Source organism: Papaver somniferum, chromosome 2 (assembly GCF_003573695.1).
Source record: "Papaver somniferum cultivar HN1 chromosome 2, ASM357369v1, whole genome shotgun sequence".
Lineage (NCBI taxonomy): Eukaryota > Viridiplantae > Streptophyta > Magnoliopsida > Ranunculales > Papaveraceae > Papaver > Papaver somniferum.
Genome location: NC_039359.1, coordinates 171,615,577 through 171,687,665, shown reverse-complemented (window position 1 = coordinate 171,687,665; position 72,089 = coordinate 171,615,577). Strand labels below are relative to the sequence as shown.

The following is a 72,089-nucleotide window of genomic DNA, read 5'->3' as shown; positions in this document are numbered from 1 at the left end:
GGTGGAAGTATAGTCACCATTCCTAAGCTCATTTGACAAGACCTACATTTGTTTTTCTTTTGACTATGTTCACATATACCAACTACTCATTAGTGTAGCTTACAAAATAATTATAACCTTTACATAGGTAGGGACTCAACCTGTCAAAACTGTCTTTGGTTTTTCGATTGAGAGGTCCAGAAAATGGCTAGGCACGCGGCTTCAGAAATTTTGATCATATAAGAGGTAGGCGTGGGGTCTACACCTAATGTTGGTTTCAAATTTACAAGAAAGTGTTTTCGTACAACCTATACATATTATTTCATGTTTTTGCAACTTTATGTGTGTTAATGTCCGATCCTCACAATGTGTGTCAAGGTCCGATCCTCACATTTGCTAGGATTCTGAAATCAAGAAAATTATATGGTGGGTTTGGATGTAGAATTTTAAAGGTGGAATTTATGGGTTCCGGGGATTTGATAGAATTACGTTTCCCTCTGTATGTTTGGTTGTCCGAATTCTAGGAATCACGTTTCCTACGAGATTCAGTTTTCCAGCAAGTCCTCCATATGGATTCCGACCCCTCCCCTCTAAGATTTGCTGGGAAACTTATCAAGGGATTTATCGACCCACTTTTTTTAACTCTAAATCTCATATATGCAATTTTAAGATTTGAGGGTAATGCCAAACGGTACAAAGACTTTAATACAAGAAAACTCTATAAATCCTAAGAATTTTTATTAAGTTACCAAACGCACAAGAAATTTATATGAATCCCAAAATTTGTAATCCCATGGGATTATAAATTCCTGGAAACGATGAATTGTACGAACAAACCCACCAATAATGAAATGTATTTGCATCTTCGGATTAAATCTTCTGTTGGTAGTTGGGCTTCCAGTGCATTGAATGACCTGCAACATGGAAGAACATTCACTTTCCTTTTCATTAAATTTCCCCTGCCTATATCGTTAGTGATGCGTGTCGTAACCACAACAAATTAATCGAGATATTTTCCACTAATTATATAAATAATATAGCAGTGGTAAGGATCATTCTCAGAGAGAGTTGTGTAATTGACAGGTTATTTAGATAGCAAAATAAGATAAACCAAATGGGGGATTGGTTTAAAGTAGTATAAAAAGAATAACAAATAAAAAAAAAAGATGATCAAGGAATCCTTCGTCGTTACCAAACGTTAATTGGATTAGAATACTTATCTATCTTTCGTCAGAATCATTCATCACCAACCGTACAATAGCAGTTAGCTTAGTGCTATCCCCAAAACTCCTTTTACCATGGATACGAAAGCTCTCCAATATCAGATTCAATCCAACTGAACCACCAAGTAGTATCTCATTCAAGGTGTAATCCAATCGAACGCTTTAGGTTTTGTGAATTAGGTTGATCCCAGTAGTTAAACTCTTAGCTCAAGGTCCACTTGCTGGTGTTATCTTCACTCGCAATTGCTCCACATAATCCCTCTGAAAGGTCTCGCGATTTCTACATGTGTATGAATTATTTATCTCCTAACTCAATACTAGCAATAGAATGATCAATAGATTAATCCAGTGTGCATTCCAAAAAATCTAATTAATTAATCATAAATCCTAGAAATAGTGAAAAGAAACGATGATGATTAAAACTTCAGACAAACTTGTATAATTAATAAAGCTTCACGCTTAGAACATTGAATTCATCCTCAATCAACAAAAGTTTAGCTTCTCATGATTACACAATTACCCGGTTTTCCCCTAAAGGGGTAAACCCTAGAATATTTTATGAAGAACAAAAGTATAATATGAGATGTGATCCCCTCTAATTGTTATGGAAGTTCTCTTATATGGTTTTCATGATATCTAGGTATTAGAATCCATCCGGGATCAAGTTTCCTTGATTTGGAAGTCAAAATACGTCAAAAGGGACCCCATAGGTTTGTCTCAGTCGGTATTGTCGAATACCCCAAAGAAATGCCAAAATTTTGGGTCTAAAATACACCTTCTCTTCCTGAAATATGGCCACTTTCAGTATTTATTTAGCAATGCCGAAAGTTGTGTTGTAGATCGTCGTTTTTTGTCTCGACTGTTTTGGCTGTAACTTCTTCGTCGGAACTCGGAATGACCTCATTGTTTCGTCGTTCACTTCGTAATTAAATTCTCTTCAAGATAGTGATAAGAAATCCTAAATTTGGGTGAGTTAAACTTGGTATTCTAGTCCTTCTTATGTTTTCGACCTTCTTTGCTTCTTTTTGTCGCACTTCTTCCATTCTTTCAGCTTTAGACACTTGGATCTTTGAGAACTTCACTTTATAGATCTTTTTCAACTCTTTTAACTCTTCTTGGGATGATTCGCCTGATATGACTCATAAACTAGAAAATAATCATAATAACAAGTAATATGCAAGAATTATAGCTAAAACAAGTATGGAATTTACATTCTAAACATGTAAATTAAGCACTTATCAAATTCCCCCACACTTAGCTTTAGCTAGTCCTCGAGCAAACTACCTAAAGTACAATAACTCCATGTCGCCGAGGATACGGATGCACTTAGCAAATACAACATGCCTTTAAACCCCTAGGTGTCCCTAGTGGACGAGTTATAGTCTCGTGAGGGCTATACGAGAGGTATAAGCACAAAACCTACTCCAACTTCAAAGCATTCCAGCGTCCCAAACATCCAAAGAGTTATGAGGACATAGAGTTTCTGCATGTTAGTAATAAGAAGTTAGAAATACCAAAGAACATACTCTCATTCTTAAATGTTGAGTGAGAAATAACCACACCATAATGAGAGAACGCGTGTTTGAGAGTGACCAATAAGCATTTCGCCTCGACATCTGCCTCACTTAAAAGGATTTTATGATAATTGCACTCAATAAGACGGCTTTTTTATGGGTCTCACATGTATGCAGGTAGGAATGAAGAAAGAAATCCTACACACGTTGAATGTTGGGAAGGAAACCTTCCGAATTATTTCTGGAGACCCCACAATATTGTGGGAAATAAAATATATTTTTCTGATGATCTCTAAGAAAGGAAATCGACCACTATATCAAGGATGGGATTATTTACCACCTTCACATCCGATCGGCAGTGATGATAGCACCACTCTCACAACATCCAATAGAAACGTAGTCTTCAGCCCGTCTTCTTCATCTTCTTAGTCTTCGGTCTTCAACAGTTGATGATAAACTCTTGAACTTCGTAAAACTTTGACAATTTATAACTCTTTTCTCTTCAATTCCTTGTTGCTTGAAATTTCTTTATATATTTTTCTTCCCCATAGCTTAATAAATAAAAACAAAATAACAATTCTTTTTCTCGTCTTTTTTTTCTTCTTTTTTTCATTTTTTTTTTCATTTTTTTTCGATTTTCTTATGACAAGAAAAATAATACAAAAATAACAATGAAAATGACCATGGTGAAGTACTTTACCGCTTGATTCTTCACAACTTGTATTGTCTCGTATCATAAACTTCAATAACTCTCATCTTTTGATTTTCTTCGCTCTTGTACTTAGTCTTCGACATGTATATAAAAATCTGCTCATTATATGTTGCTTTACGCGGATATGAAATTTTGCTCTTCCTTGGATTGTTGCTTTTAAACCTCAAACGTCTTCAACTTTCCTTGTAGATTTTGATGTCGCTCCACTTGTTGGTGATTATGGTGTTTGTATGGACTTGTTGTTGGCGAGACAGAGAGAGAATGATACTAACTGCAAATCAAACTACATGAAGGTTGTTTTTATCTATAGACGTCACCCTCATGGTTGACAAAATTAGCACTCAAGAGATCAAAGAGTAGTGATTCTATTGGTGGGAGTTTGGGTAGCTCACCATTCTACCCGGAATTAACGTATGGTGACACACACTTAAAAGAAAGCTCTTTAGTCAGCTACAAAGAAATTTTTTGGTCTGGTGCCTTTGTTGATTTGAAAATAGGTAGTCTCCACTAATGATTGATCAGCAACTCTAATAATGCATTTCTCCCTTCTCCTCATTTGCATCACCGACATGATTAAATCCATTATTTAACACTCTAACAAGCAAGAAATCTGAACGTAGTTCCCTAACACTTCCAAGTTCAGTTATGTCGGTCAGAATTCTCTATGTAAACATATCTAGAAGTATGCTAGTGACTCTAAAATCTCTACAAGTTGGAGGTTTTATGTAAAATTTACAAAATTTTAAAAAACTCTATATGTAAAATATCCAAACACTCCCCCACACTTAAACTTTACATTGTCCTCAATGTAATTGACTCTTCCTAAGTAAAATCAAGGTGGGAAATCCTAATATGATATGCAAAATAAGAAAACTAAAAACAAAAATGATAGAAAATACAAAACCAATGGGTTGCCTCCCATTCAGCGCTTGGTTTAACATCGTCAGCTCGACATTCTTGTTATCGTCCATACACCAACAATATGAAAATCTGGTAATCCTTCCAGAAAATAATTTGCAATTCTAATAACAACTTCACACAATGATTAGCACAAGAAATAAATATAGAAGTTATCACTTTATTGAAGTTTCCCCCACACTTAGTCCTTTCTACACTCGGAAGTGGATAGAGAATATAGAATTCGGGAACTTCAAAAGGTTCCTCAGCTTGGTGAACCTGCACAATGCTAGAATCAAACACATCAAGTGGTGGATACTTAGAAGCAAAATAATCCGTTATAACTTTGGAAGCACGTAACTCCAATCCTAAGTGAGGTATTTTCCTAAAAGTTTTGTTAATAACTCTTTGAGAAACTACTTCAATTGGATGGAAATGATCAATAGATATGGAATTATGTAAAAGATTACACAAACCTTTTCCAAGATCCTCATATTTCTTAATTAACTTCATTGAATTATTTACCTCAAGTATATCGTGGTCCTCTATCGAAATTTTAATTTCTACTTCAACCGAAATCTCAGCATCATTATATTCTTTGTCAAGTTCAATTGGGTCTTCCACGACTTAAATTAATTTGGTTTCATTCTCAATCTCTATCTCTTCAACACTCTCATCATCTGAATCAAATTACGCTCTCATGAACTCTTCCTAGGTATAAATTTTTGGGTATTCTTCATGAGTCTCATTCGAGGGAATGATTGGGCCTACTTCTTGCAAATCAACTGGCCTAATAAAATTGTAATTCGGATATTCATTGTAACGTTGATATGTGTTCGAGTATGTTACACCGTTTATAACAATAGTTCGGTCATACCAAGGCTCCTCCTTTTGAATAGACGAATGATCATTATTACGATCCAGAGCTGGAATAACTTCATCACTGTTACAAAGGATTTCCAAAGGTTGCTCATCTTTCTCCATTTACTCCTTAAGTTGATTCATGTCCCTTCTTAAGTTGTTGATGCCTTCTTGAAGTTCCTGGAGTGATTGATCAACACTTTGTTGACGTTGCTCTAATCCTTCATAATATTTTTCTATTTTCACATGAAAATCTTCCATCATGGTACATATTTGTTCTGCAACACTTGAAAAAATAGGATTAAAAGCATTACTATCCTCCCATCCTTGTGATTGTTAACTTACATGCCCGTCATAAGGTTGTTGACATGTATGAGAATATCCGTAAGGTTTCGTAGGATATTGATCATATCCAAAATATTGGTTTTGATTATACCCATAGGATGGTTGGCAGTTGTCATATGAATGAGATAGAAAACCATATTGATTACCACTGTTGTATATGTGATCTTGTGCTCCATACATGTTATCTCCGTAAGGAAACATGACGACTCACAAGACCAAAAGAGAAAATAAAACAAAAATCTAAAAACAAAAAATAAAAACAAGCTAAAAAAATAACAAATCAATTAGCAACTGCTTCACGGCAGTGGCACCAAAATTTGATGCGCGTTGTAACCACAACAAATTAATCGAGATAACATGTACGTTACCACAGAGAGTAAAATAAGATAAAACAAAGGGGGGGATTGGTTTAAAGTATAATAAAAAGAATAACAAATAAAAGAAATATGATCAAGGAATCCTTCGTCGTTACCAAACGTTAACTGGATTAGAATACTTATATATATCTTTCGTCGGAATCATTCATCACCAACCGTAGAATAGCATATAGCTCAGTGCTATCCCCAAAACTCCTTTTACCACGGATACAAAAGCTCTCCAATATCAGATTTTATCCAACCGAACCACCAAGTAGTAGCTCACTCAAGGTGTAATCTAATCGAACGCTTTAGGTTTTCTGAATTAGGTTGATCCCATTAGTTAAACTCTTAGCTCAAGGTCCACTTGTTGGTGTTATCTTCACTCGAAATTGCTCCACAGAATCCCTGTGCAAAGTCTCGCGATTTATACTTGTGTATGAATTATTCGACGATTACTTATCTCCTAACTCAATACTAGCAACAAAATGATAAATAGATTAATCCAGCGTGCACTCCGAACAATCTAATTAATCAATCATAAACCCTAGAAATAGTAAAAACAAACGATGATGATTAAAACTTCAAACAAACTCATATAATTAATAAAGATTCATTGAATTCATCCTCAATCAACAAAAGTTTAGCTTCTCATGATTACACAATTACCCGGTTTCCCCCTAAAGGGGTAAAACGTAGAATATTTTATGAATAATAATAGTATATTATGATATGTGATCCCCTCTAATTTTTGTGGAAGTCCTCTTATATAATTTTCAATGAGATCTAGGTATTAGAATCCATCCGGGACCAAGTTTCCTTGATTTGGAAGTCAAAATACGTCAAAAGGGACCCAATAGGTTTGTCTCAGTCGAATCCCCCAAATCAATGCCATAAGTTGGGGTCTAAAATATACCTTCTCTGCCCGAAATATTGCCACTTTCGGTATTGCTTTAGCAATGCCGAAAGTTGTGTTGTAGATCGTTTTTTTTTCGTCTCGACTGTTTTGGCCGTAACTTCTTCGGCCGAACTCGGAATGACCTCATTGTTTCGCCGTTCACTTCGTAATTGAACTCTCTTAAAGATGGTGATAATAAATCCTAAATTTGGATGAGTTGAACTTGGTATTCTAGTCCTTCTAATGTTTTCGACCTTCTTTAATCCTTTTCGTCGCACTTCTTCCATTTCTTTCGGCTTTAGACACTTGGATCTTTGAGAACTTCACTCTATAGCTCTTTTGCATATCTTTTCACTCTTCTTGGGATGATTCACCTGATATGACACATAAACTAGAAAATAATCATAATAACAAGTAATATGCGAGAATTATAGCTAAAACAAATATGGAGTTGACATTCTAAACATGTAAATTAAGCATTTATCAGTTAGAAGCAGTCATTATGTTTGTTGAACTTTGTGTTCTGAAAATGAGTAGCCAGACGTCATTATATACCAATGGTTGGTTTCCCAAATATCATGTTTTTTTTATGTTTGCGAAAATGTTACTTTATGGAAAATCTTTTCAATCGTGGATGCATCATTTGATGGATTTTGAATCTGGATCTGAAACTTATTTAAAATAATATCTTTGCGTGTTTGATTGGTGTTTAATAGTTGCTTTTTTAACTAACAAATCACAATGTCTTTCCAAGTACTTCAAGTATGGACAAATCATGAAACTAGAAGGTTTTAGTTAGAATAAGAATTTGTATTGTATTTCCATTTGTTTCCTAAATATCCAGTCGAAGTATATAGTAGTGTTAAACTTTTATGTCCAATGGTGAATTACTTTTGACGGAAAGGCTATATTCAAATTGTAAATTGCGATGATGTAAATGTGGTATTCTTTTATTTTAATTACTGATTGAATAGATAGGATGAGATATAATAATACACTACTCACTATGAGGTTCACCTAAGGGACCTGCAAACAAAGGAACATTCTGCTTTTTTCGTCATTTATTTTGTATATTGGAATTGTTTGTGTTTTTATAATTTAAGGGCTATCACTGGAACTAAAACAAACGAGATATTTTATCCTTGACAAAATACTTCAAAAAATCCATGTGAAGAATAACGGTAAGCCAAAAAATATAATTTGAGGGCTATCACTGTGAAGAATTACGGTAAACCAAAAAATCCATACCCGTGTCGTTAAGACCTAGTTTTCATATATATCGAATTTATATGTTAAATGTTATTTATATTAGGTTAGGTTTTGTGAAAACATTTTATGTAATATTGTATTCATATTAATGTTTCTATGATTTTCAATGTTTCATTATCTAGAAATTTCAATCAAATTAGTCAATAGTTGCAGATCCTAGGTACTTTGGGCGTCAAACTACAATGGTTCAAATTCAAAAATTAGAAATTATTTTTTAAATTAATATATTATTAATATATGTATAAAATAATAAAATAATTAGATCATCATTTATGTAATAAGTTCCGATTAAGATGTGGTCGGGTCACATGCATTTTGTATGTGGCCCTTCTTAATATTTTAACACGTATTTAAACTAAAAACCTGCCTCCTCTAAATCCCCGTAATTGCTTTACTTTTGTGAGAAAAAGTAGGAGGTTAAGACAAATAGTTAAGTAATAAAACTGTTTCAGAAAAGAAAAGAAATCTACTTTATAAGACGTGTCATCATATAAAGATGAAGTATGTGGCCCGACCACTTCGTAGCCGCACTATATGTAACATCTCTTTTTCTTTTTTGTAAAAGAAACTTGTATTATAACTACGCCAAATCAAAAACATTTTTCAAGTTACAAAATTTAGGTATTTACTTTTCCTACTCTTATACCAACATCTAGAATCTATTTTCTGGAAATCAACCCGATTAAGATACTTTGCTAATTTCTCCCTTGTAAAGTTACAATCCCTATTGACATAATGATAAGAAGAAGAGGCAAAAGAATTGTTGAAGTCTAAATCTTTAATTAGAAAAGATTTACTTCTCCAGTTGACAGCAAAATTTCTTTTCTTCATTCTGTTGATTACGATGAGATTGTCATTTAGAAAGATTATTTTGTCTAAGCCAATTTCTCTGGCCCATCTTGTGGATTATCTGAAAGTTCTAGCTTTTGTTTCCTCGGGGCTTGAGCATGTCCCCGTACCTCCTGTAAAATTGTAAATCATACTATCATAGCCTATTAGGATTAGAGCATAGGCAAACTTATTAGAGTTTTTCCCGAACACTGCATCAAAAAAGATGAAGTTATTACTGTTAGAGATAATAGAAACATCAAATTTACATCCCGGATGCAAGCAATCACACATTCTACAAATTTTTACTTGTATAATACTCTTTAATTTTTATGTAAAATGTTAACTCTTTTTCAAAGATTTGATCAGATATGTAGAGTTGGGTTTAATTTTGTCGAAAACAATTTTACACATGTATTTCCAAACGAACCATAGAATATATGCATAGATTTCTCTATTGACTATGTCCTTAAGCAAGATTGTGCACCAGCTTTTAAAATTACAGTTGTCAGCATTGTAGTAGACATTGGTTAACGACATACCTCTCCAAATCGCTTCAAAAAAGGGACATCTTATAAAAAGGTGATCAGTACTTTCACTAACTATGTTATTACACAAAGAACACTAAATATCTATAGGAATATGTCTACCTAAAATTTCTTTAACAGAAATAAAGTCCCTCAAAACTTTTCATAAGAACATCTAGACTCTAGGGATAACTTTTAGTTTCCAGATATCATACCATTTTACCTTATTTTCTGCATGATTTCTATTACACAAATAGTTATAAGTAGATTTTATAGAAACAATTCCATCTAAAGTACCTACCCATTTAACACCAATTCTTACCTTATTAAATTGTTTGTTCAATAGCTTTAATTCTTTTGATAGTGTCATCATCAAACAGATTTTGAACTAAACTATGGTTTCATTTTCCATTTCAAATCCACTTCTAGGTTTTTGTAAACTACCATCAACAAGCCATTTATCATTCCAAATGTGAAGCTTTTTACCATTACCTATCTCCAAATTATGATTCTATTTTATAATATCTAGATCTTTGCAAATGCTAGTCCACTCCCATGATTTACCTTTTTTTTATAGTTTAAAGGATCTGTCTTAGGGAAGTACTTACTTTTAAGAATTATGCTCTACAATTTATCTGGATTTTTTATTAATCTCCAAGTTAATCTTGTTAAAAGAGCTACGCTGAATTTATGGGGGTTTTTAATTCCTAAAACACCACTGGCTTTACTAATACAGATCGAGTCCCAAGCTTTTATATACGCTCCTTTGTTGCTCTTATTCTTCTTCCACCAAAAGTCCCTTTGAAGGGCATTAACTCTGTCTATAGTTTATTTAAGCAAGAAAATACACATCATCTGAAACATAGGTTATTGGCACTATTGACATGCCTATGGCGCTATTTAATAAGGATTAACTTGATCTTCTAGAACATCGGTAAGATAAGAAATATAGTCTTGAGTTGGGACATCCGACATGTTATTATTAGATATTAGAAATCTGAAAGTAGAGTATTTGTTAGATGAGAAAATGGGATGTTTTTTTAAATGAGGTTCTGATTTATTTTTTATAGACGTTATGAAACCAAAGGAATGATATCTTATAAATACGATCTGAAAAAGCGGAAATCTAAAAACCACACCCAATATTTCGCATAGCAATCTGTATGGAATAAATCCAATACATGAAAAGACGAGGGTACCCAAATATAACTCAATCTAAAACTTTTCCACCTATAAGTCCTTTCTCCGAAAGTGATTGTCTATGGACTAAGTCGAGACAATACAACGAATCGGTTCACACTTCATGTGATCGTCTATTGATACAAGATCGAGACAATACAACAACGAAGTATGATTACTTGATAATAGGTTCGGACTTAACCAAACACTATAGGGTTGCTATCAAGTAATTAGGAATTAACGTTTGTGTATTTTACTTCTAATTATAATAAACCAATTATAATTGCGGAAATAGAAAAGTAAAAGACACAACAAGGTTTTGTTAATGAGGAAACCGTAAATGCATAAAAAACCCGGGACCTTTTCCAGAATTGGATATTCTCAAAATTAAGCCGCTATACAAAATCTAAACTAACTTCGTATAGTTGATACCATGCAACTAAACCTATAATTCACCTAGTTCCCTCAGTATCCATGCGCCTCCGACTTGTAATAAGTCACGCACTTGGAACAATTCCTTTGGTTCGTATTCCAAACAGTAAAGGAACAACAAATATGTTCGATAACAACTCTTTTCAAACAACGTGATATGAGTTTGACAAAGGATCTTCCTGTTTAACTAATAAACTCCTTTGTAGGGTCCGAGATATATCTAAAAATACAACTACCAAAGTAGTTGGGTTTAGATTTTTCAATCAAAACTCTTAGTCACAAAGAAAATATATTGATGTCGATCTACACAACTAATCAATCGAGGTTATCACAAAGATAAACCGATTATAATTGAATCCCTCCAGCCGATCAAGTTTTGTTCACACCAAAGATTATGAACCCAAATATCTTCTTTGTCTTCAAATCTTCTTAGATCTTCAATAAACACATGCACACAAACAACTTGAATCTATTATGATCAATCACACACAAAACGAAGTCTGTTAACGATGGATTATCACAAGACGTCTTTAGATCTACAAACAGTCTAAAGTTCTGCGTCGATACTTCAATCTAGTTTGAGTGAATCTTATATCAGAAGAGAAGATTCTCAATCATAAACAAACTAGGTGCAATCAAAGTTCAACAACCGTTAGTCAATCAAATCAATCAAAAACTAATAATAAACTGCAATTATCTAGTTTCCCACCAATGGTACTCGTAGAGCTTCTCAATCCCAAACAAGTCTTTAAAACGAGCGGTCGTAAGAGATTTCACCTAATTAGGGTACTTTCCTCTCCGAATAGACGGCTCCACCAGTAAAAACACAACTAGGTAGTTTTGTTGGCTCTAAGGATTAGTTTGCTCGAAATGCAAACTTCAATATTTATAGACCAAGGAAGTTTGGACACCAAGGAATTTCCAAAACCAAATATTCTCAAAGATATGCAATAAATCCAAAATCGGTTTTCATAATTCCTGGAAACGCACTGTCCAAATATTGACCGAAATCTCAGGAGAAAATCTCCAATTGGTAAATGCACATTACCAATTTTTATTTTCTAAAGATATGCATTTAATTGCTGGAAATTAAAAGCATATAAAAACTAAAAACCTTAATTAAAAGATTCTCAATTTATTTCGATCCAGGATTCTCCTTTAGTAATATCTTTGAACAATAAAAGATAAGAATTACTGCACATGTTCAAAGTATGTCGACATCTTTACTTTGTAAATCCTTTTTCATATTTACAATCTTGGAACCGATTTGCCACACTTCTAAACAAGTTTAGAATTGGTTCATCTGACTTCCAAGAACTATGTTATTATCCCATCAAATCACCATTAACGGGTTTCACGGTTCTACCAAAACACAAAGATTCGGTTCTACCTCCATGTGGGTACTAGGATCGGTCACACTAGCTTTCCAAAACTTGGTTGACTAGGTAATATGATCGGTTACCACATTATTATGGTATTTGCTTGTGATCGGTTGCACAAGTCATAGGATCGGTTACCAATTACTAAGACTTGTTGTACCTCTTACAAGGATCGATTTCATATACTTGTGATTGGTTGCGCCTCTTACTAGGATCGGTTACCCAATGTCTAGAGTTGGTCATACCAATTAAAAATATCGATCATACCATCTCAGGTGATTAATTAAGATCAGTTTCACTAATAAAATTCATGCCAATACAAAAGTCAGGCAGTGTGAACAGTTTTACCAAGATACATAAACAAGTTATGAGCGGTTATACCAAACACACATATTGGTAATCCAACGATTTGCAATGCATAACAATACCAATAAGCCCAGCGATTTCCCTCTCGATTCACAAAACAAGTTTATGAATTATACTTCCTTTAAACGAATGTAAAACATTGTTTCGTAGGACGAAATATTTACCCATACCCATACATAATCACAATAGCATTCATACGGTTATGTCGATATCTTATATACGAAGTTCAAAAGATAGACGTTATACTTCGTATTGTAATTCCTTAATATTATGTCTAACTAGAGTATAATCATTCACAGCTTCGCAGTCATGTTTTTAATATGCACGACTTGAAAGATACGTTAGGAATGAAACCGTTCAAGTCAAATATTACTAACCTCAAGAGGAAGGATGATGTCGTCGTTGTACTTCTTTTCTTCTTCACATTCTTCAAGTCTTCACGTAATACTTGTAAGCCTCATATCCTAGTAACTTTCTAGCTAACCTATACGAAGTTGACTCTAGCATATAATCAAGCGACTCTTTAAATGAGTTTTGGTTCACTAAAATATGACAACCAAACTTGACATACCAACGCTTGGTGGGTTCAACTGAGAAATGCTCTAACAATCTCCCTTTTTGTCAATAGTGACAAAACTCTTACATCATATGGATAAACAAATTACAAGAATTCATTACCCATACGCTTGATTCCAAGTTTCAACAGCACAATAACCTGCATAAATTCAATCCTTAAATGCCGCTGTTGACATTATAATAACAAATCTAATACTCCCCATAAAGGTAAGATAGGTATATTTCAATCCGCACGTCTTTGTTATTCCCTTTGTAGTTAAGATAACCACAAGTATCAATATGATATGTTACTCCCCCTTAGCCTATGCTTTACTCTTTTGTTAGATATAACATTTAAGCACCATTTTCCTTTCCTTAGTGATACCAAATCACTTGTTTACTCCATATATTTCCCCCCTTTTTGTCCAAAATGACAAAGGTACGAGCAAATAAAGGACAAACTGAAAGGATCTTACAAATATAAAAAGACTTGTAACCTATAAGAGTTAAGCACGAGGGATCCACACACCATTTTAGATAACCAATATCAAAACCGAAATTACAAAGTAATTTTATTTTGATATGTTACCAAGGAAATAATTTCCCGAAGAAATTTTCCCTAATAGTTTAGCAAATCATAAATTGACTAAGTACCTTAGTTCTTTTGCTAAACCGATTGCACAAATACAATCGCTTGTTTGATAAGACCAATATAAAGATCAAAATTAACTTTATTTTTCTCATCGGGTTCTAATTATTCAAATAATAACTTAGACCTTTCATTTTTAAACAACACAAGTAATAGGTTAGTTAACTAGCATTTCTTGTTAAGTCATTTGATTAGACTTGAATAACCGAAACCTCCACTTTGATAAGTCTAACTAAGATCGGAATTAACTTAGTTTCTCTTATTCGGAATCGAATTGGACTAAACAATTGATCCCGAAAACCTTTTTGTTAAGCCATAAACAATTCAAACAAACCAAATAAATCAACTTGCATAATTATTTATCTGAATCGGAAGCAATTGAAACAAACATAGACATTATAGTACCGCAGTTGCACCGAAATTTCGTAAGCCTAAACAATTGATACCAAACCATAAAGAAAGATAACAATAGTTTTTCTTAAGCGGAAACAATTGAATCACACACATACATCCATACACAAATAATGGAACAAATATCAATTGTACCGAAATTTTGTTAAGCAAAAGAAATAAATATATGCAATAAAATCAGGCTTTTCTTAAACAGGAAAACGATTAACTAACAAATTTGTTACCTCAGATTCCGCATCCTCTTCACCTTTTATTCGCATCTTTCTGTGGAGGAATATCATTGTGTTGTCATCCTATTGCAAGAACAAAAGAAGAAGAACAACAACAACAACCTTTACCAGAGAAAGGTTGAAATCGGTTTTAACTAATGCATAGCAAAAGTTGAAAACCCAGAAACACATATGCTTTTATGTTAAACTAAAAACAATTCAACATATTGTGACTTTTTCACACATGAGTTTCAATCGGAACCACTTATGATCCTTTGATAAAGCCTACCAACATGGGCTATAACTCAATCCCACTAAATCAAAAAGTCACCCAAACCATAAGGGTTCACAATATATGAGATCGAATATTGAGGTTATGAAAACCGAAAACATACATCTCATAAATCAATTTGAAATACACCATAAATATTCAACATAAAATAAAGTATTGCGATTACCTCAATCTTGTAGAAAATTGAATTACGAAACCAACGCAAAAAGAATGAGGTTATTCCGATTCGGACGAAGAAATTATGGCAAAACAGTTTTACACTCCTTCGTATGTACCATGTTATGTTACCAAGTTATGATACCAGGTTATGATACAAGGTTATACCAATATACCAAGTTATAATACCAGTTTATGATACCAGGTTATACCAATCACCAAAACCAGTTACAACATGAATCCGTACACGAAACTGTTTTAGACACAACTTTTGTATATGATGTCCGAATTCAGTGATTTTTGGCTCGTTTTAACCATGTAAACAAGAGATACACATATATGATCAGTAGATATCAACATATAAACTCAAAATTACCGTTTTTATCAAAATTTTAAATATAGATAGAGAAAATATGAGTATAGAAGAAAATAAATCTCCCAAACGATGTTAATTAGTCATATAGTAACCTGAGATATCATGTGCTCAGTTTCACGTGCTTCCTTACCCTTCATAAGATTGAGCACAAAGGTGAGCATGCACATTCCAACACAAATAGGTTGTGTTGATTTGATACTTGTCTTGTTCGTCACGAGTGACTAAGACAGAATCATCATTCTTGACTTCTTGCTTGGTTTGTTTTCTCTTGTTCCATCTCTTGTTTTTCTTCTTTGACTTGTGATGAAGAGTGTCATTATCACAATGTTCACTAGTACAAGAGATTTCAGACATGATGTCTTTCTTTAGTCTTTCAATAAAACTCTTGTAATTATTGTTACCAATAATTAACAGCTGAGAGTCATTCTTGTGACTAACTTTTGGTCCCTTATTGGCTATGGATGACCTTGGAACCCATTTAGAGTTGGGTTTCGCAGGAGCATCTTTCTCCTTCATACCATTAGGATCATTGTCCTTTTAGATATTTTGCGAAACAACCTTTCTCCAATTTGGAACATCAGATCTTGTCGTAGCATTTACAAAATTATCTTTATTTCTATATTCGTGTCTTTTATAAGATGACCTTGTCGAGCGATAGGAAAAATTTGAACTATCATTATAATAATTCTTTTGCCTAAACTTTGGACAATATCGATTTGAGTTCCTTTGGGAAGCAATCTTATCCAATTCGTTTGATACAAAAGAAAGTGTATCTTCTATCTTACGAATCTTGCATCCCCATTCCACATGCCCTTTATTACCACAATAACAACAACACTTAGTAACATACGAAGTATGAGTTTTAATGTTACCTTTTTGTGGATCCTCTTGCATTGGAGCTCAATGAGTTTTCTTCTTCTTCTTATATTTATTCAACGATGTTGCTTTCTTGACATTAGCATAAGTGCTCTCTTTGATTGATGCTGGTTGAACAAAATTCTTAGGCTTGACAAGCTTTTCTTCTTTACACGAAATAGGAGCATCATTGACATTAGTGGAAGCCTCTGTTTGAGAAGAATTTGTAGCTTTAACAAATTTTACCTCTTTGCTAATATTTGAAGCATCTATTCCCTTATATCCCAATCCTCGTGTATCACGATGATTTCCACTTGCTTCTAACATTGAGGTTAAATTGTTTGAGCTAACATTGAACTTTTTAAGTTCCAAATTTTCTTCTTCCAACGTATTGATTTTATCAAGAGCACCAGCTAGATCAGCCTCAAGGTGTTTTTCTCGAGAGAGATATACACATTCTTTCTCTTCAAAACTTACTTGTTGAGAGTTAATCCTTGCTTCAGATTCAGCAAGTTTCTTTTCCAACAAATAGACTTTTTCAAGCGAAGCATTACAATCTTTCTCTAAAAGTTCCATTCGAGAAAGACTAGCACTTAATTTGTCCTCAAGATTTTGTATATTTTGAGAACTATTTTCAAACTTTGAGGAGGCAAGATCAATAAAAAGTTGATCATTCTTGGCTTCCAGACAACTTACATCATCTAGAAGCTTTCCTTCTCTTTCTAATGCATGAATTAGTTCGGTTGAACACGAAAGAAATTTTTCGTATAATTCTTTTGACTAAGATATTTCTATATTCGAAGAAATTTCTTTTTCTCGTCATCAAGAGTTAATACAGTACTCTTAGTATCTTGTATTACGTTAACAAAATCAGTCATTAGATTCAATTCTTATAGGTTAGATCGCAACAACCACATATTGTTAGATCTTTTCGTGTTTGCCTGCTCTGATACCAATTGAAAAGACGAGGGTACCCAAATATACCTCCATCTAAAACTTTTCCACCTATAATTCATTTCTTCGAAAGTGATTGTTTATGGACTAAGTCGAGACAATACAACGAATCATTTCACACTTCGTGTGATCGTCTATGGATACAAGATCGAGACAATACAACAACGAAGTATGATTACTTGATAATAGGTTTGGACTTAACCAAACACTATAGGATTTCTATCAAGTAATTACGAATTAACGTTTGTGTATTTTACTTCTAATTATAATAAATCAATTATAATTGCGGAAATAGAAAAGTAAAAGACACAGCAAGATTTTACTAACGAGGAAAACGCAAATGCAGAAAAACCCCGGGACCTTGTCCAGAATTGAATACTCTCAAAATTAATCCGCTATACAAAATCTAAACCAACTTCGTATAGTTGAGACCAAGCAACTAAACCTATAGTTCACCTAGTTCCCTCAGTATCCCTGCGCCTCCAACTTTTAATAAGTCACGCACTTGGAACAATTCCTTTGGTTCGTATTCCAAATAGTAAAGGAACAACATATCAGTTCGGTAACAACTCTTTTCAAACAACGTGATATGAGTTTGACAAAGGCTCTTCCTGTTTAACTAATAAACGCCTTTGTCGGGTCCGAGATCTATTTAGAAATACAACTACCAAAAAAGTTGGGTTTAGATTTTGCAATCAATACTCTTAGTCACAAAGACAATATATTGATGCCGATCTGCACAACTAATCAATCAAGGTTATCACAAAAATAAACCGATCATATTTGAATCCCTCCAGCCGATCAAGTTTTGTGCACACTAAAGATTATGAACCCAAATATCTTCTTTGTCTTCAAATCTTCTTATATCTTCAATAAACACCTGCACACAAACAACTTGAATCTCTTGTAATCTATCACACACAGAACAGAGTATGTTAACGATGGATTATCGCAAGACGTCTTTAAATCTACAAACAGTCTAAAGATCCCCATCGATACTTCGATCTAGTTTGAATGAATCTTATATCAGAAGAGAATATTCTCAAGCATAAACAAACTAGGTGCAATAAAAGTTCAATAACCGTTAGTCAATCAAATCAATCGAAAACTAATAATAAACTGCAATTATCTAGTTCCCCACCAACGGTACTCGTAGAGCTTCTCAATCCCGAAGAAGTCTTTAAAATGAGAGGCCGTAAGAGATTTCGCATAATTAGGGTACTTTCCTCTCCGAATAGATGGCTCCACCAGTAACAACACAACTAGGTAGTTTTGCTGGCTATGAGGATTAGTTTGCTCGAAATGCGAACTTCAATATTTATAGACCAAGGAAGTTTGGACACCAAGGAATTTCCAAAACCGATGATTTTCAAAGATATGAAATAAATCCAAAATTGGTTTTCATAATTCCTGGAAATGTACCAAGCAATAAAGACCGAAATCTCAGTAGAAAATCTTCAATTAGTAAATGCACGTTACCAATTTTTATTTTCTTAAGATATGCATTTAATTGCTGGAAATTAAAAGTATATTAAAACTGAAAACCTTAATTAAAAGAATCTCAATTTATTTCGATCCGGGATTCTCCTTTAGTTATTCAGGAATATCTTTGAACAATAAAAGATAAGAATTACTGCACATGTTCAAAGTATGTAAGCATCTTTAATTTGTAAATCCTTTTTCGTATTTACAATCTTGGAACCGATTTGCCACACTTCCAAACAAGTTTAGAATTGGTTCATCTAACTTCCAAGAACTATGTGATTGATTATCCTACAAAATCACCATTAATGGGTTTCACAGTTCTACCAAAACATAAAGCTTCGGTTCTACCTCCATATGGGTACTTGGATCGGTCACACTAGATTTCCAAAAATTGGTTGACTAGGTACTAGGATCGGTTACCACATTATTATGGTATTTACTTGTGATCGGTTGCATAAGTCATAGGATCGGTTACCAAATACTAAGACTTGTTGTGCCTCTTACAAGGATCGATTCCACATACTTATGATCTGTTGAACCTCTTAGTAGGATCAGTTACCCAATGTCTAGAGTTGGTCATACCAATTAAAAAATATCGATCATACCATCTCAGGTGATTACTTAGGATCGGTTTCACTAATAAAATTCATGTCAATACAAAAGTAAGGCATTATGAATAGTTTTACCAAGATACATAAACAAGTTTTGAGCGGTTATACTAAACACACATATTGGTAATCCAAAGATTTGCAATGAATAACAATACCAATAAGCCTAGTGATTTCCCTTTCGAATCACAAAATAAGTTTATGAATTGTACTTCCTTTAAACGAATGTAAAATATTATTTCCTATGACGAAATATTCACCCATACCCATGTATAATCACAATAGCATTTATACGATTATGTCGATGTCTTATATACGAAGTTCAAAAGATAAACGTTATACTTCGTATTGTAATCCTTAATACTATGTCTAACTAGAGTATAATCATTCACAGCTTCACAGTTATGTTTTCAATATGGACGACTTGAAATATACGTTAGGAATGAAACAATTCAAGTAAAATATTATTAACCTCAAGAGGAAGGATGATGTCTTCGTTGTAGCTCTTTTCTTCTTCACATTCTTCAAGTATTCACATAATACTTGTAACTCTCATATCCTAGTAACTTTCTATCTAACCTATACGAAGTTGACTGTCGCATATAATCAAGCGACTCTTTAAATGAGTTTTGGTTCACTAAAATATGACAATCAAACTTGACATACCAACGCTTTTCAAATAGTAAAGGAACCAAAGGAACAATTCCTTTGGTTCGTATTCCAAATAGTAAAGGAACAACAAATATGTTCGGTAACAACTATTTTCAAACAACGTGATATGAGTTTGACAAAGGATCTTCCTGTTTAACTAATAAACTCCTTTGTCGGGTCCGAGATCTATTTAGAAATACAACTACCAAAAAAGTGGGTTTAGATTTTGCAATCAATACTCTTAGTCACAAAGACAATATATTGATGTCGATCTACACAACTAATCAATCAAGGTTATCACAAAGATAAACCGATTATAGTTTAATCCCTCCAGCCGATCAAGTTTTGTGCACACTAAAGATTATGAACCCAAATATCTTCTTTGTCTTCAAATCTTCTTATATCTTCAATAAACACCTGCACACAAACAACTTGAATCTCTTGTAATCAATCACACACAGAACAGAGTATGTTAAAGATGGATTATCGCAAGACGTCTTTAAATCTACAAACAGTCTAAAGATCCCCGTCGATACTTCGATCTAGTTTGACTGAATCTTATATCAGAAGAGAAGATTCTCAAGCATAAACAAACTAGGTGCAATCAAAGTTCAACAACCGTTAGTCAATCAAATAAATCGAAAACTAATAATAAACTGCAATTATCTAGTTTCCCACCAACGGTACTCGTAGAGCTTCTCAATCCCGAAGAAGTCTTTAAAATGAGCGGCCGTAAGAGATTTCACCTAATTAGGGTACTTTCCTCTCCAAATAGACGGCTCCACCAGTAACAACACAACTAGGTAGTTTTGCTGGCTCTGAGGATTATTTTTGATCGAAATACGAACTTCAATATTTATAGACCAAGGAAGTTTGGACACCAATGAATTTCCAAACCCGGATATTCTCAAAGATATGCAATAAATCCGAAATTGGTTTTCATAATTCCTGGAAATGCACCAAGAAATAAAGACCGAAATCTCACTAGAAAATCTTCAATTAGTAAATGCACATTACCAATTTTTATTTTCTAAAGATATGCATTTAATTGCTGGAAATTAAAAGTATATTAAAACTGAAAACCTTAATTAAAAGATTCTCAATTTATTTCGATCCGGGATTCTCCTTTAGTTATTCAGGAATATCTTTGAACAATAAAAGATAAGAATTACTGCACATGTTCAAAGTATGTAAACATCTTTAATTTGTAAATCCTTTTTCGTATTTACAATCTTGGAACCGATTTTCCACACTTCCAAACAAGTTTAGAATTGGTTCATCTGACTTCCAAGAACTATGTGATTGATCATCCTATCAAATCACCATTAATGGGTTTCACGGTTCTACCAAAACACAAAGCTTCGGTTCTCCTCCATATGGGTACTAGGATCGGTCACACTAGATTTCCAAAAATTGGTTGACTAGGTACTAGGATCGGTTACCACATTATTATGGTATTTACCTGTGATCGGTTGCACAAGTCATAGGATCGGTTATCAAATACTAAGACTTGTTGTGCCTCTTACAAGGATTGATTCCACATACTTATGATCGGTTGAACCTCTTAGTAGGATCGGTTACCCAATATCTATAGTTGGTCATACCAATTACAAAATATCGATCATACCATCTCAGGTGATTACTTAGGATCGGTTTCACTAATAAAATTCATGCCAATACAAAAGTCAGGCATTATGAATAGTTTTACCGAGATACATATACAAGTTTTGAGCGGTTACACTAAACACACATATTGGTAATCCAAATATTTGCAATGAATAACAATACCAATAAGCCTAGCGATTTCCCTTTCGAATCACAAAACAAGTTTATGAATTGTACTTCCTTTAAACGAATGTAAAAAATTGTTTCCTATGACGAAATCTTCACCCATACCCATGCATAATCACAATAGCATCCATATGATTATGTCGATGTATTATATACAAAGTTCAAAAGATAAATGTTATACTTCGTATTGTAATCCTTAATACTATGTCTAACTAGAGTATAATCATTCACAGCTTCGAAGTTATGTTTTCAATATGGACGACTTGAAAGATACGTTAGGAATGAAACAGTTCAAGTAAAATATTACTAACCTCAAGAGGAAGGATGATTTCGTCGTTGTAGATCTTTTCTTCTTCACATTCTTCAAGTATTCACGTAATACTTGTAAATCTCATATCCTAGTAAATTTCTAGCTAACCTATACGAAGTTGACTGTAGCATATAATCAAGCGACTTTTTAAATGAGTTTTGGTTCACTAAAATATGACAATCAAACTTGACATACCAACGCTTGGTGGGTTCAACCGAGCAGTTCTCTAACAATATACTTTCAACAGAATCAACTAGACATCCAGAATCAATCTTAAGAAAAGTATATCAAAGAGTTATATCTTAATTTCTCAATTCAATCCGCAATCAAACAAATAGGAATTTGCGACCCCAATTGAATAAGAGAAATAACTTGGACGGTATAACAAACCAATATCCAAGTGTCAATCAATTCAATCAACAACGCAAAGGTCGGATTCAAGAACTGATTAAACTTAACGCAAACCTGTGGTATTTATATTATATAACAAAGTATAATGCGGAAAAGAAATAACACATACACCTGAAGTTTTGTTAACGAGGAAACCGCAAATGAAAAAAAACTCGGGACCTAGTCCATATTCGAACACCACATTGTATTAAGCCGCTACAGACCCTATCCTACTACCAATGAATTTCGGACTGGAATATAGTTGAGACCTAATCAATATCACACTGATCAAGGTACAGTTGCGCTCCTTACTTCTCTGAACCCCCAGCAGGATTCTACGCACTTGATTCCCTTAGTTGATCTCACCCACAACCAAGAGTTGCTACGACCCAAAGTCGAAGACTTGATAAACAAATTTGTCTCACACAGAAAAGTCTATTGGAATAGATAAATTTGTCTCCAACAGAAATACCTATGAGTTTTGTTCCGTCTTTTGATAAATCAAGGTGCACGGGAACCAATTGATAAACCGGACTTATATTCTCGAAGAACAGCCTAGTATTATCAATCACCTCACAATAATATTTATCGTATGGAAGCGAAACAAGATATTGTGGAATCACAAACGATGAGATGGAGATGTTTGTGACTACTTATAATCTTACCCATCGGAGATAAATCTCTAGCAAATATTAGCAAAGACAATACTCAATCACGATAGTATAAGTAAGATCAGAACACACAACTATAGAGAAAATAGTTGGGTCTGGCTTCACAATCCCAATGAAGTCTTTAAGTCGTTAACCTACAGGGTTTCGTGAAAAACTTAAGGTTAAAGGAGAATTGACTCTAGTCGCAACTAGTATCACACAGGAGGTGTGGGGATTAGGTTTCCCAGTTGCTAGAGTTTTCCCTTATATAGTTTTCAAATCAGGGTTTGCAATCTAAGTTACCTTGGAAACAAAACATTCAATATTCACGGTTAGATGAAAACTTGATTAGATTCAAGCTAATATCTTTCAACAGTTAGATCGAACTTAGCTTGTTATACACAAATGAAATGAACATTCATTTAGGTTTGAGTAACCGTACCTAAACGTGTACAATATGTTGGCTCAACAGTAGTTAACCGAGGTTAACTATATAAACACTCTCATATCAACCTTATTCATCTAAACCATAACTAGTTCAAATGACTCAAATGAAACTAGTTATAGAGTTGTTCAATTGCTATATTCTCATAGAAGTATACAAGAGCACAATTGAAGCAAAATCGGTTTGATTCACTCGAATCAATTCATGAAAATTATAGCCACGGTTTGCAAAGAATGCATTCCATATTATATAAATGTATTACTTCATGAACAAACCGATTTTAGAACTTTAACCAGACAAGTATGCAAACGGGTACGCAAACTTAAAGTGTTCGGTCTAAGTTTGGGTTCGCCGGTGTGCAAACGGGTACGCATACTTCCAAACACAACAGAAATTCCCGAACCCAAACCCTTCGCCAGTACGCGTATGGGTATGTGTACTTAGGTACTCGGAATTTCATAACTAATAGGTACGCATACTATAGTTCCGTTCATGGATCACATTCATGCAAGAACGCGTACTATGTTTATAATCCAATGATGGTTAAGTGTTCTAAACTCTATTTCAATCATTGAAAATTTCTTAGAGGATGTCAATAGCTGTTTTCACGAACTATTAGCATCAAAGCAATTTTCAAGTTATTGAAATAATCATAACGAAACATTCCAAGTCTACGACAAATGATTGTATCACATAAACCATGTAAGATCAAAGTAGTTAGTATCGTGTATCGGTATCGTATAGGTTCGGTCCGATACACCTATACAAAAGATTATATCGGTTTTTACAGGTGATACATCATTAAGACCAAGAATTTTAAATATTTATAAATTTTTAAATCTAAAATTTTTAGTGTCATATGATACATTACTTCTCAGGATTAAAAGCTTCACTGTACAAATTCAATCATATTCCAACATCATTATTGAATCATATTGAGTTTTCAAGGGTATAGAGAAAGGATATAATTATGAGGAAAGGTTTTGTTTATAAATTTTAATATATAAATAATTTATTTTACCAAATTACTCTTGCCGATATTATCAGTGTACAGGTGAACCCGATATATCGCCGATACGAGCATTTTTATCGTTCCATCCTTGTATCGCCGATATTTTAGATATCGTACAGTTTTTTTCGATACACGATAAAAACCTATAATATCGTCCGATACAACCGATATTGACTACCTTGTGTAAGATGTTACTTGGGGATTTTCACATGATCATCTTTTGACTTTCGTCAAGTATATAAGATGAACTTGGTTGAAGCGAAAGCTTACCAACACATATTTCGAGAAATATGTAAGCGAGTTAAACTCAGTTCGAAATCTCAAATGTGCATAATAGAATACTATATAGTAATGCGACTTTTGTCTCAATATAGGAGATAGAGTAGAAATAGACTTTCCAAGTGATAGATGAGTTTTAGTCTCCACATATATTTTGTTGATGAAGTTCCACAAGCTCTCCTTAGTAGTTCTTCGTCTTCAATTGATGAACGCCGTGAAGTGTAATGCTCAACTACACAATCTATCATAATCCGAGACATCACTATAAGTAGACTAGAAATCAAGACTTATAGTTTTGATCATTAACATTGACAAACAAGTTTGAGATAGCAACACTTGCGAGTTCGACCGAGCAGTGCTCTAACACGATCTTGTTGCATGTAAATAGTGAAAAGAAACTACTGCAATTTCTTGACACATGTGAGGAATGCAGAATACGAAATATATGGATGATCTCATAGTCATAAAATCTCTGCTTGCATGCCAATAGTGAAAAGTTCCTCCTGAAAAAAATTGTCACTTGGAATTGTTGATCGATATTTCCAAAGATAAAAGAAGCACAATCACTGACATGAGATACACATCTGTCAGATACTCTTTTTCTCTTATACCCAATCTCTAAATTTATTTTTATATTATGTGCAACAATTTCATTCTTGTCATACTTCTAAGCATTTATCATTGAATATTTTTCTTCAGAAAGATATTCAGATACTTTACTTGCTATGAAGAAAAAATTTCCGCCATAAAGCAAGTCATCCCAAATGATTTGTGACTCATCCATTCTTCTCGAATTCGAGTAACTGACCTGATACGGCCTCAACCGAGCATTAGATCCAATAACTCCTTCCCTGAAAATCAATGAAATCAAACAACAAGTGGTTAGCAAACTGAAGATAATTTTATTTTATACATGATTGATAAATAGAAATTGATATGAAATTGATATGAAACTAAAAGGAGCAGGAAAAAAACGAATTTAAGAAAAATTAAAAGATGAAAGGAACTTAGAAGAATAGGAGATAGGGTGAAATCTACAGGCTAGTGAACAATAAAAGAGGGTTTAGAAACCCAATTGAGGGGGCAAATCAAGTAATCCCAATTATTTTTTTGAAAAGAGCCAATTGACGGAAACTAAACCTAGATTAAACAGAACAAATATGGAAGAACTTTTGAATTGGAAAAGAAAGAAATTAAATGGACATGGAAGAGATTCTGAGTAAGAAAAATAAGAAAAAAAGAATTGATTCGGAAGATTTTCATGGAATTTGACGAGAGATCAAGCACTGAGTTGACTCTGGTTTTATCGCCGATCCGCAGAGTCTTTCTTTCATCCTATAAACAAAAATATATTATGTAATATATCATTTTAAAATAATAAGATTAGGATGGGCCCAAACCTATTATTTTATGGGACTTTTATTTGTACATGTATAATTCTAGTTCTCTTGGCTAAAATGTTTTACTGGTCAAAGTCAACGATCCAGGAATGTAATTCTAAATTTCTAACCAACGATAAAAATGATGTAATTCTAAATGGTTTCACCTATTTGCCACATACACTTTTCCTAGTTGCCACCCATCTCAGAATTTCCAAAATAGTTTTACTTTTCAATTGTAATTTATCCTATTTAGCACCTTTAAAAGTCAAATATAATTTAACTATAACTTTAACGATTTGTATTTGTCTTCTTCTTCACCGAAGATATTGATAAAAACCTAAATTAAAATTCAGTTTACCCATCATTGTTCATCAAAAGCTTATGATGCTTTTAATATTTTGTTATAAAATGACGTAAATCAAGATCACATATAAAGTTCAAGTGGCGCCATGTTGCCGAATTAAGACCGAGAGTTTTTTTATTAAAGCAGATACAAAGTGGAAGAATTACTTCTCTTAACCCGTCCAACCGAGAGCATCAAGAAAAGACGAAAAATATTTAGCATCTTGATCCACCGAGGCTGCAAAAGTAATGTTGGCATCATATTCGGCGCAAACTTGCATCATAGTTTAATCACGATTAGTGGAAGTAGTGTTCGGACGGGGAGACGGTGAGAAGAAGAATAGTTATTTTAGGGTTTGTCTTTTTGGTTTATAGTTGGGGTGGTTTTTGTGTTGGGTCAAAGAACATTATTTAGGACTAGGGAATGACCCGTGCATAACGGCACGGGCTATTTCACATTGTTTAAATCTGGGGCACCAAATGTTCCCTAAAGTTCGGACTTCTTCATTTTACTTTTATCTAGGCAAAAAAGATCTTTTAAAAACACTATAGGCTGCCACTTTTGTTGATTAGAGTACTCAAAAGCAATAGTTGGTGGTTTTGATTTTTAGTCTATCTGAAACCGGGTTATCACTTAGAGCAACGGTTATGAAATGAGTGTATTTAACCCTCATTCACTACCTAACCGAGTGAGAGACTGAGTGAAAGAGTGTGTTTCTAATCATGGGAGAGGCTAAAATACACACTAAGAGGCACATGATCAGCCTTTTGGAGGGAAAATTTCTTGAAGAGGCTGATTATCAGCCGCTTTAGAAAGAAAAAATCACCCAAGAGGCAGAAGATCAGCCTTCCCAACATGATTTTAGATATTTTAATATATTTTTTTTTATTTTTTATCTTCAGGAGGCTGAAGATCAGCCTCGTAGGACAATTTTTTCTCCAGGAGGCAGAAGATTAGCCTCCTAACTCAAGTTTTTCTCAGGAGGCAGAAGATCAGCCTCTTAGTGAAGACTGTCGACCATTCATTCGCTTGAATGAGTATGTGAGTGATTTTTGATGAATGAATGGGTGTTCTCACTCCATAGCAGCACCTAATTTGATCAAATCTAGTGAAACTCATTCATTTTAAATGAGAACCCTCACTCTATTGCCCATGCTCGTAGATGCAGAATTACTCACGCCATAACCGGAGTAAAGATTATTATATATTGGATATTATATATATAATATATATAAAGAGTAGAGGTGTCAGATTCCCATTCTTTCTTAAAGATGAATGAGTGAATGGCATCGGAAACCATAAGCCATTAACAAACATCCAATTAATGAACTAACACCCGTAAATTTACTGTGTTAGCAACAAATAACATACAAAAAATCGACACGGGAAAATATGTGTCGAGTGAGGTTAGTTGTTTTAGATGAACTTGAAAAGAATTTGGTATCAAGTCGAAGTCATATGGAACCATCAAGAATAAACCGGGTTATCCAAAAACTGGACCAACCATCCCTACACATACTGGTCTCCCTGTCATCAAGGTTCCCTGTGTTTGCTCATCTATCTGCCTTTTCTTTCCTTGGTAATTCACAAAAATAAATAATGTGAAGCTTAAAAAGTTAACTATAATTACATATTAAGAACTATAAGCTAACACATCATAGAAGTAAGTGAACATTCAAATAAACGTCCTACATTGCAAGAACAACGTTTTTGAATTCTGAAGGTGACTCACAGTTTCAGATTCTTAGATTAAGTGAAACCATTATGCCATAAGACACACTTTTGGAGAATAGGGGGATCTTTATACAACCTAAAAAGGTAAAAAATGATATATAACAAAGTATGAATTCCTGCCAAATTTATATAAGGAACATTTGACACATTTACGCCAACCACAAAAACTAATATCAAAGCCAAGTTTACCAAAGAATGTAATTTAATATATCCACAAAATAACAGAATTACCAAATGCCTCAACCTCCTTCCCCTCTTAACCAATAACTGGTAGTAGTTGGACAACTTCTAGTTGCTCTGTTTTAGCACGAAATTTATGCTTGATATCTCTAAACTCAACATATAACTCTCCATCATCCTGAAATTGTCACAGGTAGATAGTGATCCCATAATAACATTCAAATAATCCAATCATCGTATAAAACGCAATCATCTCAATTGTTCGGCTTATCTTTGCCTCTGCCTGGTTTCGTCAGTTTGTTGTTTTCCAAACTCCCCGAGACTTTGACAATAATAATAATAAACATTCTTAATACTAACAGTATAATGCACCGAGAAAAGTGAATAAACAGAATATCAGTCAAACAGAAATCAAATGAAGGAAATCCCCCATCCAAATAAGCTGAACATTTTAATTGTGCAATATTACCTACATACATACTCACAACGGCCATAGCCACTTTGACTAAACCAACTGGGTAGAAGAAAACTTTTAACCCTTAAAAGACTCCCACCAGGTTCCACACCTCAAAAGGATATAAGGGAAGTAGAACGGTACCTATAAATTGTTGACCAAAATATGAAGCCTTCGATGCACTGGTGTTCCGGACTCAACACTATATCAGGATAATTCTTCGCAAACTTAAGTGTTACACTGTCACTACCTTAGGATCATCCGTCGCATATTCGTAAGCAAAAAAAATATTTCATATTCTACTTAATAACATTACACAAATTACATGATATCTGCAATAAGATCACTTATGTCACCCACTTTCTTATTTAGTTTCTTAGTTAGTTCTGGAAGCTACTTTAGGTGACGATTGCATATCTAGCCTATTGTATTGGGTTTCGGAGTGCATAGTTAGGCACTTTTGTAAGCCTCTTTATTATGATTTCAAGCTACACATGAATGAAGCTATGTGCAAGCCGAAAAAAAGAGATGAAAAAGCATTATCAGTATGGCGGAAAAAACTTACCTTTCAGTTCACTGGACAATCATGCGCTTCCACTGCATTTTAGGGCTCATCCACAACAAAGAAGGCCGCTTTACAAACTTTCTACCACAGGTGGATGGAGGCTAACCTCTTTTTATGTTCTGCAAAGGATAAATACAGATATTAAAGCCGGTAATAAGAGGCCAGCAAATGGAAACATTTATAAGTACGTTTCGATCAGTAAAAATTTCATAAAAGATACTAAAAGCCTTTAAATGAAAACATTTATAGAAATTCTCCAATCACTAAAAAAAGGGCATAATCACTCTTCTAGGAAAACATGCACGTTGGCTTTTCTGGTACACGCTCTCAATAAACATGAGAAAATTGTTATTTTGCTAGATGAGATTAAGTGAAAATTTCAAGGAGTCTGTTGACGTAATTAAAAAAAGTTACGTGCAGATAATTAAATGGTCTGTAGAACAACATGAATATGTCAATCTTCATGCATTGGACATCCTAAAAATATCTAAACTTGACTAAAAGCTCAAAAGTTATTCAGAGAGGACGTTTAAGTTGGTATGCATCAATATATTTGCATATTATCGTTCAGTATAGCAGATAAGAAGAAGATGACTTAAAATTAAGGGAGAATTTATAAAGTACCCCAGTTTTATTGAGCTCGTTTTTTTGTTATCCCTGTTTTTTATAAATTTTCTAAAGTGCCCTAAATGTTTAGTTTTCCATCCTAATTAGTTAACACTAGTTTACTTTCTTTAAAGTTTACTTCTTTACCCTTTATTTGTTAGTACGTTTACCTTCTACATCATTTTCCAATTTTTCGAGTTCGGTTCAGGATCGTGTCATCATTTTCAGGTTCGTTTCATCATTCCCAAGTGTCTTGGGGTTTTTGGTTGGTGGAGAATCAATCTTCTACAATATTTTTCAGGTTAGTCCAGCTCGGTTCATGGTCGTTACACCATTTTCAGGTTCGTCGAGCCTAGTTTAGGATCGTTACACCCTCTTTCAGAATCGTCGAATTATTTATCCTCTCTACCAAGGAGATGTAGTTCAGGGGTAAATAGGACTTTTAATTTGAAAGATAACTGTCACCTAGCACTTAACTGAATAGAATTTTACCTTTTGAATAAAACGGGATACTTTAGAAAATTCATAAAAAACGGGATATTTTTGAAAGTCCTATTTACTTTAGAAAATTCATAAAAAACGGGATGTACATTTCAAAACAGAGGTATTTTATAAAATGTCCCTAACCGCAGAACTTGTATGCTTCTATTGGCAGAGGCAAGGGATAGATACTGACCTGATTGTTGTCCCAGATAGAGGATCTAACTGAGGTAAGAAGATTCTTATTTTACGTCTCCTATAAAACCTCGAATAGAACCCCCGCAAAATGCTCCTTAGCCTGATTCCAAACGACCCATCTATAAGCATTTCATCCTAGGAATTGCATTTGCACTTAAACGTCCAATCTATCCATGCATAAAAATGGAACCTAACATGTAATCAGAAACCACAAAAAAAAAGGAAAAAAAAATGTCATTCGAAACTAAACCATTAAAGACCAATTTACTTTCCACAACAGCTTAAAACAGAAAAACCTTCTTAAACTCTAGTTTCCCAAAGTCGATTTCCTTATCTTTGCAGAACTTGAATAGTTCAAGTTCATCATTTGCTTACCCTGGATATCAACATTCAACAAACTCTTTCCCTCCTTTTACTGTGGATCTTCCAAACTCATATATCGAGTTATATATTCATATTTCTAATGACAGATGCCTCTAAGAGCAGATCCAATTAGACGTACAAACACTATTTCAGTAAATAGTCTTTCTAGTACGGAGGTCATCAGGCCTCGGGCCTCTCAATCGGTTTCCAAATGCATAAGTTTACCATGAACGTTAAATCATTTTATGCAACGGAGACAGAAAATTTAGCGAAACAATATAGAAATGTTTAGTCAAGGAACTGCATCAGATATAATCTATTTCAGGAGAGCAGTGGTTGTAGTCCGACCACCTGGAGATCAGTTAGAATAAATTAAATAAACATAGTTAAAAGATCCAATGAGACTTGAGTTGAGTATTTGGACTTGTATTTGTTTTGTCCACGGATCTGCCACGAAAGATGACCATCCCAGGATACAACAATAAGGATCTACCATGAAGTTTCCTTTTAAGTGTGTTGGCGAAATATTCCCGAAGAATTCAACTAATGTTACATCTCTGCAGCCATATCTAAAATGATAAAAGAGAAACCACCAAAAAAATGGTCACGTTTTAAAAATTCGAACATTTAAGATATCAAACGGATTTCATGCTTATACACAAACAACACCTAATCAAATACTACGGACTGTGTTTGCAACTGTATATGTGCAATTAAGTAAAGATACCATAGACGTCACTAACGAACACTCTATAAAATGTTGTGTGCAATAATCAAAAATAAGGAAAAATCAAATAAGCAAAAGTTATTGATACTTAGTTATTTTATAATGGAAGTGATTGATTTGACGAAACACACGAGCTCCCCATATCTCCGCGCTCCCCATATCTACGCAACAGCAATAAAGCAAAATTTTGGAAAACAGAGTGAGTCACGTGTTCAACACGTTGCCCTTAAGACATTAGTGTCCGGCTACACTCAAGGGTGATGCTATAGCCCTCACAAGACGGATATCTCTAGGATAAAACACCCTACTACACCTACTATTAGCATATGTAGTAGATGCTCAACTTGAGCTTGACAACTCCGAAAAAACCATAAAGGAAAATCTCCAACACTTGAGAAAACAATATAAAATGTTTTTTCCCTGAGGAGTCCCTCTAAATATAGAGCAACCCCTTTCCCATAGATTTTACAAAAGTAGTGAATTTGTTTATATAATTGACAAAAACAACTTAAGAAGAAAAACTCTCCGATGTGGGACTAAAAGGTTTATATTGTTTCTTAAAACTACTAAAAATTGGAAACTCCACAATGTGGGACTAATAAGTTTCATTCACAAAAAAAAAAAAATTAAAACTTGTAAAAAATTATTTTTAATTAATCGTTTTTCAACAATCCCCCACATGAATGAAAAATCAATAAAACATGAAAACACAGATAGATCTTGGTAAATCAACATCCCAATCTCACGATCCAAACAGACTGATCTTGCAAGTGTTGAAATCATACTAGTCATTTCTACGTCCTCTCCCTCACACAAAACTGTGTTGACCCCAGGGTCATACTATGGATTGCACAAATCATAATAGTATTGAGAGCTTTCATCTTTAGTTCTCACATGATGAGACTATAGGTATCTTTCACCAAAGTGAAAAAGCATGAACTAGTGAACCCTTAGTGACCTTTAGGTCCTAAGTTCCGGTAATACCAAAACCATCAAAACGAAAATCACATAAAAAGCGCAGGAAATACCATTTTAGGCAGAGGTGTCCATGAGGTCTTGAACATTTGCTTAGTGAGATATTACCGGAATTACTTGCTAGAGACAGTGAACTATGTCTTGAACTGCTAGCATTTGATGTAAATCGCGATAACAACCACGGGTGATATCTCCAAGGTTGCTGCCAAGCTCGTGTCGTTTTGTCCAATTTGGCCCTGGACATATCCTGTTTCTCAGAATGCTCTAGAGAATCAAAGCTCATATTCTCATAGGAAGCGGCTCACTTCCTCATTCAGATAGGTGAGTTTCCATAAAGAGTGTTACTGCTACACCCCACTTCAATCTTAAATTGAAACTATAAAACTCATTAAGACTTCTTAAAAGTCATCCTTCACATGCAGTCACACTATCACGTCTACACCATAGGGAAGAGACAGAGAATAAAATTCTCTGATAGTGTTTACCTTTACCCACCACAAATTAGTTGTCTCATTCGAAACCTTGATCTTGGGATCTCCAGTCAGCAAGGTTGAGTATCCTTCATGGCAAGTTTAATTTATGAGCTTAAGCCCCTTCCCCTCGATGCATTTCTAACTATCTCTTGGGATAAACCTTTCGTCAAAGGTTGCGCGATATTCTCCTTGGACTTTATCCAATCAATGGAAATAACGCCGATTGAGATTAGTTATTTTCAGCTTTAGCTATTATAACTTGGCTAACACAATGTATAGATATAGCTGGCACAGGCCTATGCCAGAGAGGAATGTCTTCTAAAAAGCATCTTAGGCACTCGGCCCCCTCGTGCTTTATCTAACTCAATACTCTCAGATTCCATAATGAATTGAGCAATATATGTTTGTTTGTAAATCTTCCAAAAACAAACCCTCATGCTAGAGTGAAACATATCCACTCGTAGACTTAGACTCCTCTGAGTCAACTATCCAGTTTACATCACAAAGTCCCTCAAGGACAGCAAGATACCTTTCATAAATCAAATAAAAGGTAATAGAGTATTTTAGGTACCATAATACTCTACTCAGTGCATCTGAATGCTATTGCTCTGGACTACAATTATATCTTAACTTACTCACAATATAGGCAATGTCTGGACTCTTACAGTTCATTAAATTCATCAGACATCCTATAACTCTTGAGTATTCAAGTTAAGATACTCCATTACCCTTTTTTCTTGAGTCTACAAGAATAATCGTACGGAGTACAAGCAGGCTTACAATCACACTGATTGTATCTCTTAAGCACAAATTCAACATAATGAGAATGACTAAGACTACATATGTTAGATTATTTTCTAATCCTCATCCCTAAGATTACATCAACAGGGCCTAAGTCTTTCAAGTCAACGTTCTCATTCAGCGCATGTTTTTAGTGGAATTAATCACATCTATGTTTGTATCAAGTATAAGCATATCATCAACATACAAGCATACAATCACACAGGCATCCTTAACAAGTTACTTGTAAATATACTTGTCAGATTCATTAACTTAAATCCACTACACATTATCACATGATCAAATTTTCCATGTCACTGTTTACGTGCTTATTTTATAAACCATACAAAATTTTGTTCAACTTACAAACTTTGTCATCATAACCTTTCACTACAAAGTCCTCAGGTTGGTCTATGTAAATTTCTTTATCTAATTCACATTTTAGAAAAGCTGTCTTAACATCCATCTGATGTATCTCTAATTTTTTATGACAGCAATAACAATTAGCATCTCAACGGAAGTAAATCTCGTCACATGTGAATAAGAATCAAGGAAATATACACCTTCTTTTAGTTTATAGCCTTTAGCTACCAACTTAGCCTAATATTTTTCTACAGTTCCATATACCTAATGTTTCCTCTTAAAGACTCATTTACATCTCATGGTCTTACTCTCTGGAGGTAAACTATAAACCTCCCAAGTCAGGTTCCGACGGACTGAGTCCATTTCACTAAATGAAGCTTCTTACCAGAATGGGGTTTCAGTAGATATCAAGGCTTCTTTACAAGTCCAGGGCTTAGACTAAGCTAGGCATGTTATGAAGTCGGCTTCATAAGAAGTCTCAAGTCTAATTGTTTTACTTCTCTTAGGCTCAACCTTAACTTCATCTTCCTTTAAGATAAGTTCTGACTATTTGAAAATAAATCTAGGGGATCAACAACACATCTCTAATGAGGTACAGTTTAAGAATAAACATGTTCAAAGAACTCAGCATCCCTAGATTATGTAATAGTATTCACAACAAAGTCAGAAAAATCACACCAAGTATGAAAAATCGAACACACAACCAAAAATCTATATGTAGAAGTATACTCAGCATACCTTATATGAAGACACAATCAACATTTTTTTTCTATCTAGTTCTTTTAGGAAGAGGAATGAAATCTTAGTCAAACACCCCCACACTTTGACGCATTCATAAGAAGGTCATCTACCTTTCCATAAATCATATGGAGTTTCATCTGATCCTTAAGGGTACTATATTCAGGATATACTAGTTAAGAGGACTGCCTCCCCCCCCAAGCCCGCAAGTAATCATGAACTAATCAACATGGCAATTATCATTTTCTTAAGGATACAATTGTTATGTTCAAGGCTTCTAATTGGTTTTGAACTTCAATTTTGTACATCTTAAGGCTTCTAAGGCATCATCCTTATCCCTAAGAAAGTATACAAGATAGTACCTCGTACAATCATCCATGAAAGTTATAAACCATCTTTTACCATAGTGGTTTTGGGTTGAACTCATGTCAACTAGGCCTAACTGAATTAATTCCAAGGGCTTAGAATTACTCTGAACATTTGTGCTAAAAGATTTTATAGCATATTCATTTCACTTTTGTGTTCAAGATCCAAACTAAATTTGGGTACGAAGCCTATGCTACGCAGTTTATGCATTGACTTATAATTTTAGGGTTCCAAGTCTACCATGCAAAACATTCAAAGACACACAAAAGAAAGCATAAGAATCAACTATGTTCACTTCATCAGATTTTCCTTTAAACTTATATAGACCTTAAGTCCTGTAACTGTTGCCTAAAAAATCAATGCCCTTAGTTATAACAAGTTCCACATTTAATTAAGATCTTCAATATTTTACCATCTTCAAGAGAACAAGATACAAGATTCTTTCATATGCTCGGAACATGAAAACTTCATTCAGTGTGAGAATATTACAGATACGAGCTTATGCTCGACCTTTCCCTTTTATGCAACCTTTGTCGCAGATAAGTTAATCATATAGAGTTTTTCGACATCCCTTATCCTCTGATAAGAGGTGTACAGGTCTCTGTTTCAACAAACATACTTAGTGGCTCCAGAGTCCACCCACCAGTCTCTCACATTGGTTATTAAAATAACTTCCGACATCATGTCAATGAACTCGTTCTAATTTGTTTCAACTAAATTAGCATTAACTTTCTACTTATTAAGGTTTTATGTTGTCTACACTTTACTTCTGTATGGCCAGGAATTTTACAAACATAACAATCACCCTTAATTAAAGTAATGTCGGATTCATTTTTATGAAACATACCTTTCTTCTGAAGACTATGCTTAGAGTTGTGTTTGATGTTATCGCCTTTGTCAGCTTTGGAAGACTTGTGTTCATCCACATGCGCCTGGTAGCCATGTTCCTTTTCAATTTCATGTCACAAACTTCGTTTATACTCTGACCACGGACACGGTAATTTCCCAATCACCTAATACACCACATCTCACAAACCTTAGTTCAGATAAAATATGAGTTTTGAAGATAATATCTATATTTGTAAAATTCGTTTGAACCACCATATCAAAAAACTCATGGTTACCCCATAAAAACTACTTTAGTTAACAACAAAATTCTGCCCGTCAGAATTTTTGAGGAACGTTTATCTGTTTTGTAAAATATCAAAAAAATACTTTTACAACTCCAAAAATTCTGAAATTTTACGTGGGTAACTATCAAGATTTCTACTACGTTGTGTCAAAAGTATTCATCGAAATTCCTTCTAGGTTAAGAGATAAACTCGAAACTCTACAGCTGACCAAAAATTCGTTTTTGTTTTTCACTCCACAATTAACATCCATGATTCACAAACGAACCAACCATTTTCGATTATTACAAATTGTAATGTCTTAATATTGTTGAGTGCAATAATAAAAAACAATGAAAAATCAAATAAGTAAAAGTTATTGATACTTAGCTCCTTTATAATGGAAGTGATCGATTTGATGAAACGGACGAGCTCCCCATATCTCTGCAACAACAATAAGGCAAAACTTTGAAAAACAGAGTGAGTCACGTGTTCAACACGTTGCTCTTAAGACATTAGCGCCCGGATACACTCAAGAGTGATGCTATAGCCCTCACAGAACGGATATCTCCAGGATAAAACACCCTACTAAACCTACTACTAGCATATGTAGTAGATGCTCAACTTGAGCTTGGCAACTCCGAAAAAACCGTAAAGTAAAATCTCGAACACTTGAGAAAACAATATAAAATGTTTTTCCCTTAAGGGTCCCTCTAAATATAGAGCAACCCCTTTCCCATGGATTTTACAAAAGTAGTGAATTTGTTTATATAATTGACAAAAACAACTTAAGAAGAAAAACTCCCCGATGTGGGACTAAAAGGTTTATATTGTTTCTTAAAACTACTAAAAATTGGAAACTCCACAATGTGGGACTAATAAGTTTCATTCACAAAAAAAAACAATAAATTATAATTTTTATTAAAGCTTTAAAAAAATATTTTTAATTAATCGTTTTCCAACATAAAATTCTATAAAAAAAATCTCAAACCACAAATAGCTCCATAGCTTCAAATGAGATCACCGAAAACAAAAATAACAACAAATCCTTTCGAACAAATTTTTAAGGATAAAATTAGAATGAACCCTAACTGAAACACCCTGACAGATCGAAACGAAATTATGAAAATATACCACAGTGAATAACAAATCAAACAACAGTTTCCAATTGAATGGTTTGACATCTAAAATTTTTTATCAGTACAGCTCCTACCATCAATCATCAACATACTAAGAGACCCATTAGGTTGAAAGCTAAAACAAATTTAAACGGATTAAGATGCATAACCAAAAGGAATGACAATCAAACCTACTTGTTCCGAGTAGGAGAATCGTTGTTTTTCTTGATCCGCTAGGAGAATATATATTGAGAAGCCATTAAAAGCAAGGATTGGCGTTTTCGTTTAACTGCAAAAATTAATCAGGAAGAGAGACCGAGGGAGAATCAAGGGTTATTCATCTTTTAGGGTTATAAACCTAACCAAGAGATGAGTAACACAAAACTTAAAAGAAAATCAAGAAATAACCATTTTGCTTTGGGGTAAGCAACCTCAGAATAGCAAAGATTAAAAGAAAAAGAATTGTATATTGATTGAATGCTTAGACAAACTCGAGTTCTAAGTATTTATAATTAAACTAGCTTGTGTAACAAACAATTCTAATTAAGGAAAATACGCAAACTAATAATAGGTTATAATAAATAAAGTAATTGTTCTAAAGAAGGAATTATATCCTAAGAAGGAACTTACATTGCAACATCCCACCCCGCTTGAAGAATGGCTTGTCCTCAAGCCGGAAATACAGGAAAACGAGCAATAAGTTCATCAGCATCCTCCTAAGTGGCATCTTCTTTTGAATGATTCTTCCACCGCACCAACCATTTGGTTCTAGCATAACTTCCCTTTTTGTACATCTTGCGCTCCAAGATAAGATCTAGTTCTCATTTATCATAGTCAATAACAGAAGGTAAAATTGGTTCAATAGTTATAGCAGATCCCGGCTTAATTTTTAATTGAGAAACATGAAACACTGGATGAATGCGACTAGCAGCTGGTAATTCAAGTTTATAAGCAACAATGTCAATCTTCTCCAAAACTCGAAATGGACCATAAAATTTTGCTGAAAGCTTGGAGAAAGACTGATTTGTTGTCGTTGTTTGTCTATAAGGTTGCAGACGAAGATAGACAAAATCATTAACCTCAAAGGTTCTCTCTGTACGATGAGAATCTTCATAAGTTTTCATCCGAGTCTGAGCATCAGCTAGATTAGATTTCAGAAGTTTCAGAGTATGATCTCTAGCTTTTAAATTGAATTCTACATCATTGACAATAGTAGAGCCAGGTAAATAAGATGAGATTGTTGGAGGAGGGCGACTATACAATGCTTCAAATGGACTCATTTTGATTTCTGAGTGATGACTTGTATTGTACCACCATTCTTCCCATAGAATCCATTTGGACCAATCATTTGGTTTAGTTCCAGCAAAACATCTCAAATAACACTCCAATGTTCTATTTGTCACTTCTGTTTGCCCATCAGTTTGTGGATAATATGCTGAACTTCGACACAGCTGAATGTGTTGTAATGCAAAGTAAGCTTCCCCAAAATTTCTCATGAATATTGGATCCCTATCACTTGTAATTGTCTTGGGCATACCGTGTAGTCGAACTACTTCTTTCACAAAAACATCAGCAATGGTGCTTGCAGAATAAAGATGTGACAATAGTATAAAATGAGCATACTTAGTTAAATGATCGACAACAACCAGTATAAATTTTTTTCTATTGGATTTGGGAAATCCATCAATAAAGTCCATAGAAATATCTAACCAAACATCCTCAGGTATTGGTAGAGGTTGTAAAAGTCTAGGAGGAGCTAGAGCTTCTGACTTATTGCGTTGGCAAATATCACATTGATTAATAAATTCTTTAATGGTTTGTTTCATACCTTTCCAGTGAAAATGAAGCTGCAAGCGTTTGAATGTACGTAGAAATCCAGAATGACCTCCAAGAGGAGAAGAATGAAATTCATGAAGTAATTTGATACGCCAAGCAGAGGAAGGAGCCACTACAATGCGCCCTTTATAGCGAAGAATACCATCAGTATAAGAATATTTGGACTCTCTATTTGTAAACTATTGAAGTTTATTTATAAGAGCACTTAATTCAGCATCATGATGACATTCAGCAATGATGTCATGAATTCCCTCAAACACAGGAGCAGTGATTGACAATAAATGAGTATCGACTAATCTTGAAAGTGCATATGCAGCTTTGTTTGAATCTCCACTTCGATAAATAATCTCATAGTCATAGCCAATCAGTTTAGATAAACATTTTTGCTGCTCAATAGAAGATAACATTTGCTCCAAGAAATATTTTAAACTTCTATGATCTGTGTAAATTTTAAAGTGATGACCAAGTAAATAAGGTCTCCACTTTTGCATTGAAGAAACAATAGCTAACATCTCCTTATCATAGACTGACAAATTCAAGTTTTTTCCTGATAATGGTTTGCTATAGAATGCAATAGGTTTACCAGATTGTATTAGCACTCCTCCTAAACCATTTCCAGAAGCATCACATTCAAATAAAATTCTTTAGAAAAATTTGGCAATGCTAAGACAAGAGTAGTTCTTAATGCTAATTTTAACTTGTTGAAAGCTTGTGTAACTTCATCAATCCAAGTAAAAGAATCTTTCTTCAAAAGTTTAGTCAATGCATCATTAATTTTTTCATTGTCGCACACAAATTTGAGATAATATCCTGCTAAACCCAAAAATCCTCTGAGATCTTTAATTGTAGAAGGAATGGGCCAATTGGTAATGGCTAAAATCTTGTCAGGTTATACGGAAACCCCATCAGCAGAAACAATATGACCAAGATAACTAATTGATGACTTAGAAAAATCACACTTAGATTCTTTGAGGAATAACTTGTTTGCCATGAGTAGTCGAAATACAAGTTGTAAATGCTGAATATATTCTGTCGTGGAATTGTTATATATCAGTATATCATCAAAAAAGACAAGAACAAACTTGCGAAGATAAGGGTGAAATATATCGTTCATTAAGCTCTGGAATATTGCAGGGGCATTAGATAAACCAAGTGGCGCATAACTAGAAACTCGTAATGGCCATCATGAGTCCTAGAAGCTGTTTTTTCAATGTCTGAGTCATAAACCCTTATTTGATGATATCCAAAACACATATCCACCTTAGTAAAAACTTTTTTACCATGAAACTCATCAATCAATTCATAAACCACGGTAATGGGAAATCTATCCTTCACAGTAACCTTATTTAATGCTCGATAGTCGACACACATACGCCAAGTACCATCTTTCCTGCGTGCTAATAATACTGGTGAAGAATAAGGGCTAGAGTTGTGTCTAATAAACCCTGCTGTTTGAAGTTCTTTCACGATTTTCTCAATTTTCTCTTTTTGAAAATGTGGGTACCTATATGGCCTAACATTAATTGGAGTAGTGTTTGGCAATAGAGGAATATGATGATCATGTGATCTTGAAGGTGGTAAAGAAGTAGGAGTGCAAAAAATATCAGAAAAACTAGATAGAAGTTCTGAAATTTCAATAGGTACCTGAGAAGTAGCTGTGAGAGAATCAGAGGTAGAAACCAATTGTAGAATAATACCCTGATGTTCACGAGTGAGTTTCTGTATTGAGATATTGTCGAGCAACATAACTGATGTTTAGTTATTACCAATAAGAAGATAATTCTGATCATTTAAGTTAAATCGTATTTAGTGTTGAAAAATCCCAACAAATATTTCCTAGAGTTTTCAACCAGCGAACCCCAAGAACTGCATCACAACCACTGACTGATAAGAGAAAAAATTCCGCAGAGAAGCTATAGTCTTGCAACTTAACCGGAATATTTGCACGTGAATCTCAATAAATCCACCATCACCCACCATTACACGGATATAAGTACCACCAGATTGATCAACAAACCCACATCTCCTAGCAATTATTGGATGTAAGAAATTATGGGTTGATCCAGAATCGATGAGAAACGTAATAAGCTGACCTTTAATAAATCCTTGAATTCTCATTGTGTTGGGAAAAGGAGAACCCAAAAGAGAATTTAATGAAATAGTAGTTTCAGGTTCTTTTGGACAAGAAACATCAATTTCATTAGTGGCAGCTGCATGTGTCTCATTAATGAATTCAATATCTTCTTCAGAGTCTTCTGGGGCACCTTCCAAAATAAGTAGTTTAGGATTTTCACATAGATGACCTGGTTTGTAGAACTGATCACAGTTGAAACAAAGACCTTGATCTCTTCTTATACGTTGCTCTTCTAACGTTAATCGTTGAACTCCAGGAGGAATAGTATTTCTTCGTTGTTGCGCACAAGTTGAATTAAGGATCCGCCGGAAAGGATTTGGACGAGCAAAAGTCTTGGAGAATGAAGAATTTGATTGTAAAACTTCTTCCTGCTTAATAGATTCTTGAAATCCATTGACAAAGTTTGAGGCTCCATCACTTCAACAACAGATCAAATCTCAGTTTTTAAGGGTCGAATAAAAAGATCAATAATATGCTCTTTAGGTAAATTTGTTCGAATTCTGCAATGTGTTCACGTACTGAACCAGTTTGAGGTATTGTGGATAAAGCCATACGAGGATTGGAAAACTTTTTATCTACAAAACGATCACAAATAAGAGAACAAAATTGCAACCAAGTAGCGTCAGTTACCTTGCTTTGAACCCATCTATACCAAGCATTTGCTTCTCTATTAAAGTGAGAAGTAGCAATTGATATTTTGTAAGCTTCAGCAATATTATGTAGATTCCAGTATTGATCAGCTTGAAAAATCCATCATGCTGGATCTTTTCCATCAAAAGTAGGAAACTTCAAATTGATGGGTGCTGCTCGAAGAGGAGAATATTATCTGTAAAGTTAAGACCACCAGTGGAACCAAGCGCACCATTGTTGCCATGTGTACCATAGTTTCTAGAAGAAGCCATAAAACCAGGTGGAGGTGTATTAAGAGGAAAACGAGCCAAGAGGAGTGATGCCGTATTCCTGGCCATAATGTCTGCAAGCGTAGTTGATTTCTGCTTGAATGCTTGTAATATTGTAGCTATATGCCGTCTTATGAGATTCCAATAATAGAGTCATATTGGCAGTATTGGAATCCTGTAGTTTAGTAAGAAAGGTATCCATAGTTGTTGTTTTAGATTGTTCTTCCTCTTCATGGTTATCAGCAAGAACCTCCATAAACTTATTAACTGTCCTGTTTAGGGTATTCATCGTAGTAGTGATCTTATTAATCTCTTCTGTGATTGTCATGATGAACAGCAGAAGAAAGAAAAAAATTGATTTTTTGAGAACAACCGAACCTGCTCTGGTTCCAGATGTTAGGGTTCTAAACCTAACCAAGAGATGAGTAACACAAACCTTAAAGAAAATCAAGAAATAACCATTTTGATTTGGGGTAAGCAACCTCAGAATAACAAAGATTAAAAGAAAAAATTGTATATTGATTGAATGCTTAAACAAACTCGAGTTTTAAGTATTTATAACTAAACTATCTTGTGTGACAAGCAATTCTAATTAAGGAAAATACGCAAACTAATTATAGGTTATAATAAATAAAGTAACTGTCCTAAATAAGGAATTGTATCCTAAGAAGAACTGGCATTGCAACATCATCCCTTGGGTTTTAGTGGAATTATCTTTGGGGTTAAGATTCAATGGCGTTACAGAAGAAAGAAAAAGAGGATAAAACATAAATGAAGCCATTAAGGGCGTAAATATGGAGAAGAATGGATTATAGCGGCCACCCATTGGATTCGTAAATACCATATTACACCGGGAGGAGAGGAGAGATCATGGCCGCTAGTTAAAAAAGCAAATGTATCTTAGCCGTCCCGTGACACAGAATACACACCTGTTGTATAAGCATTGATGATATATTATAAAATATGTGGATGGTAAATAGGATTAATGGGGGTGGTAATTAAGGTGGGTGGCAAATAGAAAAAATATGGGTGGCAAATAGTTAAAACCATTCTACATTTCTAACTTTGTTAGGTATATTTGGTAGACGGTAGTTTACGTGCATAAGTTCGTCTGGCTGTTTATATAGCGGGGAGAGAGAGAGAGGAGAGAGAGGGGAAAAATGAGTTTGACATACGCAACGAGAAGAGCAGCTCAGAAGGAGCGAGTGAGGATTCTATACAGAAGAGCCCTCAAAGATTGTTTAAATTGGGCTGTTCATCGTCATCTTTTCTATCAAGATGTAAGTAATCATTTCTAAACCCCCATTTTCTGATCTCTTACATTTCATTCCAATCGAATAATTTTTTTTTTGCCCTAATTACTCCTGAATCAGATTTGGGGTTTCATTATGCTTATCAATGCTGACCTTTTTCATAAATTTACGAATCTCGAAAACTATCGCTGTAACCTGAATCAATGTTGCGGAGATTTGTTTCATCTTCTCGTTAATGTTATCTAGGTTTCTCCCCAATTTAGGCACAGTTTTTTTTTTGTGTAAGAATTGATTGGATTTTGTGTTTATTTGTAGGCATCGGAGCTGAGAGAAAGGTTTGAAGCCAACAAAAATGTGGTACGTTATCAATGTTGATTTCTTACATATTGGTCAATTTACTTAGCTGTGTAATTAGGTATTCAGGGTATTTTCCTAATATCATGCTTGATTAAGCTATACACAAGTACAGTAAATTGGAGGATTAGTATCGATGTTTATCCTTGTCTTTTTTGATAGACTTACTTGTCTGTTTCAATAAAAAGTTAATCTTCGTAGAGCGGGTGAATTTTGCGGTTATTATTGATATGTGGGTGTATCTATCCTTGTAGAAGAATATGCAGGTGAACTGTTGAGGTTATTGTTGATATGTAGGTTTGTGTAACCCTGTGGAAGAGTTACTATTTTCTTGCATAATGATGGATTTAATAAGTTAGTTTGGATAATGTTTTGGTATAGTTGCAATTGTTCTGGTGTTTAGTCAAGGGGACATTGAAGTTTATTTATTTTTTCTGGTATTTAGTTTATTTAATTTTTTGGTTTTTACAGGAAGATCCTGACACAATCGACAGAATGATCTCAACGGGTGAAGCACATTACAACAAGTTTCGACACCCTGATCCCTACATCGGTAAGTTTAGTGGATGTAGCTGTATGTTTATGCAATATACTTACTCTAGATAGTTTTCTTCGTTGTTTGGTTCTATTTATGTATCCTTATTCCTTTTAATAAAGTCACTCATTTATATTTCCTAAGCAGCTTGTTGCTTCTATATTTTCGTTATGTGTTGAAAGGTTGACTTTGAAACACGTGGTATATATTCTCCTTCTGTTAATTTATGCGTGACTGACTGACTGCTGAAAAGTATATTAGATTGTGGAATGGAAGATAGGTAGAAAGTAGGTGAGGAATAAGAGGAAAGCAACTGTTGACAAGACAAGCTGATATCTCATATAATGAATTGAGGATCCCTAACCATCCTCTTGAAAAATGATTGGTCCAAGATATCTCGGTGTCTTCGGTTGTGCGCCACTGCCATGTCAACACAAGATGTGGCAAGGGATGCCAGCCTGGGAAAAACTGCACAACTTCGTGAAAATTAAGCTTTAGTATATCATATGAATTATTTGAACGATGACTTGAAATTTCACTCTAATTTTTTCATTTCGTGGTGCAGTTCCATGGGCCCCTGGTGGTTCTAAATTTACGCGAAACCCAGCACCACCTACCGGGGTATGTTTAAGCACTTCAATTTCTTGTCAGAAATGTTTAAATGCTCTTATATTTATATATGATAGTTGATTTGTTGTTTGTTCTCTTATATCTGCTTGTGAAGCTAGATCTACTTGATTAAGAGCTTATGCATTTCTTTCATCAGTTTTTTGTCAACAAAAATCACATTCTCTGCCTTAATCATCATTAACAATGAGGCGAAATACCTCATCTGCCTAATCTGTTTTAACCAAGGTTCAATTGTGCATCAGTTTGTATCTTAGCTAATGCACGTTGAACTTGATTTCTACATTCGCAAATGAAATTATATGGTGTCTTTTGTATGTGTTCAATATGGTTGATATTTTGTTATTGTTGCAGATCGAGATAGTCTACAACTATGGACGAGAAGACAATGACTAAGCCAGCTTCCAACTCTGAGCAATAAATAAGATGTTCTACTGTGCTGTCAATTGGGTTTTCTTTCTAGACGTGTTGTTGCGAAATCTTGTCGAGTTGGAATCAAAATCCTCTACGAGAAACTTTGACAGAGGACAAGTTTTTTATTTATTTATTTTGGTTGCTTCTTGGGAGAATGGTAGATTTGAAACTTGTTTGCGGAACTCATCTGCATTATCTGACTATTTGAACCCAAAATTTCTGATCAAATTTCTTTTATCCTCGTTCTTAGAATTTGGATTTCACTTTAACACAAAAGATGGTTCTTTAGAAACATCAACTTCTTTGGTTAGCACTCTTCTTTAGTTAGCACTCTTCTTTACAGCCTGTAGCAACTAACTGTTGTAATTATTGACCTTCAATCGGCAAGCAATTGAATAACAGGATTGGAATCTGGGGCACCTGTACAGTGTGGTGTAACATACAGATAACGGGATAAGTGAAGTTTTCAATAAAAAAAAATCTTTCTTCTGTTTATCCGTGCCTGAGAAGAAGAGATTTCTACAGCTGGGTAAAATGAAGATTTCCCGCTCAAATTACTTTTGATAACTAGAACACCCCTTGATCATGGTCCGGGCTTTTTGTGTGTTATCTGTGGCTTCAAAACAAACACGAAACTAAGCACTTACCAACCATATCCGTTTCTTTTCTTGCTTTGTTCCTTTGTTTTTCTAAGGAATTTCATTTTTCTTCAATAGCGAAAAACAGTTCGAAATCATTAACTACCCGAACATGGCAATGGAACTTTGCTGCAGAGGAGCTTCTTCCACTACTACTTCTCTCGCTTCTATATCTTGGTCCAACTCTATATCATCCAATTCAGTACACCCAACCTCAGTCAGAGTCGGTTAACTATCTTATCCTTATCTTATTGTTTTTCCATTCCTAAGTTCTGGTTAAATTACTTACTCTGTACATTTCAGATTTGCCAACCCAAGAGAGCGATCAAGGTTTTGTCTCTCGCCACCAACAGTAACAACAATGGCAATGGCTCTACTAATCAACCTCAGAAGGTAATTTTAATTTCCTCCACCTTTTCAAGAATTGTCCATTGAGAAATGTTTCCCTTTCCAAGAATTGTCCATTGAGATTGAAAAACCTCAAAAGAATATTTTTAAATTAACTATTATTCTCGTTGAGCAGGGAAATCAAATGACTGTTTCAATTACTGGAGCTACAGGTTTTATTGGTAAAAGATTGGTGCAAAGGCTGCATCAAGGTTATTAAGATTTCTCGCTGCTCACTTAAATATTTTTTGGTATTTGAAAATAATATTTATATTTATCCTGCATAACGAGCCTGCCAACTTGCCTTATCGGCATGTTTAGGACCTTAGCCAAATAACAGGACTTAATAGTATTCATAAAACTTGAAAGTTGAGACATGCTACTCACCCCAATCAATTGGAGATTTGTAGTTTTTATTTGTCTAACAGCCTTTCACTTTCTTGTACGTAGTAGTATATTTACTACCACCAATTTATCCTGTGTTATCTTTTGCAGAAAATCATCGTGTCCGAGTGTTGACAAGATCGAAATCAAAAGCTCAATTAGTTTTTCCTGGTAAGAAGGTAATGAACCACTTTTAGTGGGTTATCTTTTATTTTTGGTACATAAAATGAAACTCAAATCTAACTACTTCATTTCGAAACAATGCTAAGACTTTTTATTTATTTTTTAGAAAGGACTTACTCTAGATTTGTTTGTAGAAATTTTCTGTTTCTTGCAGTCACTAGCTAGCAGATACATGTTAACCTTATTATTCACTTAATCTTTTACACGCCCTCTAACTAAGAACGAACAAAGAGTTTTTGTTAACTTACCCTTATTCTCCTGTATTTGTTGCTGAGATCCCTTATGTATATTGAAGTTAGGGAGTTTCCTGGAATTGTAATTGCGGAGGAACCGGAGTGGAAGGATTGCATTCGAGGTTCAACTGCAGTTGTCAATTTAGCTGGAACGCCTGTGAGCACAAGATGGTCTAGTGAGGTTAGTATGATGGTCATTACAACCTTATTTTCTCTTGTTGATTATAGCTTAATATTACAAGGAGCATGAGTTTTTCCCCATATTGCAGATTAAGAAGGAGATAATGCAAAGCCGGATAAATGTCACATCAAAGGTCAAAAAATCCTTCATTTTTGAATTTCTATCACCAACTTTCGGTGCTTCATCTTTTTATGGGTTGTTTGTTTACTTGCTCCCACTAATTTTTGAAGGTTGTAGATCTGATAAACAACTCACAAAATGATGTCCGACCTAAAGTTTTGGTCAGTGCAACTGCTGTTGGTTATTATGGTTAGTAGAAAACCGTCATCACTATTTAATATAGTTAAATTAAAGCTTCATAACAGAACCTTGGGGAATTCCTTACAATAGGAAAACGAGGGGTGCAAATTTGCAAAAACTTAGATTAGTATGCATCTCATAGACCTTGGGGAATTCCTTACAATGGGTTTCCATTAACTTCTACCACTTTTGGATTACACGCAGGCAGCAGTGAGACTCAAGTATTTGACGAGAGAAGTCCCCCAGGGAATGACTACTTGGCTCGGGTGAATTGTCATTTCTCGACTTCTTTTTAATATGGTTAAACCAAAGCTTCATAACAGAACCTTACTGTCTTTCTATCTTCTATGGATCAAATATTGTACAGGTTTGCAAAGAATGGGAAGGAAGGGCTCTCAAAGTAAATAAAGATGTCAGAGTAGCACTTATTCGTATTGGCGTTGTTCTAGGAAAAGATGGTGGCGCTTTAGGTACATATGTTGTCCTTTCTCTGGCCTCAGCTTTATGAAGCGGATCTTCCAGCAATTCTCAATCGATTATTAGATGTTCATAATATTACCTATTTTACCGAATGCAGCAAAAATGATTCCTCTCTTCATGATGTTTGCTGGTGGTCCTATAGGCACCGGGAAACAGTGGTATGTACTCCGGTGCCAAAAGAAATACTATATGTCATTAGTGCATATATACTTGTTTTTCTCATTTTCTCTGAGTTGTAGACATAGTTTTACTAGCCTTTCCTCAACGGGATTTCTTTCTTCCTATGTTAGTGTAGGTTTTCGTGGATTCATTTGGATGACATAGTAAACCTTATTTATGAAGCCTTATCAAACCCATCTTATGAAGGTAAACTTTATTTGCTATACTTGACTAATGACTACTTAAAGATGTTAAGGAAACCTATAACTTCATAATACAATCAGGAGTTATCAATGGAACTGCACCGAATCCGGTTAGGTTGACCGAGATGTGCGAACAGTTGGGGAACAGCTTAGGTCGCCCCTCGTGGCTTCCTGTACCAGAGTTTGCACTTAAAGCAGTCCTTGGTGAAGGTGCCTCCGTTGTAAGTATTCAGCAACTCTCTTACGTCTTTTGTTCCTTGTATAATTTTTGGTACTCAGTAATTTTTCTTCCTCGTATAATTTTTGGTACTCAGTAATTTGACCGTCATTTCACTGCAACAGGTATTAGAAGGGCAGAGGGTTATACCTGTCAGAGCAAAGGAGTTAGGTTTCTCGTTCAAATATCCTTACGTGAAAGACGCACTCAAAGCCGTGGTTTCTTCTGATAAATGAAGTTGATTGCCATTCTTCGATCCTTTCTTTGGTATCTGTAGTTGGCAAATGTTCCCTGCAGTTGTGTATGAACTTGGTTTGTATCCAAAAGTTAGTACTTCTAAGCACTTCTAAGACATAAACCATGCGAATGGAACATTTTTTGATGATCAAACTGCACATAACTTTTTTCTTCATTCTATATAATATAAGAAGAAATGAAGAATGTCTTCAAGTAAATAGACCAAGGAAAGCTGATGAGGTCCCTCATCATAGCTTTCCTCTAATAGTGCGCCATGAGAAAAGGGAAACAGTTCAAATTATAAGAACACAGACCCAAAAACTGCCAAAAAAAAGTGAACCGTGTGGAGTTGGAACTCAAAACCATTGAGCCATTCATTTTTTTTAACTGTACGAAATTCATCATAGAAAAGAAAGATATCATCACCAACTCAGAATCTACTTTTATAATACAAATGATACAGTAGAAAGTCTATGTTTCATCATCTTATATTTTGATCCAGCTGAAAGAGGTGAACAAAAAAAACAAGAGCTTAAAGTTTGAAACCCCGCAGTGGGACTAGATCAACCCTTCAATGAGTACTTCTTCCCTGTAAAAGCTTGGAACTTTGGGTCTTCTTTCTTTTCAGGCTGCTCTTGTTTTGCATCTTTTGCAGGAGCAGCAGCAGCGGCCTGCAGGGCACAAGAAGCAACAAGTAACAGTCAGCAAGAAGTTGTTATTACTTAATTATTAAGCTGCACTCACTATTGACAGAAATACTGTACCTTAGGTGTTTCTTTCGGAGCTGCTGGTTTTGCATGTGAACCAAACACTAGCTTTCCTTGAGGCTGACGAGAAGTAGACTGTGATGTCGAAGCCGCTGGATTTGGCACACCAGCAGCACTTGGCTCTGGTCGCTTGTCTTTGGCACCACTGCTGGAAGAAACTGGAGAAGGCGGGTTCTTCAAAGGTTTTCCATCTAAGCGTCTTCCACCACCAGTAAATGGTTTGAACTTTGGCTCTTCCTCGATTTGGGGTTCTTGAACTGCAAGTATGTAAACAGAATGGGGTGAATGTTGAAAGTGAATGCTTAATCAACTACATAACTAGCATTTGAACTTTTTAACCATATATTCATGACAGTCGAGCTCAAGCAGCACATGGAAATTGATTGAGAAGTAGCACGTCATGCCACGAGGAAGGATCACCAAGATCATCAAAAGTACATTCACCGTGTATGACCAATTAAGGTATGGACACTCTCCAACAACACCGATAAGAAGCAGGTTGGAGTATCATAACAAACCATATATGATGACGGTATTAACAACTTCTGACATGGCCACAAGAATCTCCACCAAAAGAGCTTTGTAAGTGAATAGACTTGGCACATGAATAGTCAAACCATTTCAACACAATGCAAATCCACCATGGCAATTTTAAAGCTGAGGAAGTGGATGATACTGAAAAGAAGATCGGATATTCAAACTACAAACCTGCTGATGCTGATGCTTTGCTTAAAGGAACAGATGGAGAAGGTCTTTCAGGCTCTACATAATCAAGGGGAGGAGCAAAATCCACCTCACAATCCGTTTCAATGATACTAATGGCGTTTGCAGGTTTTGATTCCACAATATCGATGTAATATTTCTTATTGTTGTAGGCTACCATTATACTGTCCCCAGTGGTTAAGCAGGAGAAGTTCCTTAATGTTGTCTCCAAACTGTAGAGAGAAAAAAAACACGAGAAAAGTTCGGATACCTCTCCTACCATTATCACCACTCTATGCAATATTGCACGCCTACCATATTCAGATACTCACATGGCTTTGGGGTTGGATATATCCAAAAAATCCTTTGTGTGTGGCTGCAGTTTCACATATGTTCCCTTCGGAAGAGTTACATTTTTCACCCGAACAGTACCTCCCTCTTCTAGGAGCATGTTTTGCATCATCTAGAGGGAGAAAATATGGGAAACAAAACACATAATACAAGTCAGACCATAGAGAAAGGCTTTACTCTTTTTCCTTGAACTGGAAGGAAAAGGATGGAATAGATAAGAGAAATAGTACTATGAGATACTTACCCAGTACGGCATGTAGATCATCCCCTCTTCCGCAATGAATTCCAGCACACCACAATGTGACACCCGCTCCGTTGCAGCATTTCGGACCTCGAACAACATTGGATAATCAATATGAAGAGATGCTGCACATAAAATACTTTTGTTAAGAGATTATGTAAAATAGAGACGAGCAACCAACAAAATCAAGAATTCTCACCAAGGCGGTCAAGTGCCGAGGGCGGCATTATAACTGAAACAACAAACAGCAAGACAATAGGTGAATATAAATTTACTTTGAATAGACAAAGATGCCAATATCATGAAGAGAACAATTTATTCAAAACTCAAAAGCCGTAAAGAAGAGTATACTTTTATCACCGCTTTCCAGCTGAGGCTGCAGAGTCAAAAAGAAAGATGTAATTAGATCTAATAATGAGGGTTGAAGATGAGAAAACAATTCACTTACTACACAATACTGAAAAGTATTGACTCACAGAGAACCGTATTACAGATACAAACCTTATCAATAAAAGATGCAGGGTAGCAACGATATGTCTGCTCAAACGATGTTCCATGATATCCATATTCTTCAAAAAACTGCAGAAAAACAAAAGCTGTGATTAGACCAGGCAAGTAAAAAAATTATTTGTCCATGGCCTGCATATTTCAAAGCCTAATATAGGTAGAGTCAGAGAAACTCATTGAACTGCAACATTGAGATACGTATATTTTTCAAATATGAAAAAACCTTAAAAGATATCATCTTTCAATTATATGCAATCACAGCATTGGGATTCAGCTGAACTCAAAGCTTAATATAGGTAGAGTCAGAGAAACTCTTTGAACTGCAACATTGAGATACATATATATTTGAAATATGAAAAAAACTTAAAAGATACTATCTTTCATTTATATGCAATTCAAAGCATTGGGATTCAGCTGAACAGTCCAACTAATCTGGAAACGATAAAATGTTTGTTCCGTACCATTGTCGCTGCTCTGAATGCTTCTCAGGATCCTCCCTGAAAATAGATCGTCACCACACATCAAACAGAAACAAAATAAATAAAAGGAATAATTTTTCCTGATTTCACAGACCAATAATCTGCTAAAAGAAAACCACACAATGGAACACTCACAGATTAGTCAGAAACAAATTTATCAACTGATCTTCAACTCTCTAGGAATAAATTAAACTGATTACACCATCACTCCGAAAAGGGTTCTATCAGAACTAGGTTATAGTATATTGTATAATCAGAAACCCTAATTAAGATGAGGAAGGACCATAAATCATATGACAGAATCAAAATAAAGTAACATCAGATTGAATTTCCAATAACTAAAGGGATTGATACTTATAAGAAAAACATGAAGCAGTACTGATAAAAAAAGAAAGCAATTAAAGGAATAATGTTGCCAAAGAAAAATTAGTACCAATCACTGTTGATATGCGATCTTCAAGAGCAAACCCTAAAAGTGGCGGGCAACGACAGAGTGGATTCACCAAAATTGTGAAATAAATATTTAGGAAGGAACGAAAAAGAGAAAACTGATAGATAGAGAATAGAGTAAACTTATGGTGAAGCTAAGATGCGCACACCCGGTGCATAGGATACCAATTCTACAAAAGAGGCGACTCAGTCGATTGGGCTTGGAATATCTACGTGCTTCTCACGCGACCCTATTACAGACTACAGTAAGTACGGGAAAATTAGGCTAAGAAATCATACCGTCATGCCCAAGTAATTTTCACTATCCAGTAGCACTCGTAATTTTTTAAAATTATTAAAAAGATGCATAAATATTCAAATACCCATGTAGTTTTCTTTCAACGGTTTTGGGCAGTTTCATTAACTTCCCGAAACGATCACATCATTTATTTTCAGCAATTTTCTTTTGAACGAACCTCAGCAATATTCATTATTTCAGCAAAAGGTGCAGAAATAATTAGACTTGCTCAAAACTTAACAATCATGTGCGAGTTTAACTCAGTAAAACCCACTCAGTCACCTGTTCCGATTCATACCTAATCTACCCTCCCTAGTCAGTTAGCTACAGTTCTATGGTTAGGTTAGGGGATACAAAGTTTTTTCTCGTGAAGAAGATTCTCTAATGGAGCAAGTAAGAGGAAGATATTGTTACTATGCGATCCCTGGAATTTCTAAACACGCATCACAATCTAAAATACGTAAGGCTTACATAAAACTAGCTCTGAAATGGCATCCGGATAGACGGAACTTAAGGAAGTCAACAATGGGCAGTGAAAGGAATTCAACAATGGGTAATGAAGCTAAGCAAAGGTTTCAATAAATTCAAGAAGCTTATGCAGTTTTGTCAGATGAAAGGAAGAGATCAGTGTATGATATTGGATTATATGATCCATTAAAAGAAGAGGACGAGGGCTTCTTTGATTTTATGAAGGAGATGTTGTCGATCGACAAATGCACAGAATCATAATAGTTTTGAAGATCTTCAAAAGATGTTTAATGAGCTAACAAGGGGCTACAAGGTACAATTTCACAACGAGGATGATGACAAAGTACTGATCAAACAGCTGGAATGAAAGTTTGTGGAACTGATTTACCATCTCAGTTCAGCAGCGTGCCTGCCCCTGTATATTCATAACTTTGTTATTAGTGGGAAAGATTGGTATTCACTTCGGTTTGTAGTTTATTTTGTTATGTACAATTGAATGAAACTGTCTCTTTGTTCCTACAAAAAAAAAACAATTTATGCAATGTGATCCAACATTATTGTGGTTGGATTAACTTTTGGAATTTCAAATTGCATTATGGATCTTTCAAAAAACAAAAAAAAAAAAGGTTACGGGATACAGGTTGGGTTTGTATGAAGAGCAAATTCTTGTGTAATCGTCATCCTTTGTTGAGCATATTCTCTTCCGCGAAGTTCACGTTAATAAGAAAAGCGGTGCATATTTTGTGTCGGACGTTCCTATAAAATAAATTGGTTAGCTCGATGACATGGTCGTATAAATTTAAATGAGTACGTTATTTTTGAAGGTACTATAAATTATGACAGGTAACTCACCTTAAGGGTATTATCAATTTAACTAGTGACGCATACTAGTCTGTATCATAAAAAAAATTGGGTACAATTTTTTAAGTTCCGACAGAAATTGGTTTGTGCTTCCGGTAAATTTGTGCAACACGATTGATTAAGGAGGTGATGGAATTTTGGTTTGTGGTTTCCATACGCGTGCCTAAGTGAATAATATGTACATAAGGGTCTTTATTTCGGAAGTTGCAATGAAAAAGGAAAAGATGATTACATCACGTTATGCACTACTCCGTTAACAACGATACTCTCTGTAGATTTTCACCACGTTGAAAAGAGCTCTACTGAAAATACACATGAAACATTGATAGTAAATATTACACTTTGGACATGTGCAACGAGAACATGTTGTGGAATTATAAACTGTGCCTGTTATGAATCACGATAAGGGATGTGATTTGTTTTTCCTGGACTGCCATTAGTAAGAGCATTAAAAACATTTCCAAGAGATGATAAAGATTTGTTGATGGTCTTTTCTTCATCAAGTACTTCCCATTCAGTTCCAGTTTTTTCCACTTTTTCATACCCAGCCAAGTACTTCTCCTCTAGATTATAGAAACTTTCCTCTAGGTTATTTTTAAATTACTTATCCTTTGAGTGCATCACCTTTCAAGAGCAACTTATAGAAATTTTGGTCCATGAAAGTTGATTGATATCTTGCACCGAATGTTAATACAAAAATAATCACATGCATGATATTAAAACTGCTGGGTTCCATGAAATCCATTGATTCAGAGGTATTCTGATCTTCAAAAAGAATAAATTATTTTACCTTAAAATTTTAGTTGATGTAAAACTATAAGTACATCCATTTGTTCAACACCACCTTCTAGTTAATGTGAAAAAGAGTTACACATCCCCTATAACTACGACCTACGGGTAACTAAAGGTTACATACATTCAATAATGATGGATCCCGAATGTTGACGGTGCAATAACTTTTTATTTACTCATGTCCATGTGAGCAAATGCATAAAATATTTGACATCTTTCGATTAAAAAACCTCTGAAATAGTTAACAAAAACAAAATTACTAATGTGTGAGATGTGAACTATGTGCATCATTAACACGTTGTTTCTATAAAAACACCCACATTCCAGAGATGCATATACTTCATTAATAATGTCAGCACCATATCCCTTCCTCCATTCAAGTATTATTTCTACATAAACACACACATTCTAAAGATACGCATACCTCATTAATAGTGTCAGCAATTAATATATCCCTTCTTCCATATAATCTTTGCGTTATCGATATCAAAGTTCCTCGTTTTCTAAACCTGCAACCCACCAAAATTCATACCAGTGACCACAAATTGTTATATATAAGTTAATTATTTCGCAAATACGTTGGTTATCTAGACAGACACACAGGTGAATTACCAAGACTGCGCTAGATTTTTTTTAAAATTACTTAACCCCACCTGAATCTGAAGGGGAAGTATTTGAGTGGAAAAGACTCCACAAGAATCAGTTTTCCAAACTTCGACCTATAGACAATCATATACTATTTATCTAAAACTTAGACATGGATTGGAAAATTTGGGTTTTCAATTTAAAAATAAGATAATACCTTTTGTCGTTTGCTGAGTCCAACTGAATTGTAAAGATGTAGACACAATGAATTCTACTACCGTTTAACAACAATTTTAAGGTTAATGCAAGTACTACTTACTACTTCTTAAATGCAATTAAAACTGCATTTTCCTCTAAAAGGATACGCGTCTTTCCACCAGCTCTATTTGCGGCTCCATTCTGCATTCATGGAACTTCTGTTTAGGGGAATGAAGATGCATAAAACGGAGATAAGATAAATACCAAGCTATGTTATATCATTTTCCTTACCGAAAGGTTTTGTGATGCTTCTGTTGTATCAGAGATAAAGTCCTGGAAAAATCAAGTGACAAGTTGCTTAAAAGTCTTAACTTCCTTTTATGTTGCACAATTATGACTTGGTCTAATTGTCCCGTATACAAGTGAACTGTTGAAGTTCACTTTGTAACTTGCATAAATATAGTTCAAAGAACTTGATACAGTCTAAGATAAGTCAGAGCAAAATTAGAACCATATCTCTGGAGGAAAAGTTGTGTGTCAGAATAGGGATCGTATAGCTGATTGCTACATCATTACTTTGTGGGACATAAACACTAAAAGATCACATGGAACTCTCATCCACTGGTAGTTCATGTTGATAGTTAGGAAACATGGAATTCTCCTGGAAGTTTGACTTACCTCGGTAATTCCAGTCAAATATATTCCATGGAGCTTACTCTCTTTGATTTGCAAGTTGTATTTCGATAAATTAAATAGGTCCTTAAACAAAAAAATTCCAGAAAAACCCCGGGACCTAGTCCAGATTTGAACACCACACTGTATTAAGCCGCTACAGGCACTAGCCTACTCCAAGTTAACTTCAGACTGGAATGTAGTTGAGACCTAATCAATCTTACACTGATCAAGGTACAGTTGCGCTCCTTACGTCTCTGAATCCAAGCAGGAATCTACACACTTGATTCCCTTAGCTTATCTCACCCACAACTAAAAGTTGCTACGACCCAAAGTCGAAGACTTGATAAACAAATCTGTATCACACAAAAAAGTCTATTGTATAGATAAATATGTCTACCACAAATATACCTATGATTTTTGTTCTGTCTTTTGATAAATCAAGGTGAACAGGAACCAATTGATAAACCAGACTTATATTCTCGAATAAAAGCCTAGTGTTATCAATCACCTCACAATAATCTTAATCGATTAACGAAACAAGATATTGTGGAATCACAAACGATGAGACGAAGATGTTTGTGACCACTTTTCAATCTTGCCTATCGGAGAATAAATCTCGATCAAATCTTAAAGAAGATAGTACTCAATCACGATAGAAAACAGCAAGATCAGAACACGCAACTACAGAGAAAATAGTTGGGTCTGGCTTCACAATCCCAATGAAGTCTTTAAGTCGTTAACCTACAGGGTTTCGTGAAAAACCTAAGGTTAAAGGAGAATCGACTATAATCACAACTAGTATCACATAGAAGGTGTGAGGATTAGGTTTCCCAGTTGCTAGAGTTCTCCTTTATATAGTCTCCAAATTAGGGTCTGCAATCAATGTTACCTTGGTAACAAAACATTCAATATTCACCGTTAGATGAAAACCTGATTAGATTCAAGATAATATATTTCAACCGTTAGATCGAACTTAGCTTGTTATGCACAAATGAAATGTGCCGTCATTTAGATAAAGGTAACTGTGCCTAAATGTGTACACTTAGTTGGTTCAACAATAGTTAACCAATGGTTAGCCATATGAGCACTTTCATATCCACCTTATTCATCTTTATCATAACTAGTTAAAATGACTCAAATGAAACTAGTTAGAGAGTTGTTCAATTGTTTATATTCTCATAGAAGTATACAAGACACAATAATGGGAGACTCCTTGTACGTCTCGTACTTTGGTTTGGTGAAGGATTTGGAAACCATGAAATCTATATATTTCCCCGATCTAATTCATGAACACCTGATGGACAACATCAAGAATGTAAAAAAGACAATATTCTTCTCAGGAATTGCGGTCGTTGCACCATATACTTTCTTGTAAGTTAGATTTTTTCACTTGCTCAATCTCTGTCAGTAAATCATATATACAAAAAATCTTATCCAGCTTTGGTTGGCTTAATACTCTTATTTAGCTGAGCTATCCGACACTGTCAAGGTCAATCCTAATGTTACACCAAGAGCTGTAAGGTGGGACTTTGCAACAATGGATAAATTAATGAACAACAAGCATATTCCAAGCTTAGAGGTATTTGTTTATGTCTGTTTTGCAGTAATGAACCTTGAAGTTTTTTATAAAAGTGTTATGCAGGTTATGTAAGAAAAAATATGAATGGATAATAGGTTATGCACCTTAATAAAAAACGTATAACATCTTATGCAACTAAAATTGTGAATGCATAACCAGTTATGCATTATTAAAAATTGTTACATCACAGGTTATGTCATTCATATCTGTTACATTTACGTTGATATTTGTTATACATCCCCTGATGAGCGTTATGAATCATGTTGCAGTTTCATAATAACTTTAGAGATGAGTACAGTGCAATACAATTGGAACTCTGCGAACCTATAGAACCAAGAACAAGGGGAGAACTACTTACTCTCCCTGCAATAAATCTGGAAGAGAAGAAGGACAGGTATGAAGAAGCGTTCCAGGATACGTTACAGATTATTTAAGACCTGGAATGTATGAATAGTCCTGTAAAAAGTTTGGAGAATGTTCAAGCAATGCTAAATGACCTGAAACAGACTACGGAAACAAAAAGACAGATTGGAGAAGGATTCGATTATGAGTTTTATTATTTTTAAAGAGATTTCTCGTTGCAACATGCATAGAAGATGTGCATGTGGAATTGTCAGGTGGCCCTATCATCGATATATCATTAGCTGAGCCTAGAGTCCCATTAAGTCAAAATTACCAAGGAATGCGACACTTGTTTAAGTGGTATCTTCAACTGAACCACCTACACAAGAAACTTTGCCAGATGTTATCAGATTTGATAGTCAAGACCAAACTGCTAGTCAAGGACTCCAGTCTTCACCTTTCAAGTTCATGGACATGGAAAAAACTATGAATCTCTTCGACGACAAGGAAATAGACACACGAGAGGAATTGGATACAACCCAAAATCTACTAACAACTCAAGAAAGAATTAAGCACATGAAAAGGAATTTTTGGTTGGTGATGATGACACGCAACTAGAAACTAAAAAAAAAACACGAGAAGATGAAAAATCCACATTTAATCTGCATATTTCAAAACCTGTTGCTGCAACTGAAGGGAAAGTATATGATGTTGGAGGGCCATTGTTGGGATACCAGAACAATTGGTCATTGAAATTCCACAATAACCAGCTATTGAGATACCAGAACAAATAGTTGTTGACAGTCAAAAGAACGAGACGGTCGCTGAGACGATCAATGATGTCTTAAAACACATGGTAGAGAATCCTCTAACTCCATCCACACAAGCTGCTGAAATCGAAAAAGACTCAAATGAAGCTGCAGGGAAAGATACAACTCCACAAAGCATGATACATAAATTATAAACCGCATATGAACATATTATATATTTTAAGAGCAGCATAACATCTTTATATGAACTTCTAGATTTTTTTTATGTTGAATCAACTATTATATATATTATTTATTATTATTAATATTATGTTATTGGTTTATTGGTTGATATATTTACTTTAAATAAATTGTTTATGTATGACACATTTTGGTTACATAAATCTTTAGGAAGAAGCATCAGAGACAAGTAAAGGAGAATTTACACCAAGAAAAAACAATTTGTGGAAGGAAGGTGTGAAGCGGACACCGTTGAATAAATCTCGAAAAGTTACGCAAAATGGACTACTAAAATGCGTAAATCGGACAACGTACGAAGAAGATATCGCACTCGGAAATTTGAATGTTGAAGTTTGATTAAAGTCAACCGGTGTTGATTGTACTGTTGACCGGCGAACCTTGACCGTTGACTGAGATATTTCACTTTGACCGGACCTCTGACTAGTTGTCCCTTAGTAACTATCAAGTGATGGATATAATAAAACCCTTTTGGTGTAATAGGAGTGTAAGTGTGTGTATTCATTATTTTGAAAAATAAGAGAGTTTGCATTTATCCTCTTCATGTGTTGTAAGCAAGAGGTGGTGATGTCCGGTGGTATTGAGATATGTAAGGTGGTAGTGGCAGTTTTGAATGGAAACAGGGAGATGGTGATAAAATCTAGTAAGTTAGTTTACTTAATTTAAATAAAGAGAAAGGAAGATGGTTATTGTTGATGTAGAGTTATACTTGAATGAAAATGAGTTAATTATGATGTATTGGTGAAAGAATATTAGTGAGGTTAGAAGTTCACGAAGAAATCAATAGAATATGGTAAGAGGTTATGTTGGACTTGAAGGTTGGGTTATAGAAATATAATGATGAAGAAGAACTCATTATAGTGTTCTTGATGAAGATGATGATTAATCATTCCTGACGGTGATGATGATTGTGAAAGCTACATGAAACCATTAAGGTAACCCCTTTTATGGATTCCAGTATGTATTTAGTGATTTGGGTAGGTGTTGGAAACATAAATAGAGTAGAAATAATTATTTCTTTTTATTATGAAATTTCATGATTTAATGTGAATTAATTATGTTCTCTGGCCTATATCTATACACTTGTTTAGAAACTTTATAGAATTCATTAGTGATAACTCTACTAACGTAAGTTGTAGATATTTGTGTAGTGATTCCGTGCATATAAAGTTCTTTCAGTTTGGTTGTGAATCGAGTGAGATACTGGCTCTAGAAAATAAACAGTCGCAGCTAAAAACTATGCATTATCAGTCACGAGTGTTGATATATATGGGACTTTCTAGATAGGTTAGAATTATAACCGGAAAATGTTTAGTATGCATAATTTGTAGAGGATGATTCCTTGATTCTAATGAACTATAGTTTGCTTAGTTTGGATTTATAGGATATAATTTAGAGGCTTTAGAAGTTGACCCCGTAAACAGTTTTCAGGAAAAAAAGTTGGAATAATTTCAGAGAATTAGTGAAGAAGATGACCAGCTTCTGACTCACACCGAGTCAGACCTAGTTAGTGAGTCAGACCTAAGTGGGTTTTGGACCGCGTTAATGGGTCGGGTCATGGTTGACCCGATGGGTAAGTTGATGGTTTAACGGGTTAGGCCCAATGGGCTTGGGCTAAGGGACATATATCTTATTTTGAGTTTTTGGACCACTTATAGTCCGAATTAGCTTTCGGTCCCTTATGCAAAGTTGTAGAGCTTTTCGAGGGCTTTCCAATGATACCCATAGTGTCCCTATTCGGATAAGTAGACATTAGTTTTTGCCTAGATTACATACTACCAGGTTATAGAACTTTTGATAAAATTAGAATCAATAGTTATTTCACTTAGCCTATAACTAGAGAATTGTATGAGATTATGTTATAAGCCCTGTGTGAGCCTTTTGGCTAATCTCTTAGAGTGCTTCTGTGATTAACAGTTAGTCTATATTAACAACGATCGATTCAAAGGATGAACCAGTGGATCGTGGATCTCGAGGTAGGCATGGCTTGTCAGCAAAAGAGGTAGGAATACTTTTAACTCTTTTGAAACCATTGTTGTTTCTTTTACAAAAGTTTATGTTTAACAAACTCATGCACTGCATGTTTGTGCATTTCATACATTGTTTAGTTTGTATTATGATTGTTCTGTTGATTCTTTGAATCTTTCCATGAATTGAAAAGGTCATGTAATGTTTTGTTGTCAATATGAATTGTTATGGGAAATGAGAATTTCCAGGTGTGGTATATAAGATACGCTCCTTCATTTATATCTACATGAATCCAGCTTTTATGCTTATTAGGTGTGGAAAAACCCGGCATCAATATAGCTATGTAGGTGTGGAAAAACCCGACATCACTAATATATATTGTTTGAAGAAGGAGTTTGTCCATATACATGTTTGTTCATTTCTAGTGACTTAGTCACTTTGATGTTTGGGAAAACATGTATTGTTTTCCAAATTTTGCTCATGATTTCTTTAAAGTTAAATGTTATTCCTGCTGGGCACCCCTTTTAGGGATGATGTGCTCACCCTTTCCTACTTTCAGTTTCAGAGACAGATCAGAGTTGCTCAGCGAAAGCTTCGTCAGTTGGTTAACTTTTGTTATGTTTATTATGTTGTATATTCTGTTTGCAAACCAAATGATTATTGTATATGTATCATTTGAGAGAAGTTCTTGTATATATACGATTCCGAGCGGGGCTAGTTTTGGGTTAAGTTTTTATAGAAGATTTCTTAATTGAATGCTTAAGTATTTATTTTAGATTCGTAGTGCCTGTTTAATTAGTTAATCTCTGGGATTAGTCAGCTGCTAGCTTTGGGGGCGCTACAGTGTTGGTATCAGAGCTCACTATTAGATCTTATACGGGACATGATAGAAATTAGCCAGTGCTAGTTAGTGAAATAGATTAGTTTAGAACTGGGTTGGGTTGTGAGATAAATCTTAATCACTAAAAACTATCTATAATTAAAAGAATTATTCGATTGATTGATTTGTTTGTTTGTTTGTAATGAAGTAAAAAAAAATTGTAGGGTACACCTATAGATTTAGCTGATATGGATTTGAGAATAATTGATCTAAATAGTATGAACAGGTACATAATTCAATACTAAAAATAGTGAGATTAATATTATTGATAAACCTTGAAAGTCACATATATATACTTTTTAAGCACCTTGACTTACATGTAGCGTCAATAATTTATTATCATATAAATTTTAATAATACTTTTGGGACTCAATAATAATTGGAAGACTAGTTAGAATAAGAGTTCGACCATCGATGTTAATAATAAAAATATTATCATAATAATTATAGGATAGTAACAACAAAGTGTAACTTTTATTAATAGTACAATTTAAGGATTATTTCGCAATAATATAAAATTTAATTACGATTAACTTTTATCGGCCTAAGAAATAAGAAATAAATGTTACAATGATAATAAAATATTAATACCAAAAGGTTATGAAAAATTATTAGTGGTTATTTACTTATATCCAGTCACATAATGAAATAAACAAATAGATGCATTGAAGATAATATGTAATAATTCAGATAACTAAATTGTTTAAAATATTGTGAAATATTTATATATTTTACGAAATAAATTATAATACTTACACCAATTACGATAATATTAGACTAATTAATTTTAATAAATTAATAATTAGTTAATCCAGCACTGGGGAATAGTGAAGGTCGTGTTTTCTCTGTTCGTAGGAAGGCATTGTTGGGCTTGGCCAACCTTGACAGGGCAACTGCATTCAGAGATGACCGTTCATAGAAGCTTAGTATTATTCTTTAAGAAACCGATAGATATAAATTCACTTAGAAATAAATTCATAGGAATCTCCTTTGTAATTAGAGACAAGTATTTTATAAGATAGAAATTAGTATAAGAAACTTAGACTTCCGTATTTGATAGAAATTAACTCAGTGTAATTGAACTTAGAGCTAAAATTTTTTAGATTTTAGTTATAGATCCATACGGGTTTGTGCTTTGTTTATGTTGTTTGCTCTTAGACATGAGATGGGGTATTCTAAAAGGTGGAGAGTTTTTGAAGACCAGAAGAGTGATTCGATTTTCGAGGACGAAAATGATATAAGGTGGGGAGAATGTAAGGACCCTCAAGCTCGTCAACGCTATTAGACTAGTCAAGAGACGTTTTAGCCGCTAATTACTCAATTAGTGTACCTCGAACGTTAATTATTAGAAATTAACCTAACAACGATCTAGATACGAAACTAGTACCGTTGAATAGATCTCGAAAAGTTACGCAGAATGGACTACTCAAATACGTAAATCGGACACCGTACGAAGAAGATATCGCACTCGGAAATTTGAATGTTGAAGTTTGATTAAAGTCAACTGTCGTTGATTGTAATGTTGACCGGTGAACCTTGACCATTGACAGGGATATTTCACTTTGACCAGACCTCTGCCTAGTTGTCCCTTAGTAATTATCAAGTGATGGATATAATAAAACCCTTTTGGTGTAATAGGAGTGTAAGTGTGTGTATTCATTCTTTTAAAAAATAAGAGAGTTTGCATTTATCCTCTTCACGTGTTGTAAGCAAAGAGGTGATGATGTCCGGTGGTATTGAGATATGTAAGGTGGTTGTGAACACATAAACCACGATGGCATCCACGTGTGCACAAACAATGTTCGCATACAATCATTCATTCTAGAACTGAAACTATTATGCGTAAAATTACAAAGGGACGATGACTCATCGACTCAGAGCCATCGGGCTCGTCCTTGTCTAGTCATACGGTAATGAAATGGATAATCGCACGGTAGAATGAATAATAAGTTGAAGCATAAACATAAAGACATAATATAAAGTGTTGAATGTAAATGAGACGATGATTTACGTGGTTTAGCACTAAAGCCTACATCCACGGGGGTTGTTGTTTCACTATGTAGTTGGGAGTTACAAAAATAGTCGAATGACTTTGTCTGAAATACGAAGTTAGAAGGGGAAAGGGAATTCATACCTACTCTTCCTATTTCTCTCTCTCCTATCTTTCCTAAGAATTGGTTCCCCCCCTTCTCTCTTGGTGGAGAAGGGTATTTATAGAGTTGATACATGGGGTCCATTGTCAGGGATAGTCAAAACCTTATTTTCTCGTTTTTTGCTCCGATATCTCTGGTGTCTTCGTTCCTAACCGATGCCCCTAGCGGTTATGCTTGATGAGGATGAACCACTTCGTTCTCTTCCATAGATCGAGTGACATGTACCCTATGCCTAAGGTTTTTAAAGCGGGTGGTTGGTGTGATCTGCACGTGTCAGACATCTGTCTGATGCCCCTGTCATGTCTTCGTCAATGGGGCTAATCTTAGCCGTCGGTCTTGGGTCTGCCTTGAGATGAGATAAAGCAGATCTTCAGGTGCTCTTCAGTACTTCGCGGTGGCTCGTTTCTTCAGTTCTCCCTGGTTCTCAACCATTGGACTAGTTCAAGGATGACCACATACAACTGTTAGATGTTCCTTGTATGTTGGTATGTGGCATCGTATCTTGATGCCCTTAGACATGTATCCTCCACATGTATCTCCTTGGACACGTGGCGAGTGATGAATTGTATGTATACAATTTTCCCCATTTCTTCTGATTTGGATGTTTAGTCAAAATTGGAAGAAAACAGTCTTCTTCAATTCTTCATCTCTCCATAATAACTTCCCTAGAAATAAGGGCACGTTTACCACTATCAGCATTAACTCCCTCTCGAGTCATTGGACAGTTTTAAATTTTTGGATGCTATAAGTAGGAGGGAAGGTGTTGGTGAAATAAATTTTATTCCTTCTTCATTCCCTTGTCAATTCATTCTCTGAACTTTTTTCTCCTTCTTCTTCTTTGTTCTTCAGTCATTAATTCATGTTAGTTTAGTTTACAGACGTCTAGAGTTATTGGTTATTACCGTTCGCTTGGTGTTCACGGATCATCTGTGTTTTCATCGGGACGTTCCTGATTGAGGTATGAGATTGTTTTTACTTTGATTTTGATTGACTGTTAATCTTCTGCTGCTGCGTTCTTGGTTTCGTGATGAAGAACAAATATACCAAAGTATATATACTTTCCCTTGTTCTTTATCACGAAGCCTAGGGACTCCCTTTTGGTGATTTTACCTCGTTTTCCATGTCCATAAATAATTCGGGGTTTTTTGTTTTGCGGTTTTTTAGAATTTCTGAGTGATTTTCCTGATGAGCCTGTAAAAGTTGCCAAACCCTAATCTTTTGATATATTTCCTTCTATGTTTTAAATTTTATTTTGTTTTTGTGCCCCTTCGTAGATATGGCTGATGGTCATTGGGTTCCCTATCAAACTCCGTCGTCAAGTCCCTACAGACCCCCACATAGAAGTCCTGATATATCTCCGCCAAAGGGTGGCCCGCCAAGGTCTTCACAGCCAGATCCGCGTGCCTAGAAAGTTACATTATCTTCGGGTCCGAAGGTTTTTATTACGAAGAAAGGAGATCCACCGAAGGGGTCTCGGTATGCGGTTAACCGTCCAGTGGCTAACCCCTCTTCTCTGCGTGTTGATCCAAAGGGTATGCCGCAACCTTCTGCCCAGCGTGTTGATCCAAAGGGTGTTCAAAAACCTTCTCCCCAGCATGTTGATCCGAAGGGTATGCAACAACCTTCTCCTCGGCGTGCTGAGCCATTAAATGTTCGTCTTCTTCAATCCCTGCCGCCTCAGGCGTCGATGCAGTCGAGACCTAGAGCTTCGCAATCAATTCCTCTACGATGCCCCCAGCGGACCCTCCAAAGAACCCACCGGTCAAAAGAAAAGGCTCCGATCTAAGTCCTCCAAAAGCGAAGAAGCCATTGTTGAACGAGCCCGATGACTCTAACGTTGCTCCAATGATATGAAGTATTTCAGTGGGGAAGTAGAAGGTCACTTTCAAGCATGTGGACCTCGAAGTGTTCAAAAAGAAACATGGCCTTGAATTTTTTGATGTCAAGTTCTTTGCGCCAGATGACGATCTTTCCTATGATATGATTGTGAACTATAAGTACGATGAGTTTCACTTGCTGACCACAATAGGAGCCTTCGAGGCGGGTCTGATGATGCCCTTGTATAAGTCGGGTGATTCTTTTTACTATGACGTTCTGGCTGATCATGCACGTTCCACCCACAATATTCATTGCCGTTTAGTGGTGCAGCTAATTGGGAACTATCTTCAGACCTTGAGGGAGTGTTATCTTCGTAGTCATGGTGAAACGACGATGACCTTTTATACTCCCGATCTCGCCGAGAGAGACTTGTATACTCCTGCAAACTTTAATGCTCCTTTGGGGATTATGTCAACAGCAGGAACCGCAAGCCTGGAGTGTAGGTCTTCGTTCAGTTCCTGCTTCTCGTGGTGAGGTTCGTTTCTTAAGTGAGGTGAGTGATTCAAAGCTTCGATACGTTCCTGGTACCGAAAGGGACTTCTCAGCAGAAACTCTTTCCTAATCGTGAAAAGCTCAAACGTGATCATGACTATGAGTGGCATGCCACCGTTATTGAAGTTGTCCGTCTTTGGGCTACGGCTGGGTACCTGGTTCATGGGGATGGCGTCCTACCGCTGATAGTCAACCTCGTGATAGCGCTCCCGCTCGCTATGGTGACTTCTGCCCCTGGCGGTTGAACTTCGATGGCATGATTTTCGAATATGCCATTGATGCTGCTGACGAAGATGAAATCTTCGATATTGTCCTTCCTCCTAAGGGTAATGCCGCTGCTAAGGTATGGTCCCTTATGTTGCCCCTTTTCTTCTTAGTTTAAGGCAAATAGTCGTCGTTTTGATGTGTTGAGTGTTATATCCTTAGGCAAAGAAGAAAAAGAAGATTGGCGCGGTTCAGTCTTCTACTGCCCTTGTGGAGGAGGCAGACTTTCAGGATGAGGTTAACAGCCCCGTGAATGATGAAAATGTTGAGGAAGTAGAGGAGGTTACCGATGAAGAGGAACTAATAGAGACTTCCCCTCCTAATCATGAGAAGTATGCAAGCCACGACGGTGGTACCCATGAAGAGAGAGTTACGCCTGACATTCCGATAAACGACCCCCTATCGGATCGGTGCAAGACCAGGGGAATGGGGATGCTGATCCTCAACCAATGAATCCTGCCCCAGAATTTTCTTTTAGTAAGATTCATTCCGCTGAGGGGTCCAATAGATATTAACGCTGTCGTCGGACTAGCCGAGGAGTTTTCTTTGCTCTCGCCGAATGATGAATGGGATGTTCTTGGGGACGAAGGTGAGAAAACCGTTGGTGGGGTAGGAACCGAGGCTGGTGGAGAAAAGGCAGCAAGAACCGGTGATGAAGAGGTTGCTGGGACCGGTGGCGAAAAAGCAGCTGGTCAAGAGGGAAATTTGGGCGGTGAGGGCGATGAGAATCATGTAAACGAGGAGGCCAGGGCCGAGAAGTGTTCCACTGGTATAGGGGACGCGGCTGATATTGGAACTTCCGCTGATTCATCTTCGGAGGGTTTTGATAGAGCCTTGATGCAGGATGGTGATGATGCCATCCTGGATTGGCTGATGACGAAAAATCTGATGTTTGTGCCGAACCCTTCCCAGTGATACCCGGTGAGAAAAACTCTGATGCCTTTACCCGCCAAAGGATGCAGCTGACGTCTCCCGATGACGTTGCCGAAAGTTGGGAGAAGGAATTGGGAGCTACTTCTACCAGCTTATTGGTCGACCCCCTTCTTCTGTTGCTGAAATGATGGTTGTCGATGATGGGTACCAGTATGGTTATCCCCAACAGCGTATTCTTGAAGTAGGTTATCGTAGGTTCCTTCTTTTATTGTTGACATACCTTTGTATCAATAGTTATAATTTGTTCATGATTATCGCAGATAATGAGAAGTGAACATTGCAACAACACTCTATACCAATTCTTCAAGGCGAAGTCCCTCAAGCTTGAGGCGAAGCTTCGTCATAGGGAAAAAGAGTTGAACGTTGTTGAAGTGCTTATTGCTGCTATGTACAAGAAGATATTGGATTTGAAGAACCGTCTGAAGGGGAAGGAGCAGCTCGGAGCCGAAGAGGAGAAGCTTCGCGTTGAGCTTGCATAGGTTCGTAGTGAGTTGGAGAAGGCCCAAAAAGATGCTTCGTCTTCTAAAGGTTTGTTTTATTTTACTACTCTCCTCTTCGTCTCTCCCTTCCGTCTTCTTAGTGTATTTTCTGAGTCTCCCCGTCCTATCTTCAGCGGGTGATACCAGAGAATTGATATGGCTTCGGAATGAGAGGACTCGGAAAACTACCCGGATCAGAGAATTAGTTGAGAAAATTTAACGTGAAGCCGATAAATGGAACGCTCAGGCCGATGAGCATAATACCCTAGTAGATGAGTGGCGAGAAAGGCGGACACAAATGGTTGATATGCAGAACAGTTACAATACCGATCGTCGTCAGTTTAATGACACTCTGTTGTGGACTCGTGAGAACCTCCGTGTTGCTCGTGAAAATGCTACTAGCTTGGAGGCTAAGGTGACACACTTGGAAGAAGAATTACGTCAAGCTCGTTCGTCCCATGATCCTGAAGTGAAGGATTATATACAACGACTTGTTCGGGAGAGAGACGACGCCAGAGCTGAGGCTCATGCCCTTAGTAATGCTTTAACCGCTTCTCGGGATGATGTTGCTCGTTTAGTGGATTCTAAAAAAGATCTCGAAGTTAACATGTACAGGCTTACTAAGGGAATAAAAGAGATGAATAACAAAGTCAACCACCTTCGCCATTTGGACTCCATGAAGCAGGTAGAGTTGGATGAGTATCAGTTCGCTCTTGCGAATCTTCGGTTGGATTATAAGAAAATTTCAGACGAGTACGATTTTCTCGATGATGCTCGGGACGCTGTAGTTAATGAATATGAGATAGCTTCGGCTAGAGTAGAAGGTATACATTTATTTGGCCGTGAACAGTTCTGCGGTTCTTGTTTTGTAACCTATTTTTCTTCTTTTTCAGAGCTCGAGAGACAGCTTGACCTCGCAAATGAAAGGCTTGAAAAGGCTCAATCTTCCATAGTGTAGCAGCAAGGTCAGACCAACTATTACGAAGGGTTGGCTAAGTCTCGGGATGAAGCGGCGAAAGAGGCGGCTAAGGAGTTAACTCGTCTGACATATGCGCTATCACAATCTGAGCTGAAGACCACCGTGAGTACTTATAAAACCCGCTGCCATCTTGCCGAGGATATCAACAAAACTCTGTCTAAAATTGAGCAAAGTCTTAAAAAAGATTATGGTATTGTAAAGGAGTATCTTCGTCGCCCAATGCCCGAGCCCTTAGCTTATTCTTCTGGTCCTTCGTCGGGTGGGAGTGTTCTTTCATCTCAGCAGAAATATCCCGCTGATAACGCTGGGTCTTCTATGGGGAAGTAGGGTCTCAGTTGAGGCCGTTGATCTTCGTTGATTACTTGGCTTCAAGCCTATTTTTGCTGTGTTTTGTGTTTTCTGCTTGACTTCTCGAACTTGTAATCAACTTTCATGGAATAGATCATCGTTTATTTTAGTATGTACACTTCTGATTTTTCTGCATGGTTAATTCGATTACTTTTTTAGACAATACACAAATATAGTCAATCAGAATGAATGATTTATGTAGTAGAAAGTGTTTGTCTGCAATAACGAGGATGTGCACCTTCGTTACTGACTTTGGACCTGTCACCCAGTTGGCTAATCCTTGGCCAGGGGATTACCAGACCTGTGGGGGTTGATGCAGCGTTCCCGGGTATGTAATGCGTTATTAAAATATTTAAATGCATTCATTCCGCTGATACGCTGCCTTATTAGTTGGTTGGGTATCTCTTTCTGCTGGAAGACTTCCCCATGGTCCTACACTCATAGACACTGATAGGGGAGTCCCGAGAGATTGTAAATAGTTACTTTCCCTAACAAATACTTTGTAAAAATCTTGTTGGTGATTGATGCAGCGTTCCCGGGTATGTAATGCGTTATTAATATATTTACAGGCATTCATTCTGATGATATGCTGCCTTTATTGATTGTAAATAGTTACTTTCAATCTTGCAAAAAGTTTGTTCGATTGATGAGTTGAGGTCTGCTATTCCTCGTTCAGAGATAGAAACATATCAAGCGGGTACGCCGTCTTCTTCTTCTGGTACTCTTCACGCAGGTGCAGAACTACGTTGTTTTTTACAGATGGTACGGCTTGAGATACTTTGCATTCCATGGGTGTCTGAGGACTTCTCCTTTTAAGTTACATAGTTAGTAGGATCCATTCCCTGCAATATCATGTATGACAAAAGGTCCCCCCCATGTTGGTGCCAGTTTACCCCATTTCTTCTCTCTCTAGTATTGGGGTATGGTTCTCAGCACATACTGTCCTTATACAAAGTTTCTAATTTAACCCTTTTATTGTACTTCCTCGCCAGTCTTCGTTTGTAATTTTCCATCTTCTGCAGCGCCGTTTCCCTTCTTTCTTCGAGATCATCGATCCTTTCCAGCATCATATCCACTGTGAGGTTCTTCTCCCATGCTTCGGTCTTCGTGGTTGGAAAAATGATCTCTGTTGGGATGACTGCTTCGGCTCCGTAAGTGAGGAGGAACGGTGATTCTCCTGTGTCCGACCTTTGGGTTGTTCGGTATGCCCATAACACGTTGTGTAATTGTTCACACCATCGTACCTTGTGTTCTTCCAACTGCTTTTTGAGTATGAGGGCAAGGGTCTTGTTCCTGGCTTCCGATTGGCCATTGCTTTGAGGATATATGGGGGTCAATTTGTTATTTCTGATCTTGAAGGTATCAAAGAGCATGTCGATGTTCTTCCCTTGCAGTTGCTTGCCGTTGTCGGAGACAATCTCCGCTGGGATGCCGAACCTGCAAATAATGTTTTGGAAGATGAACGTGAAAACATCCGAGTCGCGGATTCTTGCTAGGGCCTTGGGTTCTACCCATTTACTAAAATAATCTGTGGATACTATCAAGAATTGTATTTTCCCCGATCCTTCGATCAGGGGTCCCACGATATCTATGCCCCACTTTGAGAAAGGCCATGGACTATCCACCGAATTCAGCTTCGTTGCAGGTGCATGGATTCTTTTGGAAAAGCGTTGGAATTCCTCACATCTCCTTGACATTCTCGCAGCATATCGTATCATTGTTGGCCAGTAATACCCCTGCATTTTTGCCTTATCTGCTAACGATCTCATTCCGCTGTGGTTGCCCGCATCTCCGTAGTGTATGTCTTTCAACACCCGATGTCCTTCTTCTCTTGACAGGCAACATAACAATGGTCCAAGGAAATATTTTTTATATAAAATTCCATACCGCAGGTCATACCTTCCTGCCTTCGGCTGCACCTTCCTAGCTTGTTTGAAGTATGCAGGCAGCGTCCCTTCTTTGAGGAAAAGGTGAACTTCGGTT

General features: G+C 35.6%; 3 protein-coding genes across 4 annotated transcripts; 2 read left to right on the top strand and 1 right to left on the bottom strand.

The window, feature by feature from the left end:
• Window positions 1-43,771: 43,771 nt before the first annotated feature.
• LOC113349785 (NADH dehydrogenase [ubiquinone] 1 beta subcomplex subunit 9-like) lies at window positions 43,772-46,101 on the top strand. Its single transcript, XM_026593812.1, has 5 exons — window positions 43,772-43,946; window positions 44,235-44,276; window positions 44,745-44,826; window positions 45,374-45,429; window positions 45,790-46,101. Exons 1-5 carry the CDS (start codon window positions 43,827-43,829, stop codon window positions 45,829-45,831), a joined length of 342 nt encoding a protein of 113 aa, XP_026449597.1. The 5' UTR covers window positions 43,772-43,826; the 3' UTR covers window positions 45,832-46,101.
• A 166-nt stretch (window positions 46,102-46,267) lies between these two features.
• LOC113349783 (epimerase family protein SDR39U1 homolog, chloroplastic-like) lies at window positions 46,268-49,626 on the top strand. Its single transcript, XM_026593809.1, has 13 exons — window positions 46,268-46,710; window positions 46,791-46,880; window positions 47,011-47,086; window positions 47,370-47,429; window positions 47,737-47,855; window positions 47,944-47,988; window positions 48,086-48,164; window positions 48,360-48,421; window positions 48,523-48,625; window positions 48,733-48,793; window positions 48,931-49,001; window positions 49,079-49,218; window positions 49,340-49,626. The coding sequence occupies exons 1-13, from the start codon at window positions 46,600-46,602 to the stop codon at window positions 49,448-49,450; spliced, it is 1,128 nt and encodes a 375-aa protein (XP_026449594.1). The 5' UTR covers window positions 46,268-46,599; the 3' UTR covers window positions 49,451-49,626.
• A 202-nt stretch (window positions 49,627-49,828) lies between these two features.
• Window positions 49,829-53,080, bottom strand: LOC113349784 (ubiquitin recognition factor in ER-associated degradation protein 1-like). 2 transcript variants are annotated; one of them, XM_026593811.1, is made up of 10 exons: window positions 52,932-53,080; window positions 52,481-52,516; window positions 52,014-52,091; window positions 51,864-51,888; window positions 51,712-51,744; window positions 51,516-51,637; window positions 51,253-51,383; window positions 50,928-51,153; window positions 50,216-50,480; window positions 49,829-50,122 (listed from the first exon to the last, which is right to left on the bottom strand). In XM_026593811.1, the coding sequence occupies exons 2-9, from the start codon at window positions 52,481-52,483 to the stop codon at window positions 50,217-50,219; spliced, it is 882 nt and encodes a 293-aa protein (XP_026449596.1). In that variant the 5' UTR covers window positions 52,484-52,516; window positions 52,932-53,080; the 3' UTR covers window positions 49,829-50,122; window position 50,216. The 2 variants fall into 2 exon arrangements, with proteins under 2 accessions (XP_026449596.1, XP_026449595.1); XM_026593810.1 differs by having other exon boundaries at window positions 50,216-50,475; window positions 50,927-51,153; window positions 52,932-53,078.
• Between the last annotated feature and the right edge of the window lie 19,009 nt (window positions 53,081-72,089).

Bases quoted from the DNA above. Each gene is read 5' to 3' on its own strand.
- LOC113349785 (XM_026593812.1), top strand. From the start codon at position 43,827: ATGAGTTTGACATACGCAACGAGAAGAGCAGCTCAGAAGGAGCGAGTG. The intron at 43,947-44,234 runs GTAAGTAATCAT...GTTTATTTGTAG, and splicing joins GTCATCTTTTCTATCAAGAT to GCATCGGAGCTGAGAGAAAG. The intron at 44,827-45,373 runs GTAAGTTTAGTG...TTCGTGGTGCAG, and splicing joins ACACCCTGATCCCTACATCG to TTCCATGGGCCCCTGGTGGT.
- LOC113349783 (XM_026593809.1), top strand. From the start codon at position 46,600: ATGGCAATGGAACTTTGCTGCAGAGGAGCTTCTTCCACTACTACTTCT. The intron at 46,711-46,790 runs GTCGGTTAACTA...TGTACATTTCAG, and splicing joins TACACCCAACCTCAGTCAGA to ATTTGCCAACCCAAGAGAGC. The intron at 47,856-47,943 runs GTTAGTATGATG...CCCATATTGCAG, and splicing joins GCACAAGATGGTCTAGTGAG to ATTAAGAAGGAGATAATGCA.
- LOC113349784 (XM_026593810.1), bottom strand. The intron at 51,889-52,013 runs GTTTGTATCTGT...TTGACTCTGCAG, and splicing joins CTGCATCTTTTATTGATAAG to CCTCAGCTGGAAAGCGGTGA. The intron at 50,476-50,926 runs GTTTGTAGTTTG...ACATACTTGCAG, and splicing joins CAAAGCATCAGCATCAGCAG to TTCAAGAACCCCAAATCGAG.